General features: G+C 41.9%; 3 protein-coding genes across 6 annotated transcripts; all 3 read left to right on the top strand.

Moving 5' to 3' along the window:
- Positions 1-7,565: 7,565 nt before the first annotated feature.
- Positions 7,566-21,572, top strand: exoc3l4 (exocyst complex component 3-like 4). Of its 3 annotated transcripts, none has more exons than XM_061258282.1 (13): positions 7,566-7,662; positions 9,054-9,372; positions 9,895-10,104; positions 10,412-11,033; positions 11,790-11,907; positions 12,339-12,464; positions 12,631-12,731; positions 13,783-13,881; positions 14,098-14,221; positions 17,428-17,550; positions 18,510-18,662; positions 18,880-19,001; positions 20,031-21,572. In XM_061258282.1, exons 2-13 carry the CDS (start codon positions 9,081-9,083, stop codon positions 20,245-20,247), a joined length of 2,307 nt encoding a protein of 768 aa, XP_061114266.1. In that variant the 5' UTR covers positions 7,566-7,662; positions 9,054-9,080; the 3' UTR covers positions 20,248-21,572. The 3 variants fall into 3 exon arrangements, with proteins under 3 accessions (XP_061114266.1, XP_061114285.1, XP_061114276.1); XM_061258301.1 differs by having other exon boundaries at positions 7,610-7,662; positions 9,070-9,372; XM_061258292.1 differs by lacking the exon at positions 7,566-7,662 and having other exon boundaries at positions 8,790-9,372.
- A 5,641-nt stretch (positions 21,573-27,213) lies between these two features.
- Positions 27,214-36,831, top strand: LOC133141005 (tumor necrosis factor alpha-induced protein 2-like). Of its 2 annotated transcripts, none has more exons than XM_061261351.1 (11): positions 27,214-27,344; positions 29,787-30,549; positions 30,769-30,883; positions 31,189-31,308; positions 31,568-31,662; positions 31,844-31,936; positions 33,041-33,167; positions 33,674-33,799; positions 34,166-34,321; positions 35,149-35,270; positions 35,819-36,831. In XM_061261351.1, exons 1-11 carry the CDS (start codon positions 27,293-27,295, stop codon positions 36,000-36,002), a joined length of 1,953 nt encoding a protein of 650 aa, XP_061117335.1. In that variant the 5' UTR covers positions 27,214-27,292; the 3' UTR covers positions 36,003-36,831. The 2 variants fall into 2 exon arrangements, with proteins under 2 accessions (XP_061117335.1, XP_061117343.1); XM_061261359.1 differs by lacking the exon at positions 27,214-27,344 and adding an exon at positions 29,288-29,349.
- Positions 36,832-52,244: 15,413 nt separating this feature from the next.
- Positions 52,245-59,275, top strand: LOC133106584 (tumor necrosis factor alpha-induced protein 2-like). Its single transcript, XM_061216042.1, has 11 exons — positions 52,245-52,360; positions 53,147-53,918; positions 54,162-54,276; positions 54,563-54,682; positions 54,942-55,036; positions 55,246-55,338; positions 56,428-56,554; positions 57,057-57,182; positions 57,439-57,594; positions 58,440-58,561; positions 59,086-59,275. Exons 2-11 carry the CDS (start codon positions 53,152-53,154, stop codon positions 59,273-59,275), a joined length of 1,911 nt encoding a protein of 636 aa, XP_061072026.1. The 5' UTR covers positions 52,245-52,360; positions 53,147-53,151.
- Positions 59,276-63,972: the final 4,697 nt, after the last annotated feature.

Genomic DNA, 63,972 nt, shown 5'->3' with positions numbered 1-63,972 from the left:
ACTCGATCTCGCCCTGGGTGTGTCAAAGTGTCCCTGGCAAGACACCTAACTCATAAATGCTCCTGAAGAGACGGTTGGTGCCTTGCACAGCAGCCAATCACCATTGGTGTATGAATGAATGGGTGAATGAGAAGCATCAATTGTACAGCGCTTTGAATAAAGGCACTATATGAATGCCTACTATTTACCACACTCGGCTCTGACCAAACTATTCCTACCTCTTCGATTGCCTCAGCGACACTAACATTCCCTTGTTGACATCACATGATATTCCAGAGGGCAGCCAACCAGATTTCAGAACCAGTTCTCATTGGTCCCTGATGTTCTGTGTCTTTTCAGGAAAATTTGCACATAAAACAGGTAAGACGTCTTTGTTACTAGAGTATTAACATGAAATATGAACTATTTTTGAGCAACAAATACAGTATGGTTTAGGGACAATGGTAAATAATCCTTCAAATAATTTAAACACAGCAAATGTCTTATACTATGTGTAATTTTCTTTGCTTAATTAAAGCATTTTTTGCTTGACAATATATACTGTAACATTGTCTTTCACACAACAGGCAGAAAATCTGCTGGCAGATTAAATGCCAACATTATGTTAGCTTGATTCAGCCAACACATCTGACTAATGAGTGCTCATCAAATGAAGCAGTATTTTTGAATAGGCACTTTATCTTACATGCTGCATCTTGTGTAATGCCAAACAATTGTGCAATATTTTTACAGGGTATTTGAACGCAATGCAAAAGCAACATTCAAGAACTGAATGCCTGGCGGGAGTCCAATCAAAGTTGCCATTGTGCATCATAGTGAGCTATTTCGAGTCCAGACAGAACAACGTCCTTCGGTGCTCTGGTCAGTGTGTCATAACTCCTTACCGTTCAACACCGCGGGTGTTTTGATGCGAGGAAACAAGATTGTCTCAGGTGCGACTCCCCTCAGGAAAGCAGCCTGACAAACCGGAACCGAGGGGAGAAGAACCCTTCCCTGGGCTTCCCTCCATAAGTGTAGCAGCTGGGAGCTAGCGGGGCAGTGCTGGCCGCCAGGCTATCTCCAACTACTCTTAATAGGTACTGACCAAAAGTCTCAAGGGTCTGTTCACGGTCCACAGATGACTCTGGTCGTGACCGGAAATGGGTGGAGAAGCAGGCCGCAGATGTTGAGGTAGGCCGGAAATGCCGAATCAGTGCTAACTTGGTTATGGTTAATTGCCATCTCTGCTGAGCTGCATTCGGCTGTTTCCTTCTCATTAGATTTAGATTTAGTGACTATGTTTCTAGGTGGATGATGCGCATGCTGGTTCACTAGCAGCAATGTAGACGGGCCACCTTCTTTGATGCTCTTGGGACATTTTTATTTGCTTACTAAAAGTGACAGCACCACACCAGAGGGTTGGTTTTATTTTTTGAGTATCCTGTGTTTTGCCACACAATGCTCTATTTATTCCAACAATGATTCTGTTATAACCATTACAATACAAAAAAATACAATATACATTACATTACATTACATTATTGGCATTTGGCAGACGCTCTTATCCAGAGCGACGTACAACAAAGTGCATACCCATAACCAGGGATAAGTTCGCTGAAAGACCCTAGAGGTAAGTACAATTTCAACTGCTACCTGTACAACAAAGATAAGGACAAGGGCCATTTTTTTTTTTTTTTTTTTTTTGAACAAACAAACAAACAGAGCAAAAGTCACCAAAGTTAACTATCCAAACACTGCTTACCTAGCCAACTAAAATACTGATACACAAGTCACAGAGACAACAATTAAGGTTCACAGGGAGGTAGGGAGGGATGGGGAGAGGTGCTGTTTGAAGAGGTGTGTCTTCAGCTTGCGCTTGAAGGTGGGGAGGGATTCTATAGTTCTGACCTCAACGGGGAGTTCGTTCCACCACCGTGGAGCCAGAACAGACAGTAGTCGTGAGCGTGAGGTGGAGGTTCTGAGAGGGGGAGGTGCCAAGCGGCCTGTGGAGGCTGAACGAAGAGGTCTGGCAGGGGTGTAGGGTCTGATGATTTTTTGCAGATAAGCTGGGGAAGACCCTTTAACTGCTTGGAAGGCTAGCACCAATGTTTTGAATTTGATGCGAGCCATGACAGGCAGCCAGTGGAGGGAAGTAAGCAGGGGGGTGACGTGTGAGTATTTGGGAAGGTTGAAGACCAGACGAGCTGCTGCATTCTGGATGAGTTGGAGGGGTCTGATGGCAGACGCTGGGAGGCCAGCCAAGAGGGAATTGCAGTAGTCCAGGCGGGACAGAACCATCGCTTGGACCAGGAGCTGGGTCGAGTAGGGGGTGAGAAAGGGGCGGATTCTCCGTATGTTGTATAGGAAGAACCTGCAAGACCGGGTCACCGCCGCAATGTTCTCGGAAAGGGACAGTCTGCTGTCCATCACCACGCCGAGGTTCCTTGCACTGGGTGACGGCGTGAGTGTGGTATCCCCGAGGGAAATGGAGAGATCCAGATGGGGAGAGGCATTAGCAGGGATGAATATCATTTCAGTTTTACCTGGGTTGAGCTTTAGATGGTGGTTGTCCATCCAGCTCTGGATGTCCCTCAGGCAAGCGGAGATACGGGGTGAAACCTGCGTATCAGACGGCGGGAACGAGACGAAGAGTTGGGTATCGTCCGCATAGCAGTGGTAGGATAGCCCATGTGCAGTGATCACAGGGCCAAGGGAGCGAGTGTAGAGAGAAAAAAGAAGCGGGCCAAGGACTGAGCCCTGGGGAACTCCTGTGGCGAGGGGCCGAGGTGTCGATACTGAACCAGCCCAGGCAACCTGGAAGGAGCGACCAGAGAGGTAGGACTCAATCCAGTCCAGGGCTGTGCCACAGATGCCCGTTGCTGACAGGGCAGACAGGAGGATGGAGTGATCCACAGTGTCGAAGGCAGCAGAGAGATCTAGAAGAATGAGGACAGAGGAGAGGGAGGCTGCTCGTGCGGCATGAAGTGACTCACTGACGGAGAGGAGCGCAGTCTCTGTCGAGTGGCCCGATCTGAAGCCAGACTGATGGGGGTCTAGCAGGTTGTTGTTAGAAAAGAAGGAAGAAAGTTGAGTAGAAGCGGCTCGTTCTATAGTTTTAGAAAGGAAAGGAAGAAGAGATACCGGGCGGTAGTTCTGGATGATGGAGGGATCCAGGGTAGGCTTTTTTAGCAGCGGAGTGATGTGGGCCCTCTTGGAGGATGCCGGAAAACAGCCGGAAGACAGGGAGGAGTTGACAAGGGAGGTGACAAATGGGAGAATGTCAGGTGTGATAGTTTGGAGAAGAGAAGAGGGGATAGGGTCAAGGGCACAGGTTGTAGGGCGGTGGCAGAGCAGGAGTTGAGAAACATCAGAGTCTGTAAGGGGGGAGAAAGTGGAAAAGGAAGGGATGGGCCTAGAGGGGGGGAAGGGCACAGTGAGGGGGGCGGCGGTTGTAAAGGATCTGCGGATGACTGCGACCTTCTCATCGAAGAAATCAGCAAAGTCATCAGCAGCGAAGGAGGACTGAGGAGGAGGAGGCGGTGCGTTGAGGAGAGAGGAGAAAATGGAGAAAAGTTTCCGGGGGTTAGAAGCAGAGTTCTGAATTTGCTCTGTTCTGAATATACAATAAAGATACACCACAAAGCCAGCACACAGGTTAAATCTGGCCTAATTAATTCGGCAAATAACCTACCTATGCAAGAGAATGCATCATGAAGACTGCATAATTGAGTGCCTGGCTGATAATTAGCCATCTACATCAAACTCACCTTGCTTTAAAAAGTCTGTTGGACTCATACTGAGTTTAATTGCGGTTTAATAATCAATGCAAGGTGACAGTAACTCAAAGAACCATGTGTTACAACAGCGGCATGCAGAAGAGCATCTCTGAACACACAACATATCAGACCTTAAAGTGGATAGGCTACAGCAATTACTTAGTTTACTGTCGTCTTCCTGTCTGCTTGAACCAGTCTGGCCATTTTCCTCTGACCTCTGCTCTGAACTGCTGCTCACTTCATGTTTTTGGTTTTTGTTTTTCAGGAAACTCAAGAGACTGTTGTGCGTGTACATCCCAGGAGATCAACAGTTTCTGCTGATACTCAAACCACCAACAATCTTAGATCAAAGTTATGGTCAAAGTCACATTCAGTAATTTCTTCAGCTTTCTGACATTTGGTCTGAACAACAACTGAACGTCTCGGCCTTGTCTGCACGCTTTTATGCATTGAATTGCTGCCACATAATTGGCTGATTAAGTATTAGTGATTACTCTCAATGTGTAAGCAGTCCAGTCAAGGATATTTGATAGTTATTTTAAGGTGCAGGTGAAACAAATGCTTGTTAAACAAAACTGGGTGCCTTTGTAATGCATGGATGGGCCCCCCCAGTCTGATATGGATTCTGGATCATCCCAGAGGGGACTGTGGAACACTGCACCACTGGGCAATGCACAAGTGGCCTCAGTGTTGCTCAGGGATGGGGAGATTCATTTCACCAGGATAATAGCGTCTTATTAGGCACCAGTGACCCCAGCTGGTCACCTGGCATCCTCTAACTGTCTTTCTCTGATCCATGGCTTTGCAAGCCCGCCTTGTCAACTGGGGTGTGAGAAGAACCAGCATGCTTTGGAGGAGAACACATGCTTTTCTGGACCCTCCTGAAGAGTTAAATAAAAATGTATATATAACCTATATATACTGTATATATTTTGCTAAAGCAAAATTATCACAATTGAAAAGGAAATGGCATACTGTGTATAATAAGCAAATGTGGAGTACATGAAATCATAACAAACATAACAAATCATAACATTATCATAACGAACTTGGCATTAGTAAGGCATTATTAGGGACTATTCTTGCAACCAGTCGTTAGAAGGTGGCTGTTCCATATGCGAATATAATTTTTGTATTTCTCCATCATTGAATGCAACAAATTTCACTGCTAAAGTATTTTTAAAAAAAAAAGAATAAAGGCCAGCTGCAACTTCTTTTTTAGTTAAAATGCAAAGAGGTTCCGATATATTTACATGTAGTACACACGCAGAGGAAAGAGAGATGCTCACATACAATGCGCAAAATACAGTCATACACATATAGTCAGGTCTGATGCAGGAAAAAATATGCTGTTTGTTTATTAATTGCTTATTCATGACACCAACCTTTACACATGGCTCATATTTAGTTATTCATGCCCGGGGAAAAGTCACCTTTTGCAATGTCGCAAAGCCATGCTGTTGTGTAACGCTGATAGGAGCGAATGGAAAAGGTTGCGAGTCCCAGAGAAATGTCTTCTGCTGTTCTGCCGCCAACCACCTCGGGTGGGCAGTTGGGCAGATTGCTCTGTTGGCAAGTCCGGCGGTCGGCGGGTCACCACGTACATACACGCGCATGCAGAAGAAGGACTAAAACACGGTGTTGATTTGTGAGGAGCGAGGAGCCCTTCTGGCTCCTGGTTGGCACGTGGTGATGACCTCTGGTCTTCTCTCTCTTTCACTCGCTCCCTCACTTTCTCAGCAGGTATAAGGCGGGACAGGCAGATGAAGGGGACTGTCAGGACACACACCCGTGCCTCATTACTGCTCTGCTGGAGCTGATAACGGCCCTCTCACTGGCCTCACGCCCCGGCGCGGCCCCCCAGACACCTCCCCGCTCACATGCAGCCCTCCTCCACACACCTCTGGCCCTAATTACGAGGAGAGCGACGCGCTGCCCAGCGCTCCGTCCCCCGCCGCTCTCCGCGGTAATGAAGCGCCAGTGCGGGATCGCGGGTGTGTAATCGCGAGCGACCGAGGGACGCGGTAAACACGTCCTCTCCAGTATGGAGACTGTCTGGATGTGACACTTGATGGCAGCTGGGATCAGCATCATAGTGCCTACGGGGACACTTTATTTTCCCAGCTTCGTCGATCGTTTTTCGCTCGCGAGCAGTTTAAAAGCGGGCCTAACGGTCGAAGATGGATTCCAAGTGTCTCCAAACCGTTCCATGCCCCTGACCTCAAAGTAATTTACATGAAAAAAGAATTTGCTGCGACATACGGGCTTTCAAAAATACAATACAAAACTATGTTATGCATTCATTTGGATGGGTACAAATATAATTTAATGATAATGTATTATTTTTAATAATGAAATACAGTAAGCTGCACACAATACTTTATTTTCTGTCTTTCGGTTTGTATTTTTATGTTTTTGGGCTATGGTTTTATCAAGTTTAGAAGTAACATTGTGCGATGTAATATTTGATTTACACACCACAGGGTTTAGACAGCCCCCTTGGTTTGCATTTAATGAATATAAATAGGATCCAAATGACTCATAATCACAACTTAATCAATGACTGCAGAGGTAATTGCTATGGTGCACAGAGAAGGTACATTTCTGAGATTAACAGATCAGATAAATTACAGTGAGCAGTTTATAGACTCCAGAGCTGCTCATGGGCCAAAACTGTTCTTCTGTCTCCATCTAGTGGCCAACTTGGGTAAGCACAGCAATGTTCAGTTCCAATGGTGAAGCTGTAAATAACACTGTAATGATTAACGTTTTCAGTATTGTTATTTTGGACCAGTGCCCCTTGTTGAGCGCAGGGAGGAAAATATATATTTTTGGCACTAATCTCGTGGGCAAATTTTAAAAAATCTGCCAGGTAAAGTATGGTTTTTAACGTAAAGTCATATTAGTTCAGGGGGGCGTTGATGATAAAAAGTAAATACAACATTAATCATTCAATTAATTTCTCATCCCTCAGAGATCAGCCAGTAGCCTGTAATTACTACAATCCTAATAACCTCAATACAGCCACATCCTTCCTGAAAGGGACATCAATATCAGCCCAAATCCATCACTGACAAAGCAAGATTGGTGCCATGAAATATGTGCGCTCCCTGTAAATGCTCAAAACCAGAACAATTTGCACCTCTCTCAGCATATGGTCTTGAAGATTTTTCCCATTCTCACAGCAGATCCTGAAGGCCATTTACTTTGTTATTTTTCTTTTCTTGCACAAGTATCCTTTTATACATCCCTGTATACTTAACAGCTGCTTACAGTTATGCTCTAAATAACAGGCTTGTTCTATCTAATGGACAGGAAGCTCCTAATTGCATTAAATATTTACAATCAATAGGATTAAATATACAATCAATTGGAGGATAATAGCCAAATATAGAAATACTATTTCTTGATTTTAGGGATACCATTCCTCAATAGTGCCTTTTATGCAAACAATGTATTTTATATCAGGCGTTCAGCTAGTTTGTGAAGTGAAAATATGAGCAATACAGGTAAGCATATTACCTACTGACTTTCATAAGGGGGCATGCTTGCTTAAAATTATTGCCTGACTTGAATGGCTCGCTTGAATGTTTCCGTAGCAACGGTTGAACACAATATCAAAGGTTAGGATTGTTACAATGTATTGGTATACAAGCCAACATAGTAATGATTAACTTCCCCCTGGTAAGGGAAGCCATTGTTTCAAGGTGATCTTGAACGGTGCCACTGCACGATTTTTTGTATGGACCTTGGAAAATGTTTTCTCTTGTTTCCTTAAATGTTTGTCTTTCCCGCCTGGAGTTGTCAAGTGTTTTAAATACGTCATCGGAACTTTGAGAATGTGAAAGTGAAATGTACAATGAACAGGTAGAATAAGCCTTTTCATGAGATCGGCACACCTTTTCAGGTAAGTAGGTGGGCTACTTTGACGGCAATTTTAGTTGTTATTTTTTTAAATATGCAAGCTTTACTATATAGGCTATTTGTTGAACGTTAATTATCTCGTATTGCAAACGTTGTTTTCTAATAGAAGTCAGGACTGATATTCGGCCAAAGTGGAATTTGTATTTCAGTTGAGCAGAGCTTTTAAAATATCAAATCTTTCCAATTTACAACTACACCTGCAAAGCAATAGTGCAGATAATTGCAATCCTAATTTGGTTAACATATCTTTTAAATCAGGTGAATCAAGGAATGATCATCCAGCTTCGTTAAAACTCGAGTTACTTACGACTTCTAAATAGACGGCACGGCAGACGAATTACCCAGGATTCCATGAGTAATATTCTAATAGATATTGCATAACCACATAATCATTATTATGAGGAATGTTATTGCTTCGTCCGTGGGTTTCATGTTGGATATTTGACATTCAGATTAAACTTCCGCTGAGCATACACTCGCGCTCTTACCCGGCTTTAGTACTCCGATGACGGGAAAGCTGGAGCCCTTCAGCGCTGGGATGTGTGGCTGGGATGTCTGGTTAGGGACAGTTAATAAGATTAGTATTGGTAATCTTCCAGGTTAGATTACCAATTGATACAAAATAAATAATACTATGAATACCGCGTTGGACACACCTGTTTTTATTATCAATATTTGCTTCGTAGTCTGGTAATCTGGTAGAAAACCATACATACAGCTATTTAAATGCAGAAGTGGCTCAATATGTATGTGCATTCACACACAGATGCAAGAGTCAATTGGTGACCTAGAAGCTAGAGAAGAAAAAAAAGGTTCTTGGTCACATGGGAAAATTGACTGAAAACAAATATTAAATCATTCTACTATTAATCCCACACCAGTCCATCATTAACGCAGCTAACACTATAAAACTGAAATTACGTGCACATCGCATGCTAGGTAGCTAAAAAGCGTTGTTTGTTGGGTTGTACTGCTTTGTATGTGCATTGTATGTTTGTGTGTGTGTGTGTGTGTGTGTGTGTGTTGACATACATATTGAGCCACTTCTGCATTTCAATAAACGTGGTTGTTACTGGGTTTTCTACCGGGCGTTTTCTGAGATCAGTACTATTGCCTCCATATTTAACAGTTCTTAAAAGCTTTGTTTCTTTTAGTTGTAAGGCCAACAGGTAGTGAGGCGAAATAAATAAGGTGCTAAAGGAGGTATAGATCTAAAGACACACCCTTCCAGCAGCCTCCCACAGTAAATGCCATGTTTTCAGTAAATAAAACTTTTTCTGCTGACATTTGCTGGAGCGATCAGACAGGGGACGCATTCTCATTGCAGTGCTCGTCCTTTCACTTCTGTTTCCTGCTGTTGCTCTCCACTAATAGTGACGACTGATACCAGGCAGGACCTAAATGGCAGAGAAAGGACAAGGCGACGTTGAGGGGGGTGAGTCCAAGGGACCAGAGGGGGAGGGGACCACTCCCAATCTTGAGAAAGGGAAGAATGGGATTGCACAGCCGGACAGCCCAATGAAAAAAGAGAAGAAACCAGGGGTGATGAAAGTCCTCCGGGAAAGCATACGGAGGGTGGGAGAGAAAAACCCCTTGGCTTCAAACATCCGGGGGTCAAGGGAAAAACTGGGCCCAGACTCTGGAATGGAAGGGAATACCACAGAAATAGGGGCACGGTCACCTGCATCCCAAAGTAAGTTTCCTTTTCGGAACTTTCCTGCCAAACACCTGTAATGAAATCAGCCTACTCACAAGGCAGTCACTCAACTGTTTTCCAAGGTCACAGTAAGCCACTAGCAATGACAGTCCAGAGTACGAGGTCTGCAGCAACACTGTTTCACTGTAGTGCTGTGGGCCGTTACAATGACTGCTTTCTCTTACGTGCTGAGGTAGTTTGAAGGGTATTATCTTTACGGAAAAAATGTGAGATACAAAAAAAAAATGTTTTCAGCATTATTCTCATTCCTTTCATAATTAAGTTAAACCTCCATTTTGAAAGCCACTGAACAGACTTGTTATTTGTGATTCAAGACAATAGTGTCTTGCTCCATTTGAGGAAGAATAACATACATGATTATAATTGTTTCTGAATGTGTATGTCTCTCAGAAGAAATACAGTCCACAATAATCCATAAAAGGACATTTTTTGTAACCTAGCTTGCTCAGAATACATAGACATGAGAGAACCACATTTCAGGCCATTTGTGCATTTCAGGTCTGAGCCCTGGATCTCAAATAGTCTCGCCAGGAAAGCCCACGGGTCGGTTCAGTTTCCGCATCGGGGGGAAGATGGATAAGGCTCCCAAACCGGACCAGCTGCAGCCTGTTGCTGAAACTCTTCGTGCGGAGAAACAGGAGAGCGTTAAGGTGATGGAGGTGGAGGAGGAATACCGCCTCCCAGAGATCCCCTTCGCACCATTGTCAGGTGGGTATTTAGCTTAGCTTTTAGGTGGAGTTTTCTTACCTTGTCTGTCATACACACGCACACACACACACACGCACACACCATCAGGCAGATAAAAATCCTTTCATGAATCCTTGTGGATACAAAAGCATCTCCTCCTTAAGTGTAAATGCTGTATTGTTTTAGCAACAGCTCACCAGAGATAGATATCTGCTTCAGCGCATCTAGTAAATAGTCTAACGGGAGTCACAGGACACAAAGAATGTATGCTCCTTGGATGATATATGCAGAGGAAAACCTCGAGTGAGTCTGATCTGTGCTCTCTCAGTGATGCAGATAAACAAACTCATCGAGATGGAGGTGCTGGAGGAAGCTCATCTGAACCTGCTCTCTCTGCGGGAGGAGCTGAAGAGGGACCGAGAAGGGGGCGGGGAGGACCTGTCCTCCATGGAACATGCTAAAAAGGAGAAAGACCTGAACCTCCTCTATAGTGCCCTGCGGGAAAAGGTGACGGACATTGTGAGAGACTCCAACAAGCTCCCGTCCAGAAACAAGGAGCTGCTGGTGCACGTGGCACGAATCATCCAGGAGGAGGAGAAGAGGGAGGGGGACCCGGACAGCGTGGTCAAGGGCTGGAGGGACATCTGGAGGGCCGCGGTACAGGAGGGGGTGCAGGCTAATATCGGGAGAGTGTACCTGGACAGCAGGGAGCAAAACAAGTCTTGGCTGGCTGTTCACTTGGGCTTACTGGGGAAAGCCATTGTGGAAGACCTGGAGAATGTGAAAAATGAACTGCAGGGCTCGTACCCTCCCAGTTTCAAGGTCTTCCCCACCTACGTGGGCTGCTACCACCGTGCCGTCGGTCAGCACCTGAAGAAAATCATGCAGCAAAACTTGGACTCTAAGGACTGCTACCATGTATTGGACTGGATGATCAACCGTTATGAGAGGTAAGCTTGCTTCCAAATGATCTAGCTGTAAGAGGAACTGCGCAAGTGTTCCTCAAATACAGTGTTCCAGTGCTGCAACAAGCAACAAACAACAAACAATAACAAACAAACAACAGCTAACAGTTTTAACATAGATTTTAATGTTACAAAGTAGTCTAATAATGATTTTTTTTTTAAATCAAATCATGTGTAGGCTACACAGAACTTTAAAGCGAATTTAATTCTTTATTTTCTCTGCCATCTCTTTAAATTGATTTCAGTGGTTTTTATAAGGTATTTTAGGGGTGTCAATTCCAGCTAATCACAAGTTTTGTTCACGATTGATTGGTATTTATCAACCATCCGCCCTGGGTGACCAAGACACCCAACCCCTAAATGCTCCTGACAAGCTGGTTGATGCCTGTTTGCTAAATCCAGTGTAATTTGTTAGTTCAATCACATATACAAAAAGATAAATGAGGCCCATTCTGTGCACAAAACATTTAATTAAAATTTTAATTTACATTCATTTACAAGAATCCAAGGAAAGCATTTTCTGTATATCCAGATTTCCTTCAGTGCATTAACTATTCACAGAAAATGCTTTTTTAACACAGGGCCATGAGACAGTATCATGGTGTAGCAGGTCTGATGTACCATGTAATCTGATGGCAATGGTTATATGCTCATTTAGCAAAGCAAGTTGAAATGTCACCAAATGGATTGGAATGGCAGGAAATGGAAGGCTGTGTTAAAAAAGCTCCCTCTGGTCCACAGTGAGAAGATCATGGGCAGTCCCACTCTGCAGCCAGAAATGAAAGCAGATGGCAAGACCCTCTCTTTTGAGGATGGCTTTCTGGACCAGATCAAAGAAACCTACTCTAACCGTGTACAGGTGAGGCACACAGACAGATCATGGTGTACGGGACGTGGGATTATTTGGCTTTTGGACCAAAAGCTTTTGGTGGTGCAGTGAATAGAGCTGTTGCTTCAAAACTAGAAGGTCCCCGTTTCGAATCCTTTCTGTGTGAAGTCTGCGTGCTCCCCTCGTGTCCACATGGGCTTCCTCCAGCTTCCTTCCACAGTCCAAAGGGAGGGTAGGCTAATTGGATAGTCTCAATGGCCTGTAGGTATGAGGTACTGGGATAAGCCCCCACCCCACCCTCCCTGACCAGGAATATGTGGGTTAAATAATGGCTGGACAAAGTTCTGTCTATGAACTCTGCAAATTAAGACAGATTACATTTTGAACACTAGCTTTTGACTTTTGTCATTTTTGCTTTCAAGCACCTGGGAAAGGTTTAAACCTGTGGTTGTTTCATTCAGACTGACCTGAGAAACTGTCTGGAGAAATCCATTCGACTGCAGTCTGATGAAATCTGGAGTGTGGGAAAGAGCCCTGAAATAGAAGAAGACTTCTATCAATCTGAAATGCACATGGATATCATGACGGTATTGTAGTCCCTTTACATTCAATCAATGTGTTTATTTCTCTTATTATATGTTCATCTTTTTCCCCCCAATAATACTGCCATTCAGTTAAACAGTTGAATGGTCACGTTAAACTAGACTTTTATCAATGTGCAAATATTTGAAAGTTTGCTCTCTTGCTTTATAGGTAATCAAGAGCTATGTAAAGAATTCCTGTAGAATTGACACAGGCCTGGAGAAGAGGGTTGTGCACGCCTGTTCTACAGAGCTGAAAGAGTTTCCACAACGGTAAAGTCATGCTCCAGAACAATGGCTAGAACAGGGGTTCCCAGTCTTACTCCTGACTGCCCTTCTTTGTATGCTGACTTTTCTTCCAGAGAATATCTGGAATAACGGTTATTGAATAAAATAAAGTTATTGAAGTGTTTATGTTCTTATTTATTTTGGCACTCAAACACATTTTATTATAATTCAGATTTCAGGACCATGATTGGGAACACATACAGTACTGTGCAGAAGTCTTAGGCACCCTAGACTTTTCTATATATGTACATTTTTTTGTGTGTGTTAGTATAAAAGAACACATTTGAGATTTCCAAATATTCATTTTCCAAAAGATTTAATTTTACAGGGACATTTTTGTATTTAATTTTAAAAAGTAACATATTACTGTAAGCAATTGACTACTTTTTACATAAAAACTTGATCAAGGCTGTCTGGGATCAGAAGCAAGGAGCCAACCAAAGTCTGCAGAAGAACTATGTCAAGTTCTCCAACATGTTTGGAACAACTCCCTGCTGATTGTCTTATAGAACTGCAGGATGGTGTTGGCTATTTCAGAGAATTGATGCAGTTTTAACGCCGAAGGATGGTTACCAAAAATATTGATTTGATTTAGTATTCTGCCAAATTAATAAAATGTAATTTAAAATGTATCGTACGTTTATTTAGGACCTTTGATTGTATTATTTCTGAAAGACTCTTATCTGTACAGAATGTTATACAGGTGCCTAAGACTTTTGCACAGTACTGTATTTTTACATATTATAATATTATACGTTTACTGTATGCACACTGAAGAAACTGCATAGTATCTGACCTGACCTTTCACAAATATTGTTTTTGTCAAGACACTGGAAAAAATTACAGGTCCAAGATACCACAAAAAAACAAACTGACTTTGAGATTTAAACTGGTTAAGCAAGACTTCAACGGACATGCAAAGCATTTTCTCTATTTCATATTATACAATATACATATATTTGACTATGCCTTACAATAGAACCCCCCCCCCCCCCCAACCTCTCTCTCTCTCTCTCTCTCTGTCTCTCACACACAGCTTTGAGGGCGAGTTCAAGCAGTGGAGTGACACCGCAACAGATTTATCACTGAAATCTGCATATCAGGTCACTTACATAAACAGCTTCACTATCCTGAGGTGAGTCTTTCACACAATGCAAATCCTTCAATTGAGAACCAGTGACATGTTTCCATTCTGAAGTAATTCAGAAGTCACATGGCTTGCAGAAGCCACCACAGCAGCAGGTTGAAAGTAAATATACCTGCAATCAGCACACTGTGGCTGTTGACTTGACTAGGTTTGTTTGGCAAGTTCAACCCACAGGTTTCCATTTCCCCTTTTTTGTTTCGGAAGAGAACAGATGGAGGTGTACAGAGAGAGCTGCCCACTGCAGGTGGAGGCCCTGGGGAAGGAAATGAAGGCTGTGGTTGACAGACTTGGCCAGTCCCTCCTGGAGCAGTTTCAAACTGACATGAGAGTGAGTGGATCATTTATTGATTGTCTGGTGATACCTAACCATCCTACTGGAAGAACAGAATGACTTCCTCTTAAGAAGGCCATCTTCAATGTCCCTTGATCCCTTGCCGTTATTTCTCTGAATGAGATACTTTATATAAGCAAGTATAGTGTTAACTGCCCTTTGATATCCTTTGTTATATATTGTGCAGAGTATCTGTGTGGTATGATACATTTGCGTAGATGTGTAATCATTGTTCTTTTTCCATGAGGAAAAAATTTGACTGATTTTGGATAAATGAAAACAGTGTTTTGCTATGATTTGGCAGTGCTAAAACACTGAAAGCTAAATTGAAGCCTGTGAGCCTGTGATCTTTTGATATTTTTTTAACGCTGCAGCATTACACTCACCAAGCACTTAGGTATTTATTAGACTTATTTTTTAGACTTCTACTGCTTTAGCCTATCCACTTAGAGTTATAATGCGTTGTACGATGTGTTCAGAGATGCTCTTCTGCATACCACTGTTGTAATGTGTGGTTATTTGCATTACTGTCATCTTTCTGCCACAAGATGACAGTGGCTCAGGCAGTAAGAGCAGTTGTCTGGCAGTCGGAGGGTTGCCGGTTTGATTCCGCCCTGGGTGCGGATCCACCAGCTCGCCAGGAGCGTTTAGGGGTTAGCAAGACACCTAACCTCTAAATGCTCCTGGTGAGCTGGTTGGTGCCTTGCATGGCAGCCAATGCCGTTGTTGTGTGTGAGTGCATGTATTAATAGGAGAATGAGAAGCATCAATTGTACAGTGCTTTGGATAAAGGTGCTATATAAATGCCAGCCATTTGCCATTCCTGTCAGCTTTGACCAGTCTGGCCATTCTCCACTGATGTCTCTGTTCTGTCTGCAGAACTGCTGCTCACTGGATTTGTTTTTTGCACCAAACTCTAGAATCTAGTGTGCGTGAAAATCCCATAGACCATAATAGCGTGAGAGGCTGCACTGCAAGCTGCTTATCAGATTATCAGATACATCAAAAACATGAACATAGTTGGCACAGACTGTTTTTTAAATAGCTGGTTGTTCAGTTGAGGCATTTTTACATTGTGCAGTGAAACAACTTGTTTCAACCTGCAGAGTTGACAGAGATTGCACCTGGTTTCCCAGAAGTCCCCAGGCAACTTGGAACATTTTAGCAACATTTTTGTTTTACCTTTTTGTCATTTACAATTTTTTAAATAACAACTAATGCCAAAAAAGAGAAAGGGGGAGAGGTAGAGCTGGAAGTAAAATATTTACAAGTACATTTTTATTTACAAATAATATTCTATAGATAGTGCCTTTTGGATACGGGAGTGTGAGGTTGAGGAATGGCGGAGAGCCAGGCGCGACTAAGGGTAATCCCCCCCGTTCCGTCTGTCCGTTGGTCTCAGGTTGAAAGCCTGATGAGAGACTCACCGAGGCACCTAACAGGGAGCAGAACGCACGCCAGAATCGAGAAGCGAACTGGGGTCCGCGGTCACGACTAAAATAACCGTTTTGCCCTCCGATGACGGCAACCCCGTAATAAAATCCAGAGCCACGTGGCTCCAAGAGCGCCTCGGGATAGGTAACGGCCGTAACAGCCCTGAGGGGGGACGGTGCAAGCCTTTGCTGCGGGCACAGACCGAACAGGCGGCCACAAACTCCCGGACGTCTTTTTCCATCCCGGGCCACCAGAACCGCCTGGACAAAAAATCCCTGGTGTGGTGAACCCCGGGATGCCCTGCCAGCCGTGAGGCATGTCCCCACTGCAGCACCTGGGACTGAACCCCAGCGGGCACGAAGAGGCAGTGAGGCGGACCCCCTCCTGGATCCGGCTCTAGGCGCAATGCCCTCCGTACCGCCGACTCAACCTCCCAGATCACTGGCGCTACGATCTGATCACTAGGGAGAATGGGTTGAGGAGTGTGCTCCCTATCGGTGTTATCAAACACCTGGGAGAGGGCGTTGGGTTTTGTATTTTTAGACCCTGGATGGTACGTCAAAATAAAAGAGAAACATGCAAAAAACAGCGCCCAGCGGGCCTGGCGCGAATTGCGTGTTTTAGCAGTTTGGACATACTCCAGGTTTTTGTGGTCCGTCCACACCGTGAACGGATGCTCCGCCCCCTCCAGCCAGTGACGCCACTCCTCCAAGGCTAGTTTGACAGCCAGCAGTTCCCTATCCCCAACATCATAATTTCTCTCAGCTTGGGACAGTGACCGAGAAAAGAACGCACAGGGATGCACTTTCTGGTCCTGGGGGGACCGTTGCGAGAGAATGGCGTGAACAGGGTCTTGAGCGGATCGTCCGCCCATCCCGTCTCCCCTGCCAGAGCCTGAAATTCTACCGAGAACTCGGCGACACTCCGAGTTCCCTGTTTCACCCAGGTTAACCGGGACGCCGCCTCTTTGCCGGTGACGTCATGGTCAAATACTCGTGTCATCTCTTGCATGAGGAGCCGGGAGTGATTCATAAGGGGAGCCTGTGCCCGGATCAGTGGATCCGCCCAGGTCAGAGCCGTCCCGGTCAACAAGGATAAAATAAAGGCAACACGGGAATCCTCAGTGGAAAAGCGCGAGGGTTGTGATTTTAAAAAGATACAAAATTTATTAAAAGCTAGTTTTTAGTAAATGAAAAGTGGCATTCTGTCTGGTATACCAATCCATTCTGCTCTTTTAATAAAGGGGAACGTCATGCTAATTCAGTACTTTTCTATTTTATTGATATTTCCACTATTGGACGGCCTTAAAAAATGCAAATTTTTTTAAGTTGTCTTGCGTTTCCCTGCACAGTTTTTCTCAGTGTGGATCATAGATGGTGCATAAGAATGTGTACAGAAATGACCTTTTTCTCATTGGAATAGATACTGTATTGCTTTCCACAATTTTCTGGTACTATATTGCAAGCATATTGTTTGCTCCTTGAAACTGTTAATTTGTGGATTTATGTGTGGTACTATCGTTTTATATAGAATATATAGAAGTGTAATAATAATACGTTGTTTTTTTTGCCAATTTACTAAATGTAGAATTAAATATGTCTTTTGTGGTTTATTATAGGATATAGAACAAACAGAACAATTCTGAACAAATTATGACACGTGGTGTCTGCCTCATACGATTTTAAGTTACATGATATTGAATCAGGATAATCCACTGATTTAAGAGTGTGGCCTTCTATGTGAGATTAAAAGAGTGTTTTTCACCTCAGCCCTACCTCAGGAGGATGATGACCAGGAAGTGGCTTTCCACAGACGAGGACTTTCAGCAGATTGTGAAGATCACGAATCACCTGTCCCAGCACTGTAGACTGATGAAACCGCCATATGTGCAGGCAAGTCAAAGATGAGTCCTCACACAGCAATGCTCAGCAGCCTCTCTTTCAGATGACTTATGCTATAAGTACACCACGACACCAGAGAAATATGCCTCAGATATAACAGACTGAACCAAACAGGTATGAACCAACCAGGTGTGAAGAACCTGGACGTAACATCCTGTCATTAATTACACCTTTCCAAGCATAGATTCTCTTTGCTATTATCGCCATGGTTGCAAAAAGTCATGCATGGTGTGACGCTCTTATCTCAACCTTATTTTCACACCTTAATCTCCCTTGAGAAGTACTGCCCAGCAGTACAAAGTCACATATGTACTCTTATCTCTGCCATATCAGCACGATTTGATTTTACTTGATTTAAACTACATCAGCACAGACTTGATCGTTAATTCTGTGTAAACTTTAGCAATGCCCCATCTGACATAAACAGATGTCGTAGGCTTTCCCTTCGTGAAACTTAGCTGTGTCATTAGCGTCAATGAATGTTCTCTGTCACTCAGAGGACGTAAGTAACTGTATGCCTAGAACGTGGCAATCGCAGATTATTGACAGGAAATCATGAGATTGCCACCGAGTGTGTCATAAGACCAGAGCCGGGGTCAGCCCGCCCATAGTGTCTCTGCAAAGTGTGAAAACATGGCCACAGATAACTCTCCTGCTTATGAGGCTGGTTTTACATCTGTACATTCTTACTTTCAAGATCGATTTTCAGATCCCTTTTGTAAACAAATGAGTGAATCTCTGGTATTGTACCAAAGGTAACTAGTCGCAAAGTTAGATAGCTCACAGTCAGCAAAAGTTTCATCATTAACTAATGATGGTATTCTTGTGTATAATGTGAGTGCTGTAGCTCCCTTCATGCTGTTACATGCAGGGTCCATATTTGGATAAACAACATCATTTGAGCGTGCAACTTGTGGTTCCTCCCTTACTCAATTCTGTTTCTCCATCAGGAATTCGTGAACAAGGTGCACTACCACGTGGTGAAGGAGTACGTCTCTCAGCTGATGAAGAACAACTACTCCTGCAAAAACAGGAAGCATGAGAAAGCAGCTGCCAAAATGAAGGAGCAGTGGGCAGGGCTCCAGGATATCTTTGAGGAGATGGTGAGTGAATCATTCAGACTTTTCCAGCTTTCTCGTGTTTCACGTGCACACACACATTCTCACTTGACTATTCACTCACGCTCACGTCAAAAATGGGCATACACAGTACGTATATTTAACCTATGGTGATGAGGACGAATATTGTTTTGGTTACTGTTGTTATCATTTTAATATAGGCGTTCAGCCCGGACTGACTGTATATATGCCTCCCCTCTAGAATTCTACCTCTGATTGGCTCCATCCAGTTGGAAAGCACCTGTGCGACATCATCGGAGAGAAAAACAGTAAAGAGATAAAGGACAATCTCGCAGACCTTGTGAAAGACTACCCTGACTTCAGGTACAGTCCACACTATTCCTACACTCACATGGCCCTGGATTGGGCCACCATTTTGTGTGTGTAGGGGGGGTGGGGGAGCTGTCATATAATAACAAAGAGGTTTGCAGGTTATCTGCATAAAGTCGGAGCAATGCAAACCAGAAATTCACTTTCAGAGACATACTTACACATGCCCAGACACGCTTATTTGAAAATTGCTAACTAATGCACGAGAGACAGGACTGAGGTAGAACTGGACTGAGTTTTGAAATGTGAGATCACCATGATCTCACTCCAGAGGAATGGGATGGCTCAGGGTGAGATGGGAGTTGTCATTGTATAGAATATATTATCTGGGGCTTTTCCAAATGCGTGCAGTGAACTCCTCTATAACGACTGGACTTTCCCTCTTTCTCTCCATTATTAAGAAATATATTTTCACTAGTTGAGTTGGTTTTGGTTTTGCCTCATTTCCATGTGGGAGGATTGCATCACTTTCACTTCCTCTAGGCTGGCAGCTGCAATCACCTGAAATACATACATGGGAAATACTTCAGTTGAGAAATTATCAATTTAAACATAGTTCATAAACATGTAGAGTGAATATGCAGTAGAGAGAGATACTCTCTTCTCACAGCTTGGAAAATTGTGTCTCAATAGAAATGTGATGGCCAGAGGACTGAACTACGATGCTACTGCTTAATAAACAGTGCCGTCCCTGGATAAATAATTTTGATTATATGGCATTATTAGAACTCTGAAGGAGTTTCTGCCTACTCGTGAGGTACAGTGATTCAGTATATACTGTATTAAGCCAAAAGTCTTTTTAATGCACTTTATTGAGTGTGAAGATAAAATATAATTAACAATGGAAAAAAGATATTCCACACGCTATGTAATAGAAATGTCCTTGTTTTCCGGGAAGAATCCCATTATATAGTCTCACACTATATCTCCACCTCTCTCAAAATAATTTGCTCTGAGATCCTCTCCATTGGTGAAAATTCAGCGCAGCAGTGAATGTTCTTCTTCCTTTCTGTACCTCTGCAGCAAGAAGCACCTCTCTGCTGTGCTGTACTTCCGGGGGATGGTGCGGGGTCGGGAGCGGCAGGCGGTCCTGCGGCGGCTGGGCGAGCTGAAGCACGCTGCAGGGCACCCTGGGGACAAGAGCCGAGCTCTCTTCAGCGACATCCAGGTCGCCGTCAACACGGACTGCCTGGCCAACGCGCCCCTGTTCTGCCTGTCCCACTCCTCCATAGGCAGTTAGCTGTGCCCCATGTGTACCACTCCCTTTACCCTCCTGATGGTTCCGCACCTAATCCTGCATGAAGGTGGGGAAATGGGATCCCCGAGCAGTGTCCACATTTCTCGTCGGTTTTCGTTCTTTCCTTCAGAATTTCTTCTGGGACTGTGAAATACTGTGATATCATATAAAACACTAGGTAGATTACTGTTTGTTATAATAGTTGGCTATAGTGACCTAAGTTAAATATTTTTCAAACATATTTCTGAATTTCAAATTGTTCATGTTCTTTCTCAAGACGCCGATCAATTTTACATATATCTTTCAACGAGCAGTGTGGAGCCCTCCTGTGTCCACAGATAGCCGTTGTCCTTCCACCTATGTATCTGATTAATCTTAAGGTTGTGAATAAGCACTAGACTATGTATTAGATGGCAGTCAAACAGAAAAAGAAAGCTTCATATTGATGTTGTGTAATAGACATTTCTTCACACGCAAGACAATCCCTCACAATGAGACATCAATGAGACGTGCGTTTATTCCATGTGGAAAAGCCATTCTTGTGTAAGTTGCCTTTAAACCAGTTATTTTGTTTACTGTGCAATTACATACAGTAACACACCATCCCATTGGACTTGACATGAGTAGAATATCGGCTTTATGTAGTACATGCATTGTGCTATGGAACTTAAAAAGAACTCAAAAGATTCAATCACATGTTCAAAAAATAATCCTCCGTTGTCAACATGCTGCAGGTTTGTACGTACCTCTCAGTAACAATCGTATGCATTTTGGCTGTCACTGTCTTCACCAACAAAATGAAGTACTCTAGTATAAATCAAGAGCTTTCAGGTTATTGCTTTTATTCAAATATTTATAACATCAACACTGTGAACTTAGATAAGCCACATAGAAGCTTGTGAAATATACCGTATCTGAAGAAGTTTGCAATCATTTTTAGTATTAGCACTTTTGAACACTTCTTTTATAGAGATATTCATTTTTCATCTGGACTGCAAGGGGTTTGCATGAAAAATTTGCCCTGATAGTATGTGACATCAATAAACTATTCAACAGCTCTATGGTGGATATTGCACCAACACATTATAGCAAGTTGGTTTTCATTCTGCACATTTATTGCTAATTATTCTGGATTATGTTATTTCTGTTAATTGTATGGTGATGAATTATATATTTGTATTTGTATGTAAATAATTCCAAGTTATGTGATATTTTGTGAGCACACATTCTGTTGATATAACCAGTTATTGAGATGTGCCAAATATTGAGTTTACTGGAGATAAAATGCAAATAAAATTGTTTCTTTCTTTATTGCATTTCATCATAAATGTGACTTCAATGTGATTCAATCATGCTTTTTTGCTACTATTTCTTCCTCAGTGTTCTGAGAATTTACCCTAGGATGTCCAATAAACTGGCAGCAAGGTTATCATAGCATTTGTGCATAACATTATATTCCATGTTTATTTAAATATGAGATAAATCTCGTGTGAATGTGAAAATGTACAAGAGTATCTTGGGGTTATTGTATCTTCTGACCAATAATTGGATTCTTAATTCTAGATTGGAATTTGCTATTTGTTTTGCTATTAATGTCCCCATGGGAAAAAGAATATACTAATTTCAATATGTGATTTACTAAAACACAGCACACGTGAAATCCCCTTTTGTCAGAAATGAGTATTACCTGTCCCTCATGCTGCACCTACAATAATCCCAGTTATTTTGCCTGAATTCCTCTACCCTTTCTCAATCCCTCCTACCTAAACATCTGAAGGAAAATGTTTATAAGCATGTGTACACTTAGGCACATGCAGTACCATCGCAAAATATCAATTTCCGATTCGAATGGACCTCATTAACAATCGGAGATGGAACAAAGACGGTGGTGGTGGCATCTTCCTTCTTCAAAATATAAGGAGTGCAGACCACAGTTTTGCGGACGGAGAGGCTTAAAAAAGGTCAAATAGGCAACAAGATATAAAATGACCAAATTAGGTGATGCTACATGACTGAGTACATGACTGAGTGATCGTGCTAATACTCAGGGTATTCTCAGACAATTTTTTTCAAAACCAATATGTGAAACATTTAAAACCACATAAGATGTTTCCTGGATTTAGGGAGAAGTGGGTAGTTTCATTTTAACTTTTAGCTTTGAAGTATGTGCAATTGCAGCTGTGCTCCAAAATGCATAGTTTCCCACCTCAAGCACATTTTGGCACTGGTTCTGTTGACAAAGGCCTTTCAAATGAACACACAATTGTTAGTGAGGACTCGCAATGAACCAGTCCAGTACTAAGCTTGTCACTCCCATTGTACAATTCAGCAAGGCACTGAGCTACTTCATAAACTATCTGGGTATTAAAAGTTGTTCTACATGCCCAATGGTAGAGTCCAAAGTAGTGTCTGCTAGAAAATACTGTAATGTCCTGAAATGCCACCAACACAAATGTCAACCATCCAAACAACATGATCGGTTCCCCTGGTGAGAAAACTTGTGTTGCCTTCAACTGTTTGGGAAGGCAATTTCTTTTCTTTTTTTTATCAAAGCTGACAGAAAATAAATTCCAACTAAACATCCTTTCGCATTATTGAAGGAGGCTGGGATTGTGCTTGAACAGAACTTTGTTCAACTTGCTGATGTTTCTCAGTATTTTCATTATTATTATATTTTTCCACTGGGAAAACATGGACCTTTGTGTCCCTTTAGATGGTGTATACCAGATTTGTAAATGCTGTACTATAGGTGTCAACACACTTCTAATTGTCTGTCAGATCTGTTTAAATCTAGATACAAGACAGTCATTTTCCATGAAAATTTAACAGAAGATTTGACTGGTCAGTTAAACCTTAAGCACAATATGATATTAGCTGTGTGGTATACTTCAAACAATGTTTCCTTCATAGAAAACAAATTGCCATTTGTTTTTGCCATTTGTTTATTGTACCTTTGAGGGTACATTAAAACTATGCAAACAGACCCTTGCGACTAATCCATGTTCCTTTTTTCATTTTTACAAATGTGCATTTTCTGAAAATTGGTTAATATCAGTTTCAGATAAAATCATAAATGGGGAAATGCTGTGAGGACAGAAATGCACTTGTATTGTACAGTAGCTCAATTCTTGAGTGTGTATGCACACAGAACCACGGGGCTAATCCAGGTTCTTACGAATATGCATTTTCATAAAATTGCCTAATATCAATTTCAGAGAAAATCATGAGGAAATGGTGTATTATCTGTTCCTGTTTTCTGTACAATTACAACAGGTAATCTAAGTAAATTGTAACTGCTTTGCCAGTTCACTGTGGTGTGTGTCAGTGACGGTTGGGAAGAAGACCTGTGCACACAGAGCACACACATGCAAGGCAACCACAACACCCAAATAAACTGCCCTTATGAAATTAGATGGAGTGAGCTGTTCGCCCTTTTGAAAGGTTATCTGGGAGCTTCATGGGCTATGCATCAAGTTTGAAACAACTGCTGATCAGAATCTGCAAGCCAAAAAACAAGTTACAGTTGAGGCCAAAATTATTAGCCCCCCTTGTGAAATCAGACAAAACCTTTGATTTCTCCATGGAAATGACCATTAACAACAAGTGTTTATAGTTTGTTTGTTTGTTTCCAAAATTTCAAAGACAAAATGCCCACTCAGTTTGATTAGAATATTTTATTGATGCACTGAGTTGAAACAAGAAAAGGCAAAAATGACACAGCCAAAATTATTAGCCCCCTGGCCATTAATAGTCAATAGTGTACCCTTTCTGGGCCACAACTGACAACAACCTCTTAGAGTAGTTCTTCACAAGGTTGGCACATGTCTCTTGAGGGATTTTGGCCCATTCTTCCATTGCAAATTGTTCCAGCTGGTCCAAATTGCGTGGTTTCCGAGCATGGACATTCACTTTGAGCACCCGCCACAGATTCTCAATAGGATTGAGATCTGGGCTCTGTGCGGGCCACTCCAAGACCTTGGTTTTGGTGTCCTTTAAGAACTGTTGGACCAATTTTGAGGTATGCTTTGGATCATTGTCTTGTTGGAAGACCCAGCGACGACCTAAGCCTAGATCAAGAGCAGATTTCTTCATATTATCCCTCAAAATGTCAATATAATTTTATTTTTTCATGATGCCATGCACCCGAACGCTCCCTGTGCCTGAGGCTGCAAAACAGCCCCACAGCATGATGCTCCCACCACCATGTTTAACTGTGGGAACTGTGTTCTTAGGGTTGAAGGCCTCGCCCTTTCTTCGCAAAACATAAGCAACATCCATGTGCCCAAACAGTTCCAGTTTAGTCTCATCAGACCAAAGGACAGACTTCCAAAACTCATCTTTACCTTTCAAATGTTCACAGGCAAACCTCAGTTTGGCTCTGATGTGCCGCTCTTTGAGTAAAGGGGTTCTTCTGGGACGATGGCCCTGAAGCCCACCACGATGAAGAGCCCTCACAACTGTGTTCCTAGAAACATTAACTCCAGAAGAGGCCAGGTCAGCAACAATCATCTTGGCAGATGTCCGGGGCTTCTTGTTGACATCTCTGACTATTTTCCTCTCCAGAGTTCTTGAAATCTTGCGCTTTCGACCACGCCCAGGTTTGTTTCTTACAGAATTTGTCACCTTGTACTTAGCAATGATGCAACGTACAGCTGTTCTAGACACTGTAAAACTCTTGGAAATGGTAGTATAGCCTTCCCCCTTATTATGAGCCTCCACTATCTTCTTTCTGAGCTCAAGACTGATTTCCTTTGTCTTTGGCATGGTGAGTAAGTGAGTAAAGCTCAATGCTGATTGAATGCTCAGGTGTTGTTGGGAAGCTAATTGACTGCACAGGTGTGGTTTGAAAGCTAATTGGTTGATTGTATGTGTTTTGAAAGCAAAAATGCACATGGGGGCTAATATTTTTGACCACCCCATTTTCACTATATTTGATATAAAGCAAGCCTAAAAATGTATATTACATTCCAAAATGTACCAAAAGCTACTAAATAGCACTGGTGAATTTTTGATTATATCAAGTTTTAGCAATAATGCAAGCATTGGGCAGAATTTTAGGAAAATGTTCATAATTCCTGGGGGGCTAATAATTTTGGCCTCAACTGTAAGAGAACTTGACATCATTCATAAACATTCGTCAATTTTCTCTTATTTAAAGATTTTCGTTAGCTAGGAACAACATTTAAGAGTGGTCCTGGCCTGTCGTTAGGAGTCATGTAAACAAGAGCCTACAGTGCATATTAGCATGGTATGCCTGGCACACCGAACTCAGATCAAACTTTCAAACTAGGCATTGCAGATCAAATATGAATCAAGATTCAGTAACTGTATTACTTATTTGTTGCCTCAAATGTTTTCAAAAACGTATTTCAGTGGATTGTTTAGGAGAAAGAAGACAAGGTTTCTCTCATTTCTGCCATATATACTGTATTATAACATCTTCATTTAGGACAGTTGTTTATCGTTATGTGCATTTGTTGAATCCGACGTGGCACACTTGTATGAAAAGTAAGAGAAATGTATGCTAAGAATGCAAACATGATCTTGCATGAGGCCCAATGTGAATATGGGACTTTTATTCTTTTCGTGGTTCAAGAGAATAAATTAGCGTTAAAAACCTGAAAAGCATCTAATTATGAAAAATGCACAAGAAATAGAGGATTGTAATTGCGTTTGGAGTGGAAATCAGAACGCATAAGGGGAGCCCTGGACCAAGTTTGGGAATCACTGTTATACAGCAGCCAACAGCAGCCCGGATGGTTTCCCAGAAATGCAGTCAGACTGTATAGGAATTTCCCAGTGCCAAGCAGGTCAAGCTACATCCGATCCAACTCCCGCAAGCTACTGCTTCATTTCCAAAGAGGCTGCCAACACTTCTCAGCACTTCAAAATTATTTCAATAAGATGAAGACATTTCTCAAAATGTAGAACTGAACTTCTGGCCTAAAAACCTTGAAATGTTTATGTCACTCTGTCAGAACCCTAAAATGGTTGCTTGTGTATGTCGCTGTGGATAAATGTTATATCATCTATGAGGTGAACGTGAGAGTTCTGGTATTCAGTTTTGTTGCTTCTCGTAGAGCGGGTTTAACAGCAAAACTGGGCACACCAGCAATGCTTTGCCTGAGATTTGCTTCAGTGTCAGTGGAGTGGAAAGGAGTGTCAGTTAAGGCTGCTGCCTTGCCTTGAAAGTTAAATGCCTGACAATATGCCTTTGGGTAGTGAGTACAAACTCAGTGGCTAACTACTCACCTACTATATGAAGCAAAAAATACACATACGCAATTATGCCGGCCACAATGCAATAATTATGCCGAGTCAGCAGTGCCACCGGTGGTGGTAGGAATTGAGCTACAGAGCAGTGCATTATTGGCCAGAGCTGCACTCAATGATGGAGGGTTTCAGTTGGTAGATTTTCCCAAGATCATCACATAGGAACAGGCCTTCTGGACTGTGCAGTCTGTTTGCTCTGTGTGCATTGCACAGTACTCCTCTGATGCAATGACTGTACAGTTCATGGTGAATTTCAGGGTGAAAACAAGCCGTGGAATGCAGCAAGTGATGAGAAGCTTGTAGAAGAAACACAAAGGCTAAACATTTAGCAAGGAAAAATAAAGGCTAAACATAGAATGAAGGATAGATCAGAGACCAAAAGCAGAAGTTTGCCCCATGGTGGAAAAACGTATTTGAGGACACTCAAATCACTTTCCAAATCAATTCACAATATAAAAAGAAATCCTGATATTTTAAGTATTAATGCAGTTGTAACACTCTGTACATCAGGTATTACCAAGAATGATCACTGTTGGGCAATAGATTAATTTCCCCAATTGAATAAAATTGAAAATAAACTTAATGAGGAACTGCAATGCACCCTTTGTTAAAATGACACGGATCTTCCCTTCAGAAAGTTTAGCGTGCCCCTCTGGGTCACATGATTGAACACATACAGTATATTACAAAGCAACCCACAAACGCACTAGACACATAAATCAGCCCCTGGAGCAGATTACAACTTTAGTTTTGTGAGGGTGGCTGCTCATCAGACATGAAGTTCTGGAGACGGTTCCTCTTGTGTTCCTCACAGAGGAATACTGAAGGTAAGACACAAGCCAACTACAGTTGGTGACAGAGACAGACATATTAATGTTGAAGTAGTTATGCAGAGCTATACATTACTATAGATATTTCACCTGTTTAAAACATTAAATTAACCTGCTGAGAAATTCACACTTGAAGGGACTGGCTTCTGTCAAGTGTTTTACTGAACTGGATAATCTCTAAACAATTAAAAAGTTATGTTGTAGAGATAAAAAAAAAAACCCTGACATCTCACAGAATGTTAATGCCATTTTTAGGAGGCATTCATTGCAACATAAAAAATTCTTTAAAATTATTCTTAAATTACATTTGATCCTAAAAAAATATTTTGAGTTTGAATGACCAAACAATGGAAACATTATTATAAAATATGCAAATACACACAATGACTGTGTGATTTTTGTAACAATAATATTTGCTATAATTTTGTATTTAACATATGTGGCCATTTCTCTGACTTCTTGATATCAAGTCAAGTCTAATGATTCAAAGAGTCCAAGTGTTATTTGCAGGTTTGTATTAAGGCATATAACATAGAACTATAAAACATTTGACAATACACACTGTACCTATATACACTCACCGAGCACTTTATTAGGAACTTTTTTACTTTATTACAACTACTTATTAATGTAATTATCGAATCAGCCAATTGTATGGCAGCAGGGCAATGCATACAATCTTGTAGACACAGGTCAGGGGCGTCATCAGAATGGGAAAAAAAATGTGATCTAAGTTACTTAGACCGTGGAATGATTGTTGGTGGCAGACAGAGTGATTTGAATATCTCAGAAACTGCTGATCTCCTGGGATTTTCACACACACTAGTCTCTAGATTTTAAAAAGAATGATGCAAAAAACAAAAAATCCGGTGAGCAGCAGTTCTGCAGACAGAAATGCCTTGTTAATGAGACGTCAGAGGAGAGTGGCCAGACAGGTCAGTAACGCAAATAACAATAGCAACAGAGTGGTATACAGAAGAGCATCTCTGAACACACAAAGCATCATAACTCTAAGTAGATAGGCTAAACCAGTAGAAGTCTAAAAAAAATCTAATAAATACCTAATAAAGTCCTCAATGAGTGTATATAGACATATTGCTTGTATTCATCCATTTAATCCTTATGGATGAAAAAAAATACAATAAAGGAAGGAAGCAATCACCTACAGAACTATCAGATGGAAAGTCCGTTAGCAAGGAAGTGCGCAAACAGGCTTTCCCTGATCCCCTTCCCAGAAGAAAAGAAAACCCTGTCATTGTTTCGGCGAAAGTTTAGGTCATGGCATGGATCATGGAATTATGATATATGACAGGCGGTAACACGCATTATTCGTTGTTTACAAAGTTTTTGCACAAGTGGTAGTAATAAAATCAAAGGTTGTATCCGCAGTGTTACTGGAGGAATTCTCCAGAGTATAATATTGTCAGATTTATAGAAGGAAACATGTACCTACTGTATCTACGGTTGAACAGGAGTCAGTGTTTAGATCCATACTCCCAGGCGCTTAAATGTAAATTTGCAAGAACTGCAGCTCCCACCCAAAACAACAACACCAGTGATTCCGCCAGGCAAGTAATTTTTGGATAACTACTCACGTATGATATCGGTACCCACCGACAATACCTACTGGTTTCTCCGAGAAATGCGGACCTCACGCGGCCAAACAAATCTCTTCGCTGGTTCTATTTTCAGAACTACATGGAAACTAAGGGAGAAACAATCACATTCTCTTTACTGTCGCATTTTCCCGGTAAAAATGTAGTATTCTAAATTAAGTTCATAGGTAGCTATCCTTGGGATTGGGAACTTCCCTGTGAGGTCAAACAATCGACTTCGGTAAAAAAAAAAAAAGTGCGGGGGGTCGGAAACGCCTTTTTCTCTTTTTTTTGTACCTGCAGGCTATAAAATAACCTTGAACTCACACAGACCAAGGAAATCCCGTCTACTATTTAGACGATATAGTCGTAATTGATTAACTAACGTGAGGGAAGAATTTGTTTCGGTAATTCTATTCTATTATGTCTTCAGCGTGCGAGGCTGTTCATTCGCACGAAGCTTGCTGTGCGGATACATTTTGATTATAGACAGCTTTTTTGTTAAAAATCGTAATTCAAATATATATATATATTTTCTATCTTGTTTTAAAACTAACTGAAATGTACTTTTAATAGCCGCACTTGTATGCATTGACGTGTGTAAAATACGATTTATACATGTCTGTTGTAAGGATAATCAATAGCAGGTGCGATTTGCAAACCAAGCCATATACCTGTATTACATTCTAAATTAGTCATAGAGTGTTATATTTAGCCTACTATTTGGCCTACTATTAGATTTATATATATATCAGAATAATCTATATAGTTGCAGTGTGTTTAAGATATCACTCTCTGGTCAAGTCCCGTAATGAATGCCAAATGTCATTTGTATTCTGTACAGGTAGAATGAGAACAGACGGAACTGGAAAAAGAGACAATTTCCTAAAATCCTTATTTAGAAGGAATCAGAAGAATCCCAAAGGAACCACTAATGGGGCTGGTGTTAAAATCGACATTCCACCAACGTTTGGTCTCACCTTTGAGGAGAACCTACAGCAGGGCCATCTTTTCCAGGCTGGAAAGCAGCTGATCCAACAGGAGGAGCATCTGTTTGGGAGGGAAATAGGGAAGGAGGAGAAGGAGAGTGGGGAAAACAAGGAAAAACTGAAGAGAGATTATGAGTCCCTTCTCAAGAAGGTGTGGCTGTCAGTGGACTCTTCACTGAGTGCTGGGGCAGAGGAGCTGGAGGGCCTGAAGTCGGCCGTGAGCTGCATCCAGCAGGAGGAGGAGCAGGATAGGAGGTGGGGGAAGAAACCAGAGACACAGGCCCCTGAATGGAGGCCCAGGCAGTGCAGACAAATGCATGATGCCCGGCTTGAGAAGATGGTGGAGAAACGGATGGAAGAACCGAATGTGATCGTGGAAGGAAACATGTCTTCCTTGAAGAGGGATATCTGCAAGATGGGCAAACAGATGAAGGAGGACCTGCTGAAGGTGGCACGGGAGCTGCAGAACTGCTACCCTGAGGAGTTTGACATCTGCAGTGTGTATGCCGGACTATATCATCAAGCCTTTTCTCAACGTTTAACAGAGATTGCCGATTATGAACTGGTTGTAGATGACTGTATTTACCTCCTGACCTGGGTGAATAATTACTATCCAAAGTAAGTGGATGTTACCTAAGATACTCACAAACTTGTAATATCTGCAAGATCCTTTTTTCTATTTTCAGACTTTTGATTATGATGTTCCTTTAATTCGGTGTGTATGAGGAAGAATATGGGGTAGTTTAAAGGCAATGTATGGCACATTTGCTGCAGTCAAATCTATGATTAAATCACAACCATTCTGTTTTCTGTTGTTTTCTGATGCTTCTGTTTCAGTGACATTTTAAAAAGCAAAGAACTCAAAGGGAAGATTAATTGCAAATCGCTTGGAGATTTGTTGCCTGTGGCGGTGGCTAGAGTCTTGGAGGAGCAGTATCTCTCAGACCAAGAGGTAAAGAAACTGTATCACTCAGAATCTGCCAGATATTTAGACAAAACTCCCTCACAAAAATGAGAAGAATAGCTTATCTATATTCCTCGTGGAACACTAGTACCCAACAAAGTTCATTTTATTTAAAACGACTATGAAAAAGTATACAAATGTCAATTTTGCTGTGTCAGTTATGTCATTTACTCTGTTGTATTGTGACTTATGTTAGACATAGCAAACCATTTTTAAGAGAAGCTCAAAAATGACATCAGAAAAGGCTGACAGTTAGGATGTAGCCAATGACGAACACGGTTTGCTTGTTTTAGACACAAGTTAAGAAATTTGTCTCCACTGCCCTGAGGAAACAAGAGGAGGCCTGGCTGAGTGGAGCTCAGCCCGAGCTTATAGAAGGACATTACAGTCCCATTTCCATCGATGTCATACAGGTATGGAAATGCAATCCCTTCATGCACTGCTTTTGTTAAGTATAGAACTGTATGCATAGATTGCATGTGCTTGTGATTTCTGCCATGCTTTGTGGACCTAATAAGCCAAATGCATTTCCCTTAAAATGTCTGCTGAGCTGCAAGAGCTGTGACTGAGGTGAAATCATTCTTTTTAAACCTGCATGTGACTTGGACTTTAACTTTAAGTTACCATTCAGTGAAGGTTATTTTCTTAAGTTCTTGGTTCTTTATTTGGCAGTGTGTTGATAGCGCAATGAAACATGCAAGGAATGTATTGGGTGAGGTGGACAAAGCCCAGCCAATCATGTGTCAGTTGACGGATTTCCTACGGAGGTAATTCATTATTGTAATTATGTCATATGTCAAGTTCTGACTATTATAAGTAGCATTAGTGCAAGCTATTTGAATAATATATCATGTCAATTGTCATATTGCTGTCAGTTGTCAGTTTCAATGCATGTACATACAGAAGATAATTGATGATGATGTAAATAATAATTTTTCATGTTTGCAGCTATAAGAAATCTCTGGAAGATTTTCTGAAAGGAAAGCATGGAAACACCAAGGCAGTGATAAAAGCTAACTTGGCCAGCCTTGAGCAATTTGAGTAAGATAATTACTTTTGTTTGCTTTAATTATAACACACAAACAATTTATTAATACTGGTTAATCATTATGATGGAATGTTATATTTCTTTAAATAGCTGGTAAGGTACAAATATGGGGTCTGATCTTATGTACTGTAAAACATGATAGTAACTAAATGGATATGACAATTAGCACAAATTAATTGTTTGCATGTATTGGTCAGAATGTTCACGTCACTGTCTGCAGTAAACCTGAACCTATTTTTCTATAGTGTCAGCACTTGTAACATGGTTGCAGACAGACAATATACTGTAGAAATTACAGACAATAAAATCACAGAACACAAACTAAATATATACATTCAGTGGCCACTTTATTAGGTAGACCTGTACACCACCTTTTTAATGTGAATATGTAATTAGCCATTAATTGGCAGCAAATCAATGCATAAAAGCATGCAAACATGGTCAGAAGGTTCAGTTGTAGTTACAATAGTTGTTGTGACCATGTGTTACAACAGTGGCATGCAGAAGAGCGTCTCTGAACACACAACATGTCAAAACTTGAAGTGGTTCGGCTACAGCAGCAGAAGACACCCATAAGCAAAAAAAAATAAAAAAAAAGAGTCTAATAAATAGTGAGTGTATATTGAAAAATAAAACCAGTAAAAAGGTAATTACAGTTGTGAAAATATGAAAGCCATTGCTTTACAGTGCTGATAATCCAAGCCTCGTATTACAATGTGACAAAGGTGACAAATGGCCATTTTAGGACTGTCCACTTTGCAATCCTCATTTGGGATGGGGTGGGGGTGTGGAACAATTCCTGTCTCTGATTAGTCATACATTCCTTGGTAACTGACAGCATTACTTGCATGATTAACTTGTATTTCAAATAAAAAACAACAACTCTGGTCACCCTTAAAATTAAGTTAGTGTAAATTGAAATGTATGGAACATGCTTCTGTAAAGACACAGTGCTGCGGTCACTGTGATCAGATATAGCTTTATATATGTTTGTTTCTTATGATAGTTTTCAGAATTGAATGAATTCTGTTTAAATTGTTCTTTCACTGTTAATAATTGTATACCAGATTAATGAGGGTTTATGTTTTTTCCTATAGGACCTATATTGTGACAGAGAGAGATGTCTTCACAGAAGAGATGAGAACATGCTGCTTATCACTCGTGAACGCCATGAAAGACTGTGGCTACCAGTATCTCTCCAAGATCATACATGCAGATATGAAGGTACTATGCTACACCATCCTATAGCATGCACCTCCAATATCGACTTCCAATATCCACCAAAAATACAGTGGAAAAAAAAACATCCAGTGAGCAGTGGTTTTTCAGGAAAATGCAAATACGCCTTGTTAATTAGAGAGGTCACTTGAGGAGGGCCAGACTGGTCAAAGCTGATAGGAAGGTGACAATAACGCTAATAGGCTACAGCAGCAGAAGACTTAATAAGTATTAAAAAAAACCTAATAAAGTGTATGTGTCTGTGGTGGCGGGGGGGCTCCTGAGGTTCTGATAGATTATTATTGCTTCGTCTGCATGTACTTTATTAATGGAGGCCATATTATTATTGCATTTGCAAATTGTTAAGGAAGCATCAGATCTTCATCCAAAGATCAGAATGTGTTTTAACTTGGTGGATTGTATTTCATTTTCTAGTTTATCTTTGGGTTCATCCAAACCAATGTTTCGACTGAAGAGGAATTGGTACACACTAAACGGAGCTCTTTCCCCAGGTATGGTACCGTAAGCTGGGCACCCAGTCCTGGCTCACAGAAAACAGCATTGTCATGAACGGCCTTCTAGAAGCACTGATGGGACACATTGAGAAGTGCAGCGATCTGAAGACCAGCTGCTTTGAGGTACAGTGCCATTGACCTGGCCTGAGGCTCCTTTTCACTGTTGCAGATCAGATGACACAGTGTTTCTGCATTGAGCTGAAGTGAGGACTTAATTAGATTCATAGGTTGTTATTAAAACAAAATAGTCAGTTCAAAATTATGTATGGCTTGATTTTAGGACCCTGAATTCAGTACACATCAGCCATAATACAGGACTGAATATGAAAGTATTTTGAGTGTATTTATTTCCTTCCATGCAGAGTAATAGTTTCCCTTCACATAAAGGAATGTAGTTCCTCCAGATTCAGGTTCCACCCTAGTACTGAATGACTCAAAGGCCTCTGTGCTTAGCTCATCCCTGTCTTTGCATGTGCATGTTTTGTACAGGAGTTTGTTGGCCGGCTGCATGGCGATGTGATGGTGGAGTATGTGTACAGGCTGCTGAAGAAGAAGCTGAGGCTGAAGGATCAAGGCCAGCAGGAGGCAGCTGCCAGGCTGCTGTGTGAGGACAGCAAGGCACTACATGCCCTGTTCACTGAGAAGGTAAGAACAGAGCAATGCACACACGTACATACATGCACACAACTTATACCAACTCAGGACCTTCTTGCTCTGAGGCAACAGACGCAGGTCTGCTTATTCATTCTTCCATGTGAATACAGCAATATTCCTAAAATTTCCATGACCTGAATATGACACTTCTTACCTTGTTGGAAATGGTAGGAAACCCTTGCCACATTTTACATTAGTTTGGTACTGAAATGATGGAGCAGTGCATTTGCGCAACAACAAGAAGTAGTTCAATATGGCATTTGCTTAGGTATAGTCCCGGAAAAAATATAGTTCTCGAAAATGGCTGAACAGATTACAAAATACACTTCAACAGAAAACACTAATAGCTTCATAACCAGGTGGGATACTTAGTCCCATAAATATGTCTTTATGCAATAATTGTATTTCTACCAAACTGGAAATATGTGTTTATTCATGCAACATCTGAATGATATATTTTGTTCTTATATTGGAACATGATTTTTTGACATAGAGAAATAATATCAAGGATTATTAGAATATGCCTTTTTTTTTTGTATGAGTCTGTGGAGAGGTGATGGTTGTTAACCGTGAGCATGGCATGGGAAAGACTGCTGTTTTATTGCTGTCCTTTGCAAATAAAATGCTGATGAGCATCTAAAGTGCTGTTCTCGCTAGTCTTTTTAACAATCCAGCATATTTTTTAATTAAGTTGCAGTTGTTGTATGTTATAAATATGAATGCATCAGTAATTTGAGATGTTGAGGACTCAACCAGAAGGGGGCAATATGGATAGGGTTAAAAAGCACCACATCTAACCCTTTGTCTGTTTCAAACAGGGATCTAAAGAAGAGTGGCTGAGTGAGATTCTCCCAAATATAGCTGAAGTTCTGAAGACACAGGACCCAAGCATGATCCAGCTGGATATCGTAAACCTGGCTCAGTACTGCCCTGACCTCAGGTAAAGCTAACACTGACCTACGACAACATACACACACATACTCGTACACATACACACAAACACACACATACATACACGTACACACACACACATACACACACACAAATATACACATACACACATACACACAAACACTTATACACGTACACAGAAATAGTCCAGAAGGCTATTGTGGTTACTGAAAAAACATATACACTCACCGAGCACATTATTAGGAACATAATATACATTTTTCATTATTACACCAACTTATTCATGCGATTATTCATGTTCTCGTCTCTTCTGTGACGCCATCACTCTGTTACAATATAGTTCCTGTAGAAAAAATCATAAACCCTCATCCGCATCTGGTATACAATTATTAATAGTGAAAGAACAATTTAAATATAATTCATTTAATTTGTGCTTTGAAAATACAAAATTCTTTTTTCCACTATCTTCTTGAAAAGGATCATAAGAAACGAACATACACTCACCAAGCACTTTATTAGGAACATTTTTACCTCATCACACCTACTTATTCCTCTGTCCCTCTCCTACACCTACAGTGATTGCCACATCTCCGACCTGCTCCACCTAAAAACCAACCTTCCCATCTCCGACATCAAGATGATCAAGGAGAGCCTGTCGGAGATCCGAAACTCAGTCATCTCCCAGAACACCAGGCCCTTCTTCTCCAGAGTGCATCGCCAAGATCGTGGAATGATCTTTGCCAAGATGGTAAAATGGTAAATGGTTGGCATTTATATAGCGCCTTTATCCAAAGCGCTGTACAATTGATGCTTCTCATTCACCCATTCATACCCACACTCACACACACCGACGACGATTGGCTGCCATGCAAGGTGCCGACCAGCTCATCAGGAACATTTGGGGGTTAGGTGTCTTCCTCAGGGACACTTCGACACAGCCCAGGCGGGGGATCAAACCGGCAACCCTCCGACTGCCAGACGACTGCTCTTACCGCCAGAGCCCCACGTGGTTATGTGACTCCCTTGCGGTTTCAAAGCCTTCAGGTTCCCTCTCATAGATTCTCCAGTGCCCTCAGGTACGCCTTCACTACCATTCAACCTGGCTGCGACAAACCACACACTTGTCCTGCAGTAGATGGACATTAAAGCTCCTGATTTTCAAATAGTGGGGCATTCAGTGAAACTCAATCTGTCTGGAATGCTAGCACACCTTCATTTGTAGATGACATGCCATCTGTAAATAAAGCTATTCCGGTCCAATGAGAATTTACCTGTACTGTATGTCATGCTTGCAGTCATGAAACCTTCAATAATTTTGTCAGTAAAAAAAAAAAGATTGAAATATTGAAGGGGTACTAAAATGAAGCACATTTACCATAGAGGGGCTAACCACTAGCTGTTACAGTATTATTGTCCTGAGCTGAGGAGAATAGGTCTGTCTGGTCTTAGTCCTCTATGGAGAGATTGCTTGGGCCACCATCAATGGTTTGTCAAGGGATTTTTATGTATATGCTGTATGCCCAAATGCCTGTAAAGTGTAATTACATTTTTTAAAAATATTTTTTGTTTGTTTTGTTTGCTTGTATTCCCTGTGTTGTACTTTTCTGATTCTTTATACAATAAAATAATATATCACAAAAATGCACAAGTTTTGTGTTTTTCTAGCAGGCACTATGTTTACCTGTTTGCTCAACCTGTTTGCTCAATATTACCATGTCCGGGAGTGTCCACACCTGTATCTGGATGGTAGTGTGACTGTGTCTCATAGACTGCATATTTTCTCCTAAGCATAACATTAATTTATACAGGGAACCATTTTCTTCCATTGAAGAAATTCTGTTAATCTGAAAGTGATTAAAATGTGATTTTTCAGTGCCTCCCTCCTCCTTAAGAATAGATTTTTGCAATATTTGATTACGAAGTTATAAGACATCCATCCATCCGTTATCCTAACCCGCTTATCCTGAACAGGGTCGCAGGGGGGCTGGAGCCTATCCCAGCATACATTGGGCGAAAGGCAGGAATACACCCTGGACAGGTCGCCAGTCCATCACAGGGCACACACACCATTCACTCACACGCTCATACACTCATACACTCATACCTACGGGCAATTTAGACTCTCCAATCAGCCTATCCTGCATGTGTTTGGACTGTGGGAGGAAACCGGAGTACCCAGAGGAAACCCACACAGACACAGGGAGAACATGCAAACTCCGCACAGAGAGGCCCCGGCCAACAGGGATTCGAACCCAGGACCTCCTTGCTGTGAGGCGGCTACCCACTGCACCATCCATGCCGCCGGTTATAAGACATGCATCAAAAAATAGTTGCACAAGTAATTTCCTTCAACCAATAAAAATGTGAGTCACATTAAAGCTAGTCAAAAAAAAATTTTTTTGTAACTTCTTATCCCCATTTTAGCTCATTGCTTTTATCTTTTAAAGTTTGGAATACAAATCACAAATCTAAAAGTGCAAACCTGTCCAACCCAGCAACTTCCTGAATTCAGGAGGTTACACACGAGGGTGTATAACTGTAATTAACAAAAGTAGCGTGTTTTTAATCATTTTTCCAGGAATAAATTGATCATTTTATTTGAAAATAAGAGTGTCGGAATAGTTTAAAAGAAGCCTTCAGTACATGGAGGCAGTACAACTAGTCCAGGTGAAGAGGCTATTAGATGTTCAAGAGCTAAAAAACCTGCTAGACAATGGCCATCCTGGAAAAGGATAGAGCACATTTCTGAAGTTTTTGCAACATATACCTGTAGACTAATGAAGGGAAGACCAGGGGTGTCCCTTTTTGGTACTGGAACAATTATCGGCAAGCCCTAAATTCTTTCAAAATGAAGTGAAACTAAATTTAAAAGACAACAAGATATGGAATCATCTGATTGTGAACAAAGGGTAGATTACCTAAAAACAATGTCAAGCAGCATACTAATGCAGGCTATATTTATATTATGTGTGGATTGATATCAGCGGACAAAATATGACCTGATGGGCTAGTCACATTATCTGAAAGAATTACAGGGAAGTTCCAGGACTAAACAGTCTCATAACTGGCTGCGCTGGGACTAATGAGGTTGTTTTCCCAGGAATTTCCCTTTATCCCCACCAGTATCATGATCTTGTTGCCAGGTGACAGACTGGCAACAAACTGCATCCTGTCCGATTCCATCTAACTAGGGCATTTCCTGTTCCATCTACACAGGAAGATAGGAGTGGGCTTTCTGATATAGCATTACTTACTCAATGCACTTTAAGTGAAAAAGAAAACAATCCAGTTTGTAAGGCAATGTGTTTGGTTAATCTGACCTGATTTGCTTTTTTCACATTGTGCACCTGTTGTGGTATTTGTATGACATATGAATTAGCTGCCCATAAATTAATGTTTATTATGATTGAAAATGCATTTGGGTTAGCAGTAGGGTATGAGAAGAAAGCAGGATTTTCTTCAACTGCCCTTACTGTTGTGATCAGCTTCAAAGTCAGAATTACCTCTTCACTGTGGCCATTGTAAGGGAATCCCTGGTGTTACACCCTGCTCTCTTTCTTATATTGAAATTCAAAATGTTTATTTGTATTTAATAGGATATATTGCCATTTTTAAATGATTGGATATATGTTCAATAAAATACTGATATAAAATATTAATATTAATTTAACTATACCAAATATAGGGATATACATTATTAATTGTTTTGTACCCAAAATCAGCCAAAAAGCTCTCTCCCAACACACTATAGCACCTTCATGCCATTCATTTGCAGAAATTCATTCAACTGAAAAAGAGAAAAAATATATATAACAGGAATAAATATTTAAATATTGATATCCAACATAAATTTCGCCACATGCAGTACCATGTAATACCAACAGAGGGAAGAAGGGTGAAACTGATGCAAGATTAGATGCCATGCATTTTAAAATATGGCGGGTGGTCTTGTTAAAGATGAAAAATTATATACAGGTACTGAAGCATACACGTTATCCTGAACACCAGTACGTACCAAATATTTTCACAACAAAACAGTGCACACACAACCCCCCTCTTACAAGACTCATTTAAAAATTCAACTTTTGAATGCAATTCACTTATCATTATCTACTTATATAAGCACGTATAGGCCTATTATATGATTAAATATTAAGTGTTTATAGACAAGTGTATACTGTTAAGCATTTTAATCATGAACGATTGGTTTAAGCAGGTGGTTGGCTGATCGGGGTATTTTATGCCCGCAGTGTAAGCAGTGAATTGTCAGAGCTGTGGAAGACTAAAGCCTGGCAATAGCCTTGCTGTTGTAAACTCTTTCTCAAGTAACACGCACTATGCAACAGGTAAAAAGAAAATGGTTTCACATTTGGCACTTTCCTTCCCACAGTGATGTCCGCAAGGCAGCCGTTTTTATATGTCCATATTATTAATTCGCTAGCAACTTTTCTTTAATGTATTGGCAAATCATAGGAGACGATGTTATCTGGAATCCCACCGGTGGGTGACAGCAATAGCCAATAGCTTCATTTTCCCTGTCCTTGCAGTAGGCCAGAAGGAGGTGTCACAAGCCTCAAACCAAGTGATTACGTGGCCATGCTTCAAATCTTATAATAAAGCTGTAAATGTAATGTAAAGCCATAGCAACAGTGGTATGCTAGTTTGAATGTTGATTGTACTCTTCAAGGGTTCTGAATTTCTGTATGTTTACACTAGGACTCGGAACTGTACTGGCCTCTCAGGTCTACTTTTGCACTTGTTCTTGTGATTGATTTGCACTTTGTTGTACGTCGCTCTGGATAAGAGCGTCTGCTAAATGCCAAGTAATGCAATGTAATGTAATGTAATGTAATGTAATGGGGTTAGGTGTCTTGCTCAGGGACACTTAGACACAGCCCGGGCGGGGGATCAAACCGGCAACCCTCCAACTGCCAGACGACTGCTCTTACTGCCTGAGCCATGTCACCCCATACGCCCCATAGAATGATCAAATGAGCTCCTTCCGACTTGGAAAAAGAGTTCACATCAACCTCTGACATTAAACGCGAGGCAAAAAGCAAAACTGGTAAACAAATCAGCAACATGTCATGCCACTTCTATAGTCTACCATGATGTTTGCAGGTGTAACTTGAACTCACCGGTGTAGATCGTTGTTTCGTCGGCGTAGTACGTAGTTCCATACGTGTTTTATGGAATTTATATTCAACTCCACTGAAGCATTAATTAATCAGGATTACCGGACTTAAATCATCTACTTTTGCTTCAGCTTTAAAGTACACAGCACTTTGTTACAGAGAATTAGTGCTGAGCTTCAATTTAGATCAAGCACTGAAACTCAAGTAGCAAAGTTGATACTAGAAAAGGCATTCTGCTGTACTTTTACATCTATTGAAAATAAAAGATAGGGTCAATCACAGTGAGACTTTACCACCGGGCATACCATCTAATATATCCAAGACTTTAACGTGCAGTTGTTATGAGATAATCAACATTATTTGCTTCATCAGTGACTGGTCATAATGTTTTGCCTCATCAGTGTATATACTTACCATTTTCTATATACGGTATTTACGATTTTTCTATTTTCTTATAACAGAATCATGACCTAATGCACAAAAAGGGTACTTTTCTGTCAGGCATGGCAAAAGGAAACGGAATGACATGTAAATTCACCAAAAGTTAGAATAAGTTGTGACATCGTGAGAGGTTGGGTTGTGCTGTGTCGGGAGTGGGAGAAACCCACAGGGGGAAAAACATAAAAACACAGGGGCTAAGGGGTGGAGAACTTAATTTTAATGTTCAAAGGAACACCAAAAAAATGTGTCCACCATCAACAGTATGGCAACAAAATGCCAGCACCACCAGGTGGTTCCACCTCTCACCATCTACCAAGCACAACGTGGGCCTGATGACAATGGAGCATGTAAATTACTTCTTTATTGTTAGCTCTGTCCGTGAAAATGTCCCATCAAAGACCTTGATCAAACATGATAATCTGATCAATTGTTCTCGAGTTCAGACATCAAAAGATGATACCTCTTCCGTATTGCAAATGGCAATATGGGGGTGACATGGCTCAGGCAGTAAGAGCAGTCGTATAGCAGTAGGAGGGTTGCTGGTTCAATCCCCCGCCCGGGCTGTGTCGAAGTGTCCCTGAGCAGGACACCGAACCCCCAAATGCTCCTGATGAGCTGGTTGGTGCCTTGCATGGCAGCCAATTGCAGTTGGTGTGTGTATGAATGGGTGAATGAGAAGCATCAATTAGACAGCGCTTTGCCTACCATTTATTATATGTTATATATATTTTCTCTCTTTTTCAGTTGGCTGGTCCAACAGCAATTGCTACTCTCAAAGTTATCCATTTGTTTGCGTGGAAAAAACATTCTGAACTGAGTCATTTCAATCAGGAGCGAATAAATCATGCTTCAAGATGCATTTTATAAATATGCATTTCCTCATATTGTAAAGCTCATTTTGTAAAGCTATGATGTTATGTTTTCAGACTCTAGTATGTGGTCCTTAAGCTCAAAAAAAGGGGTCATATTGTTCTGCACAGAAACTGCTGTCCTTAGTCACAATTGGAAGAGCAAATTATTTGTTCCTACCTCAGATACACAAATGCAATCCAATACAGCACCAGGTAGGTTTTGTCTGCAGTCATGGTACATTGCAAGACTTTGTCCAGCTGGGCAAAAATGTTCCTCAGACCTGGGGCTAATCTCCTCAGCTCCTCCAGGACTGTAGCCTGGACCAGCTGCAGGTATTCCTTCAGCACCTTGTCTGGGTGTCCAGACCCAAGCCTGTCCAGAGGGGGCTGAGGGATCTTCTTGGTTACAGCCAGCTCCACGCGTTGAGTGAACTTATTGAACCAGTTTTTTTGGGCTTCATTGTTCCTGTTGACAGACTCCTTGGAGATTCTGTCCCATGAAGATGGCCTGACTGGCATTGCGCATCTCCTCCACAGAGGAAGATTCCCCAAGCTGTGCCTTATTCATGATGCTGCAGACCTCCTGGTACATTTCCTTAAGTAGACTCTGTACTGGCACCTCCTGCTTCCACTAAGCATAAAAGTACTGTGAAGTCTCTGTTATCACTGTGCACAGAGACAGATCATATAAAATAATGATATATTTTTAATTAGCTAGAAAATGACTGGATCATGATATCAAGGGTCTTATATCAAGCTTTATGGTATTCAAGTATCAATCATCATCATAATTTGTAAAGGTGAATAGATAAGTACAATTAAATTTGGTGAAGCTGTGGGTGGTACAGTGGTATAAGCCATAATAATAACAAGGGTGTAGCCCATGTAAGTTGAATCAAATATGCCTGCAGACTCACATCTCAGATGTGCACAACTTCCAGAAGTGGATTGGATTTTTGCACTTACAGTCAGTATTTGCTTTGTCTTATCGTTTGAATGTATTCTGTTAGCCGTATATGTGCGCGTGAATTGATTCGCCGTCTTTCGCGTATGCAATTATAGAGTAAAGCTACGCAAGTAGACTCTCTTTCCACAGCTAAGACTCTAACACTCCCACTTTTACCTTTCCTTTGTTCAAGGGTCACGCGCGATTATGACGTTATTATTATTATAACGTATACTTGTCAGGGTTGGAGGTAGTACTGGTTGTGGCCATCAGGGGGCTTATTACTTTCACCTGGTGGTCATTAGCGCTAATGTGATGTCTACCTCCTGAAGGTACTTAAAGCCCGCATTTCCCCTCAGTCTTCGCTTCGGTGTCACTGTTCGCTCTGCCACCTAAAGCCGGTATTTGGCACATGGTAGACTCAAAGCTACGAGTCGGGTATTGTGCTGGTTCGCTCGTTTTCCAAAACAGAACGGTAAGGAAGGGGTCTGCGTGCGAAGTGTGTGTACACTGCGACTGCCTTCCGTTTGGTTCTTTTGGTTCTTTGTTTCTCTTTATTTTCGGCTCGTGTGAGTCCGTGGGTGAGGGATGTTGTCCCCGGTATTTTGTATTTTGATTTGTGTTATTGCGGAGCTGCGTCTCCTGTATCTTTATTTTTGTTTCGCCCAGTCTTTTATACTGGGTTGTACTTTTACTTTGGGTTTTCCCCGGTCCGGGAGAGAAGTGCTAGTGTAACCGGGGTTCATAAATGTAAGGTTCAACCTAAAGTACGCCCAGTCACACAATATAACAGAGGCCCCCTTTACAGTTTGATAATAACAAGACAGAGACGTGGTCTAAGTTAAATGCAATTACTTTATTAAATCAATTCTGATGCTGGAAGGCAATAATGAGGTTAAGACAAATGCTCATATTCGTATAAAAATATATTTATTTTGAATGTCAATTTTACCAGAATAAATAGGAATAAAATAGACTGATGTAAAGCTTAAGGATGGTGGGTGACGACGCTGATGGTATGGGGCATACTCACCTTCAGGGCTCCCAATGTGTAGTTACAACCCAGTGCTCTCTCACAGCAAGCCTTACTACAAACAAGGTGATACTATATGTGATTCAGGTGCCATTAACACTTACACACTAACACACTAACACGTGAGGAGGGTACCCCTATTGACTAACCCCGCCACCAATCAGCACCGAGCCCACCATACAACAAGAGACAAGTCCTAAAAGTCCAAGAAATAACCTAACTACAGCCTACCTATACCAGTTGCTTCAATACATGAAAATAAAGAAAATAAAGAAAATAGAAAAGTACAAGTGCGCCTCTAAGAAGCCACACCAAGAAGACTCCAGGCACGGAGGTGTAATATAGGCTACACACCACGCGCACCAGCCGCTGCGCACCTTAGGTCGTCCGGCCAACAACTAGTCTATAGCCGTGCAACACGGGACATTAGGGAACGTACTCAACAGCAGGCGGGTTCCGCCTGCCTGATAAGCGCACCCAAACGAACTTCAAATAAAACAGCGAGGCAAAACAGCAGTGACTATTGCACCTACAAAGTGAAGAAAGTCACTGTTAATCTGGTATTTTATAATTAAAATCCAATCAGAATATACATACAACAAAACGGTACATTACCAAACAATCCATGGAATTCTAAGTTGCGCGAGTTGTTACTTCCGTGTTTCGGAGAAGACTCCGCAAACAGACGCATCTTAATAAATGAATTAGAAGAAAATAACATTACTGTCGATAAATGTCAAGTAATTACAACTATAAAAATATAGCCCACCTACCGAAATCGGGACACAGCTAAATCGACGAATTACCCAACAGATAACAGACAGCAAGCTGCAACCAAAGCATTGTATTAATCTGCGGTGTTCCTAACCCACGCAATATTATCAGGGGGAAAACAAAATAGATGTTCTCTTACCTCTCATGGTAAGGCAGGCAGCCATGAGGAGAGGACGAGACAGGAAACAGGAAATCAATCAGAAAGATCACAGGAAGCCAAAGGAAAAACATTTAAGAGGTAGGGAGCCAAGAGATTGGTTCAAAAGATGAGGTCCTGCCGGTGCCACTCCCCCACCCCAATTACTGCACCATTAGGGACAACAGCGAGTCTAACTCGCCTTGTCACATTCTACCCCCCCATTCTTTAAATCGTCGTCCCGACGATGCAGAGACCATGAATAAAGGCTCCTACACATATAGAATACTGCCGCCCTTCTACCCCTCCCATTGTTTAAATTGCCGTCCCGACGATACAGACACCATGAATAAGGACTCCAGCAAATATAAAATTCTACAGCCCACTATGCCCCCCCATCCCCCCCATCCGGCAGTCTATGGGAGGTGATGCGGATTGGAATGCTGGCCGGCATTGATACGAGTGGTCCTTCTAATCGACTGTTGGCTCTCCTCCTGCTGGTTGGCATGTCCTGTAAGCACGCCAGTTGTCCCTGGTTCCACTGAGGGTTGGTATGAGAGAGGAGGGATGTAGGACTGTTCCGGAACAGTGGGCCCTGCTGGGAGCTGGACAAGATCTGCAGGGCTTGTCCTTAGCACTTGGATCCATAGGTCTCCCTCACCTTCCAGTTCTACCTCTACACAGGACTGTGGGTCCCCCCCTTGTGCAGCCTGAGGAGGAACATCTGCCGTGCTGCTTCTGATCTGCCCCTTCAACAGGTTTCGATGGACACGTTTCACTTTATTTGGCTCGTCAATGGGTACGATCGTATACAAAGTTCCCCCATCCTTGGGAGCTCTGACCACACGATACACCACTGGGCTCCACAGGTCGCTGATCTTATGGCGGCCTCTCACTCCGCAGTTGCGCAGAAAGACTAACTGGCCCTCCAGCAGTGGTGTATCAACTACCCCCTGGTCGTGGCGATCCTTGCGTCGGTCAGCTACCCTCTGCTGCCGGCGTTGAACTCGCTCAAAGGCAATCTGAAGCCTCACTTGGTGTTCTTGGATCCAATCATGTACACAACCTGCCCCCGGCTCCTGAATCCGCCCGAGCAGGAAGTCAACAGGCAGCTGTGGGTCCCGCCCAAACATCAGAAAGAATGGGGTCTCCCCCGTGGTCTGATGTGGGGTAGAATTGTAGGAATAGACCAACTGTGGAAGACAGGCGGTCCATTCCCTCTTCCTTGATGCCGGCAGGGTGCGTAGTAAGTTGTGCAAGGTACGATTGAACCTCTTGCACTGGCCGTTGCCAGCGGGATGGTAAGGGCTGGTCCGGGATTTCTCAACCCTGTACAGAACACACAGTTGATGGATCAAAGAACTTTCAAAGCACCGTCCCTGGTCAGAATGTATACGACCAGGGACACCAAATTTGTAGAACCATTCCCCAACCAAGACCTGTGCCACTGTCGAGGCACGTTGGTCTCGGGTGGGGATTGCCAGCGAGTATTTACTAAAGACATCAGTCATGACCAAGACATTCTCAATACCGCTACCGGTGGGTTCCAGTAGGGTAAAATCTAGAGCCAGTATTTCATTTGGCTGAGAGGCCCGTAAATGACCCATGAAGCTGTGTACAACAGGCTGGGTGTCTTTGGCTAGCTGACAGCGGTCACATTCCTGACACCAGCGCTTCACATCTGCAGTCATCCCTGGCCAGTAGCAACGGTGGCGCACCAGCTCCGTAGTCCTCTCCATGCCCTGGTGTCCATGATTCTGGTGGAGTTGGCTCAATACCTGTTCCTTCAGGGCTGCCGGCAGGACCAGCTGGAGGATTTCTTCACCCCCGTCTGGTCGAAAAATTTTACGGTATAAAACACCATCTTGCTCTACCAGCCGGTCCCACTCTCGGAGAAGCTGTACTGCGGGTTTGGAAAGACGTAAACGCTGTTCAGCCGTAGGGTGACTCTTCTGCCTCCAGTACTGCAGTGTTTCCTGAATCACTGGATCGGCTTCCTGTAAGATAAGCAGGTCAGAGGTGGTATGTGCAGGTAAGACAATGGTGGAAGACTGGGTTACCTGCACTGCAGATTCTAAAATGGGAGCTTGCCGAAGGATTTCAAGGAGTGCCGTGCCAGGAGCAATGGCCTCCTTATCACTGGAACAGGGTCTGTTTTGTCGGGAGAACGCGTCTGCATTTTGATTGGACTTGCCTGGCCTATATCTGATCAGGTAATCAAAAGAGGCCAGCTGGGCAGCCCATCTCTGTTCTGTGGCACCCAATTTAGCAGACGACAAATGACTAAGAGGATTATTGTCGGTGTAAACGATGCACTTCTGACCAAGCAAATACTCACGAAACTTTTCAGTCATGGCCCACTTGAGCGCCAGAAACTCCAATTTCATGGAACTATAGTTAGACATATTGCGCTCAGGGGGCCTAAGACCTCGGCTCGCGTAAGCTATCGGGCGTACTCTGCCCCCTTGTTCCTGTGACAGAACTGCTCCTAGCCCAATATAGCTAGAATCTACTTCCAAAACAAACGGTAAAGAGAAATTGGCATAGGCCAACACAGGAGCCATTACCAGTTTGTCTTTCAGCCCCTCAAAGCTATTTTGGCACTGCTCAGTCCAAATTTCACCGAACAAGTGGGTAGACTTCCTCATTTTGGTCCCCGTCAGTTGGGCAACAGCACGATGTAGAGGAGCCGCCAGCTTAGCAAACCCTTGGACGAACCTCCGGTAATAGCTGGCAAAGCCAAGGAAAGACCTCAACTCTGCCACACTGCCAGGCGTCTTCCACTTGGCCACAGCTTCAATTTTTCCCGGGTCAGTTGCAACACCCTCACTGGAAATTACATGTCCAAGGTAGTGTACTTGTTCCTTAAAAAAAGAACATTTTTCAAGCTTCACCTTGAGGTTCTCTCGTTGCAGCCGATCCAGCACAACTTCTAGGCGTTCCAGCTGTTGTGAGATAGTGGGAGAGAATACTATAACATCATCAAGATATAATAACAAAGACTGACAATGTTGGGACCCAAACATCCTTTCCATGAGCCTCTGAAATGTGCTAGGCGCATTACAGAGGCCGAAAGGCATCCTATTCCATTCAAACAGCCCGAACGGAGTGCAGAACGCTGTCTTGGGTTTATCTTTTTCAATGACGGGCACTTACCCACTTGCTAAGTCTAGCGTGGAGAACCAACGGGCCCCAGAGAGTGCATCCAGTGACTCCTCAATGCGGGGCAGAGGAAACGCATCTTTTCTGGTCTTGTTGTTTAATTGATGGTAATCCACGCACAGACGAAGTGAGCCATCCTTTTTCTTCACCAGTACGATGGGGGAGGCATAGGGGCTACTACTCTCCCTAATCACCTGAGGCAGCAGCAACTGGTGAATATGGGCTTTAACTACCTACTATTCGGAAGGGGGTATTCGCAGATATCGCTGCCTGACAGGCACATCATCCAGGAGCGGAATCTTGTGCGCAATGAGGTTGGTACATCCCAAGTCACTCTCGTGAGTAGCAAACACGGACCTATATTTGTGGAGCAGTGACCGGACCTGATTTTGCTCTTGGGAGGGGAGGGAAGAGAGATCTACAGCCTCAATTGGGTCCTGGTCTGCACCAGTCACCTGGGAAGTAACTTGCAGTAACTTCCTTGACTTCGTGGACACCCTCTGGAAGGCTAACAAGGTAGGCCTGGCTAATGGTACCTAGCGGGGTACGAGGATATAGCATTACATCAACCATACCTACATTTATCACAGGGACGTAAACTGTACCTCTAATTACCTGTAGTAAAGCGGGTGAAGCCAGCAGGCCAGCTGGCAGGCCAGAATCTGGAGGTTCAAACAATGCTGCATTATGAGAAAATTGGTCAGAACAAGTTGCTGCCACCAACTTCATGACACCCCCAGGGATACGACATGCTCGCCCACCCCGGGCTCTAACCCTCCCCAGCCGCTCAAAGGGTGTATCTGCACTAGCCTGATGACACTGTTGCAAGGCCTGTATAAATGATGATGGTGCTTGTGAAACATAAGGCAAGTCAAACAAAGATGACCCATACTGACCGAACAATTCCTGATAACATCTACGGATGACATTCATACCCAAGACACCCGGGGCTCGTGCAGGCATGCTATCAACGGGGTCCTGCACCACCAACACTCCACACCCAGTTATCACCTTCCCACAAAGTTGGACATCTAATTCTAGATACCCCAGGTAAGGAATTGCCAACCCATTAGCTGCACTGAGCTGAAGCCATTGACAGGACTGAAGGCGATCCTGACCCCAGGGTTCAAAGTGTCCAATGAAAAAGCTCTGGGTAATGGTGGACACCATGGACCCAGTGTCCAGTAAGCATGGCACCTTAATCCCCCCAATGCAAACATCCACATGAGGACAGACAGACATTAACTTAGACAGAGTACCTAACCCACTCCCTATAACCTCTGAGCCTATAGAAACCCCGCCCAAACTGTGGCTCTGCAGATTGGTGGGTGCTAGTTTTCCGACTGCTGAGTGCGGTCAGGCCTGCTACCAGTGGCTGAGGCAACTACTGCTAATGTAGAGGGAGGAGGGACTCGGTCTCCATCACAGTCCCTTGCCAAGTGACCAGGTCGCTGGCACCGCCAACAGATCCGTTCACTCCAAGGGGAACGACTACGCTGAATCTGCGGGGGCCGACTACGCTGATTAGAGTTCTGTAACACGACAATACTTTGGGTAAGTTGATTCAGCTGCTGTTGTTGCCGTTTCAGAATTTCTTTTAACTCATTTAACTCTGATATCTGTGCGCTAGGCCGAGGCACCCCATGCGATGACCCCTGGACTCCATACTGAATACCATATGTAGATGGGACTGAGTAACTCCGGCCCCGTGCACCCCCGGGCCTGCCCTCCTGCTCCCACCTAATAGCTTCTACACGAACCTCAAGTATGGTGGCATCTGGCTGTCTGCGCACTAGTTGTTTCAATTCCCGACGAAGGGCAGAGTCACCTACATGTTCAACCAACTGATCACGTAACAATATGTCAGCATTGACAAAAGGCTTTTAATTTCACCCTCTCCATTAAATTCATTAGCACAAGGGAAAATTCCTGCAATGTTTCCCCCTCTTGCTGCTTTCTGGAAAAAAATGCCTCCTGCAATGCCACATAAGACTCACAACACCCATACAAGTCTTTTAAAATGGACACAATCTTATCGGAATCACTCCTCTCGGCCTGACTACGGTACTTAATTTCCTGTCTCGCCTCACCCTCCAAGTGATCAAAGAAAAAGAAGGCTCGTTCCTCAACAGGCACCCGCCGGGCACGCATACAGGCTTCGACCTCATCCACCCATTCAGTCACACCTATGCCAGATTTCCCATTAAACATCGGGCATTTTCGATCACGAGGAACATGAACAATTTGTTCGGTTAAGCTAGGGGGATCATTTGATGCCAGCCCACCAGGGGTCGGTAATGGAGAGTGTCCAGGAGCCTGTTGCTGCAACCGTACGTTATCAGCTTGCAATTCAGCCACCAAGTCTCTTAGTTGCTGCATATCTTCATCCATATTGACCCCACCTAAGCAAAACCAATGTCCCCCCCAACAAAAATAATATACAAAGGCAACAAATACTGGGAGGCAGACGTCTTAGCTTGATGGCGGCCGCTCAGTTGGTGGTCTTTGATCTTCCAAGTCAACTGCTGTTTTCAAATAAAACAGCGAGGCAAAACAGCAGTGACTATTGCACCAAATCCATGGAATTCTAAGTTGCGTGAGTTGTTACTTCCGTGTTTCGGAGAAGACTCCGCAAACAGACGCATCGAAATCGGGACACAGCTAAATCGTGACGAATTACCCAACAGATAACAGACAGCAAGCTCTCATGGTAAGGCAGGCAGCCATGAGGAGAGGACGAGACAGGAAACAGGAAATCAATCAGAAAGATCACAGGAAGCCAAAGGAAAAACATTTAAAAGGTAGGGAGCCAAGAGATTGGTTCAAAAGATGAGGTCCTGCCGGTGCCACTCCCCCACCCCAATTACTGCACCATTAGGGACAACAGCGAGTCTAACTCGCCTTGTCACACTAGCATTTACGCACTTATTTTTGGTTTGTGATTTTCGCCCTAGTTTTGTAGGGTAGTTTTATTTTCAGAGCCGTTATTTGGGGCTCTTCCTTTTATTTGTGCGGAGTTGTCTCCGTGTCTCAGAGCTGTCTCCCCTACCCCCCGGGGTCTTAGTGGCGGGCACGTTTGTGTGTCCGCTTAAAAGGGATTACCCCTTAGTCGCACCTGGCTCTCCGCACCTCCTCAACCTTACAATACTGTGTGCCTAATTAAAATGTAATGCCTGGCATTACAGTCATTATTGTACGAAACAAAGAAAAAACAAAACAATAAGTAAATGTATTTACTGATACATTTCCTGATTTCCCCTGCCCCTGATATCCCTATCCTTGTCTAACCCCCCCCCCCCAAAAAAAAAAAAAAAAAAAAATTCTGATGACAACTATGTTTAGAACAGCATTTCCTGTGTATTTTGCTAGTTTCTGGATGTGATGCTCTGACTTATGGTAGAACCTATGCACTTGTAAATCGCTTTGGATTAAAACCGTCTGCCAAATGACTAAAATGTAAAATGTAAATTCATATAATTGAAGGTAACACGGGTGTAAATATTGTATAATATAATTATTGTGGAAACTGCTATTATTTAAGTACTTAGCTGGGCAACTACATAATATGGGCAGGTTAACAACAACAACAACAACAATAATAATATATTAATGGTAAATAAAGGAACATATACCAATATGTCTGAATGACAGTAAGTTAGGCCTATGTCAATAAACAATTGGCATTGGCGCTACTTATTGCTTTTACAATAGCAGTGAAATAAGAGCAACAATAATAAATTTTATGTCTAAACCTTCATGACACAGTGAATCAAACGTGGATACAAATTGCCAATACTATTAATGACGGTGATATTTTAACCCTAATGTGATAGCATGTTAATGTAGCTGGCTCCGACGTTGAGAAACAGACATGCAGAGACATTATGCCGTTAACCTGGAATTTTTCCCCATTAAAAAACCTAACAATTGGGATATTCGAAATAGTAATACATTGCAGTTACTGATTAAAATCCAGGCAATTTTATTGAAGATATTGTGGGAATACCTCAACAACATCAATATCATTCAAGAACCCGTTAGTAGTAAAATAATTATTTAGATAGACTTACCGAAACGTGCGTCGGCGCCCATGGAAATGATTCGCGCCAGGCGATTTCATATAGTTCGTATAGGAATCCGCACTGTAAGGACGTCATTCGTTTATCTCAGAACAGCGCCGCGATATCAACGTGCGGCCAGGAATATATTGCATCAGAAGTGTTAAGAACTTCCGTTGAGAATGAATGGGAAAGGTTGGGGAGGTTGAGCATGGCCATCCCGCAAAGCCGACGGGGATTCGAGCCCAGGACCTCCTTGCTGTGGGGTGGCAGTGCTGCCCACTGCACCATCCGTGCCGCCCGCCCTCTGTGAGGTACTGTCGCATTAGTTGTACTGTTAATGTTTTCACATTGTCCCTGTAAAAATACAATATTATAAAGCTACCCTTGGGATTGGTATCAAAGATTCGGTTTTTCCGGGGATTAGAATCGACTTTGTGTAAAAGAGGGCGGCACAGGATTGGAAACAGAACGCCTTTTTTGTTTTTACTGAAAGACCAATAAAACCTTTGGACTCACACAGACCGCCAGGGAAATCCCGTCTGCTGCCTTCGGCTACATGGTTGTAATTTAATAACCTACGTGAGTAAAAAAACTTTTTTTTGTGATTGTTGGTAGCTACATATTGTATAGCTGGGCTTGTTACTTACACGAAGCTTGCTGTGCGGAATCTGCGGATCATTTTCTTGTATTTCTGGTAAGAGAAATTAGATACATTCTTTTAAAATAAGTAATTAAAATCGAATTATTTTTTATATTTTGTTTTATAACTAGCTAAAATGTAGCCTGCCGTTAATAGGCGCAGCTGTATGCTTTGACATGTGTAGAACAGATATTTTCCAGTTTATCTTGCCTACAGTAGCCTACATGTCAGTTGTAGAACCGTTATCAAAAGGTAAGACTTGCGAACCAGACCACGTATATACGTGTATAGGCTATAGTCTACTTTATAATGGCTATTCTTCCTATATTCCTGTATTTTCAACACAATTCGTTTTTAAATGTATAAGAATAGTCTATTTAGTTTCATCTAGCGGTTAGGACAAGGGTTCGCAAATTGTGGGTCGGACCCTCGATTTCAGGATAGGTTCTCCTAAAAAGATCAAATTTAATTTTTTACACTTCTATTTGAAATATGTGAATGTATGCCACTATATGTTTAACAGTATAACAACCCAACTATAATAAAGCAATGAGGCAGGTTGTGGTATATTTCCAGTGTAGTTGTGGCTAAAGGGTGTTGTTAAGCACAAGATGGGTGTTTGTGTAAGTTTGTGAACATTCATTTGGGGTCACATCAGAAAACCCCTGGTTTAAGATATGTGAGAGGTCGCATAAAGAATGACAAATGTTTTGTATTCTGTGCAGATAGTATGAGAAACACCGGAGGAAATGAACCGGCTGGAGCTGATTTACCAGATAAACAACCTGCCGGTTCTTCAAAATTCAGTTTCAAGAACCCGAAAATTAAGTTGCCCTCCTTTAGAAGGAGTCTTCCTAAAGTGGTTCTCACCTTTGAGGAGAACCTACGGCAGGGCCGTCTTTTCCAGGCTGGAAAGCAGCTGATCCAACAGGAGGAGCATCTGTTTGGGAGGGAAATAGGGAAGGAGGAGAAGGAGAGTGGGGAAAACAAGGAAAAACTGAAGAGAGATTATGAGTCCCTTCTCAAGAAGTTGTGGCAGTCAGTGGACTCTTCACTGAGTGCTGGGGCAGAGGAGCTGGAGGGCCTGAAGTCGGCCGTGAGCTGCATCCAGCAGGAGGAGGAGCAGGATAGGAGGTGGGGGAAGAAACCAGAGACACAGGCCCCTGAATGGAGGCCCAGGCAGTGCAGACAAATGCACGATGCCCGGCTTGAGAAGATGGTGGAGAAACGGATGGAAGAACCGAATGTGATCGTGGAAGGAAACATGTCTTCCTTGAAGAGGGATATCTGCAAGATGGGCAAACAGATGAAGGAGGACCTGCTGAAGGTGGCACGGGAGCTGCAGAACTGCTACCCTGAGGAGTTTGACATCTGCAGTGTGTATGCCGGACTATATCATCAAGCCTTTTCTCAACGTTTAACAGAGATTGCCGATTATGGACTGGTTGTAGATGACTGTATTTACCTCCTGACCTGGGTGAATAATTACTATCCAAAGTAAGTGGATGTTACCTAAGCTACTCACAATCTTGTAATATCTGCAAGATCCTTTTTTCTATTTTCAGCCTTTTGATTATGACATTCATTTAATTCAGTGTGTATGAGGAAGAATGTGGGGTAGTTTAAAGGCAATGTATGGCACATTTGCTGCAGTCAAATCCATGATTAAATCTAAATTAGATGTGTGCAACTCATGTACATTTATCACAACCATTTTGTTTTCTGATGCTTCTGTTTCAGTGACATTTTAAAAAGCAAAGAACTCAAAGGGAAGATTAATTGCAAATCGCTTGGAGATTTGTTGCCTGTGGAGGTGGCTAGAGTCTTGGAGGAGCAGTATCTCTCAGACCAAGAGGTACAGAAACTGCATCACTCAGAATCTGCCAGATATTTAGACAAAACTCCCTCACAAAAATGAGAAGAATAGCTTATCTATATTCCATGTGGAACACTAGTACCAAACAAGGTTTATCTTATTTAAAACGACTATGAAAAAGTATACAAATGTCAATTTTGCTGTGTCAGTTATGTCATTTACTCTGTTGTATTGTGACTTATGTTAGAGAGAAGCTCAAAAATGACATCAGAAAAGGCTGACAGTTAGGATGTAGCCAATGACGAACATGGTTTGCTTGTTTTAGACACAAGTTAAGAAATTTGTCTCCACTGTCCTGAGGAAACAAGAGGAGGCCTGGCTGAGTGGAACTCAGCCCGAGCTCATAGAAGGACATTACAGTCCCATTTCCTTCGATGTCATACAGGTATGGAAATGCAATCCCTTCACGCACTGCTTTTGTTAAGTATAGAACTGTATGCACAGATTGCATGTGCATGTGATTTCTGCCATGCTTTGTGGACTTAATAAGCCAAATTCATTTCCCTTAAAATGTCTGCTGAGCTGCAAGAGCTGTGACGGAGGTGAAATCATTCTTTTTAAACCTGCATGTGACTTGGACGTGAACTTTAAGTTACCATTCAGTGAAGGTTATTTTCCTAAGTTCTTGGTTCTTTATTTGGCAGCGTGTTGATAGCGCAATGAAACATGCAAGGGATGTATTGGTTGAGGCGGACAAAGCCCAGCCAATCATGTGTCAGTTGACGGACTTCCTACGGAGGTAATTAATTATTGCAATTATGTCATATGAGAAATGAAGTTCTGACTATTATAAGTAGCATTAGTGCAAGCTATTTGAATAATATATCCTAGTATTTTGCCAATTGTATGTCAATTGTCATATTGCTGTCAGTTGTCAGTTGTCAATGCATGTACATACAGAAGATAATTGATGATGGTGTAAATAATAATTTTTCATGATGTTTGCAGCTATAAGAAATCTCTGGAAGATTTTCTGAAAGGAAAGCATGGAAACACCAAAGCAGTGATAAAAGCTAACTTGGCCAGCCTTGAGCAATTTGAGTAAGATAATTACTTTTGTTTGCTTTAATTATAACACACAAACAATTTATTAATACTGGTTAATCATTATGATGGAATGTTATATTTCTTTAAATAGCTGGTAAGGCACAAATATGGGGTCTGATCTTATGTACTGTAAAACATGATAGTAACTAAATGGATATGACAATTAGCACAAATGAATTGTTTGCATGTATTGGTCAGAATGTTCACATCACTGTCTGCAGTAAACCTGAACCTATTTTTCTAAAGTGTCAGCACGTATAACATGGTTCCAGACAGACAATATATTGTAGAAATTACAGACAATAAAATCACAGAACACAAACTAAATATATACATTATTAGGTAGACCTGTACACCACCTTTTTAATGTGAATATGTAATTAGCCATTAATTGGCAGCAAATCAAGGCATCAAGGCATGCAAACAAAAGGTTCAGTTGTACAGGTACCATGTGTTACAACAGTGGCATGCAGAAGAACGTCTCTGAACACACAACATGTCAAAACTTGAAGTGGTTCGGCTACAGCAGCAGAAGACACCCATAAGCAAAAAAAAAAAAAAAAGAGTCTAATAAATAGTGAGTTTATATTGAAAAATAAAACCAGGAAAAAGATAATTACAGTTGTGAAAATTTGCCATTGCTTTACAGTGCTGATAATCCAAGCCTCTTATTACAATGTGAGGAAGGTGACAAATGCCCATTTTTGGACTGTCCACTTTGCAATCCTCATTTGTCTCTGATTAGTCTCTGATTAATCATACATTCCTTGGTAACTGACAGCATTACTTGCATGATTAACTTGTATTTCCAAAAAAAAAATATATTAGCATCAATACATGAAAAGCAGTGTTCTCCACATCATAAAATTAAGTTAGTGTAAATTGAAATGTATGGACATGTAAAGACACAGTGTAAGACACAGTAAAGACACAGTGCTGCGGTCACTGTGATCAGATATAGCTTTATATATGTTTGTTTCTTATGATAGTTTTCAGAATTGAATGAATTCTGTTTAAATTGTTCTTTCACTGTTAATAATTGTATACCAGATTCTTAATGAGGGTTTATGTTTTTCCCTACAGGACCTATATTGTGACAGAGAGAGATGTCTTCACAGAAGAGATGAGAACATGCTGCTTATCACTCGTGAACGCCATGAAAGACTGTGGCTACCAGTATCTCTCCAAGATCATACATGCAGATATGAAGGTACTATGCTAACCATCCTATAGCATGCACCTCCAATATCGACTTCCAATATCCACCAAAAATACAGTGGAAAAAAAAACATCCAGTGAGCAGTGGTTTTTCAGGAAAATGCAAATACGCCTTGTTAATTAGAGAGGTCACTTGAGGAGGGCCAGACTGGTCAAAGCTGATAGGAAGGTGACAATAACGCTAATAGGCTACAGCAGCAGAAGACTTAATAAGTATTAAAAAAACCTAAGACCCTATGTGTCTGTGGTGGCGGGGGGGCTCCTGAGGTTCTGAAAGATTATTTTTGCTTAGTCTGCATGTACTTTATTAATGGAGGCCATATTATTAATGCATTTGCAAATTGTTGAGGAAGCATCAGATCTTCATCCAAAGATCAGAATGTGTTTTAACTGGGTGGATTGTATTTCATTTTCTAGTTTATCTTTGGGTTCATCCAAACCAATGTTTCGACTGAAGAGGAATTGGTACACACTAAACGGAGCTCTTTCCCCAGGTACGGTACGGTAAGCTGGGCACCCAGTCCTGGCTCACAGAAAACAGCGTTGTCATGAGCGGCCTTCTAGAAGGGCTGACGGGACACATTGAGAAGTGCAGCGATCTGAAGACCAGCTGCTTTGAGGTACAGTGCCATTGACCTGGCCTGAGGCTCCTTTTCACTGTTGCTGATCAGATGACCCAGTGTTTCTGCATTGAGCTGAAGTGAGAGGACACTAACATTACCTTATGCAAGACTGAAAGAGTTTTTCTTTTCTTGCATGCAGAGTAATACAATTTCCCTTTACATAGGACTGTAGTTCCTCCAAATTCAGATTCCTCCAAAGGCCTCTCTGCGTAGCTCATCCCTGTCTTTGCATGCCTGTGCGTGTTTTGTACAGGAGTTTGTTGGCCGGCTGCACGGCGATGTGATGGTGGAGTATGTGTACAGGCTGCTGAAGAAGAAGCTGAGGCTGAAGGATCAAGGCCAGCAGGAGGCAGCTGCCAGGCTGCTGTGTGAGGACAGCAAGGCACTACATGCCCTGTTCACTGAGGAGGTAAGAACAGAGTAATGCACACACGCACATACATGCACACAACATACACTCACAGAGCACTTTATTATGAACATTTTTGCTTTATTACACCTACTTATTCATGAGAGTATCTAATCAGCCAATTGTGTGGCAGCAGTCTAATGCTTACAGTCATGTAGATACGGGTCAGGAGCTTCAGTTAATGTTCACATCGACCATCAGAATGGGGAAAAATGTGATCTAAGTGACTTTGACTGTGGGATGATTGTTGGTGGCAGACAGGGTGGTTTGAGTATCTGAGAGACTGCTGATCTCCTGAGACTTTCACGCACACTAGTCTCTCGTCTCGAATTTGCAAAGAATAGTGAAAAAAAACCTAGACAAAATCCAGTGAGCAGCAGTTCTGCAGACAGAAACACCTTGTTAATGAAAGATATTAGAGGAGAATGGCCAGACTGGTCAAAGCTGACAGGAAGGTGACAGTAACACAAATAACCACACATTACAACAATGATATCCAGAAGAGCATCTCTGAACACACAACACATTAAACCTCTAAGTAGATAGGCTACAGCAGCGGAAGTAAAAAAAGATATGTCTAAGAAATACCTAATAAAGTGCTCACAGTGTATATGTCATCAAAATTTTCACTTACAGTATAGAGCCAGGGCTGGGAAAAACATTTTTTTTAACACTTTTCAGGAAAGCGAAATCCTCTAAGTAATTATGCAACAGACTAAAGCACACTACTACTGGTTCCACCAACAGAAAATGACATGCATTATATTTACCGTAGCAATTGACAGGCATAGAATGTACTTAATTTTAAAAAGCACTACACCTAAACCTTTGTCTGTTTCAAACAGGGGTCTAAAGAAGAGTGGCTGAGTGACATTCTCCCAAAAATGTCTGAAGTGCTGAAGACACAGGAGCCAAGCATGATCCAGCTGGAGATCATCACCCTGGCTTGGGACTACCCTGACCTCAGGTGAGGCTAGCACTGACCTACAACTACACACACACATACACACACACACACACACATACACACACACACACACACACACACACACACACACTTACACAGAAATAGTTCAGAAGGCTACAGTCTTTATTGTGGTGACTCCTAAAACAGAATATCTTATACAAATTTGGTGAGTGGCCTTGTTGCTTCATTTATGAATGAACATATTTACAAAGGGGGGAGGTGGAATTGTAGTATAATGGTTAGGAAACCGTGCCTTCAAAACCCTAAAAAATCCATTTGATATCAGTCAGAGTATAATGTAATTAATCATTATTCCCATTTAAGCAAACCTTTCAGAAGGCTTTTGGAAATATTAGAGTTTTGTTATCTTGACACGCAACACAAGGATAGTAATAGCTTACACGTGTCAAATAAAGTGGTAATCATCGTTCAGTCACTTACTATTGGTGCTGGCTGTAAATCTACCCTTAATAGTATGTGTATGAAGGATCACATCCTGATGCTCATGTCCCTCTCCTTTACAGTGACTGCCATGTCTCTGACCTGCTCCACCTAAAGATGAACCTTCCCATCTCCGACATCAAGATGATCAAGGAGAGCCTGTCGGAGAACCGAAACTCAGTCAACTCCCAGAACACCAGAACGTTCTTCTCCAGAGTGCATCGGCAAGATCACGCATCACGCTTTTCCAAGATGATGCGACTCCCGCACTGAGTCAGCCTTGCGGTTTCAAAGTCTTCAGGTTCCCTCTCATAGATTCTCCAGTGCGCTCAGGTACGCCTTCACTGCCATTCAACCCGGCTGTGACAAACCACACACAGGGATCCTAAGTGGACAAGTGCTGCTGATTTCCACTTCATATGTGCCACTCTGTCGCTGGGCATGCAGTGAAACCCCATCCATATAGATGTGCATGTAGAGACAATATCATTATACCATGTGAAAAGTAGGGATTTAATCTGTATATAAAGCTATTCTGGTACATTCATAATTTACCTGTATTGTACAGTATGGACACCTGCAGCTATGACTGCAGCCATACTTTGAACAATCTTGTCAGCGTTGTAAAAAATGTTTTATAATAATAAAATATTGCAGTGGTGCTCTATCTCTATCAGTCTAAATGTGCTGTGAATGGGTCTCTCTGATCTTAGTCCCTGATGGAGATATTGCTTGGGCCATCAGCAATGGTTTGTTAAGGTATATGCATCTTACTGCCTGAGCCATGTCATCTTTATTGTACATTTCTGGTTCTTTGTACAATAAACAAATAGATCACAAAAATGCACATATACAAATAAGTACAAAAGTGTGTTTTTTTTCTAGCAGGCAAAATACTGTGGTTATTTCGATGTATATGAAAATGAGCCCTAATAATACAAGTTTTCTTAAGTAAATAGTATATCTGATACATGTTCCCACTAACTCACATTTTTTATTTGTGGTATGAGGCAGCAAAATATTCTCCTGTTAATTTGACTTCTTCACTCTTGTAGGTGAACATGTTTGCTCATTAATTCAATGTCCTGATGTGACCACGCCTGACATAGCATAACATGACATTGCATAATGGTGAGAACAGGCCATTCAGCCCAGCAATGCTGTATCAGGCTGTGTGATTGTATTTCGTTTTGTGATGGCTATAAAACATGCACGAGAAAACACTTATACATTACCCATTTAATTTCCATCATCCAGTAAAAATGTTAAGTTGTATTTGGCACAAAAAAACAGCCAACAGTGTCTCATGTCATGGTGAAATAATTTTTTTATTGAAAATAGGTAACAGCCTATTCTTAATTCTAGCATTAGGTGTAACATAAAGTAAGAACATGGTGTTATGGTGTAATGGTGTTATGTTAAATCTAATATTGTAAACATCGTTGCAAACATGTTGCCCTCCATCAGGGCACTTACTGAACTGTGCTGTAATCGGAACTCACAAAAATTTGGTGATTCTAAATTTTGCTTCATGATTCCATTCTTCTTTCCCTCCTGATTGAAATGTCTTGGTTCAGCAACTTCTTTTCACACAAACAAATGGATAACGTGTAGAGTAGCAAATGGTGTTGGACCAGCCAACTGAAAAAGAGAGAACATATACAGGAATGAATATTAATACAGCGATAGGTTAAAATACATTTGTCCCTTATTAATGTTAGCATTGGGGTAAAGATAGTTGCCATTGCTACTCTGTTTATATCATTTCCTAACTCTATGGGTGATAGAGGTACAGTTAAGAGGATATTTTGTTGAGTGCTAGTTCCTTGGCTATGAATGGGTGACTCCGGTGTACTATAATCTAGACTATGGCAGAAGATGATTTTGGATGGACTGTATCCGGTCGGATTGTTTATTTTTGTGTTTGTCTCTAAGCATCTTTCAAAGGACGTTACCTCTTTTTTGCAGATAAAGGCAAGGGTAGCTACTAGCAGTAATCTGAAAATCCCAGTTTTGGCAGTAGAATCCTTCACCATCCACCCACAACCATGTGTTCTGTAGGGTGGAAAGTAAGAGTCACTGACACTAAATATTTGTCCTCAACACCCCTTAGGAAATAAAACACATGGCATAAAAATTGTTCTCCAAAGCTTTATAATCACTTTGTAATCGTGCAAATGGGAGAATTTGTTTTGACAGAAAAAGATGCTTTACCTGAAGATAAAACCCCCCAAGCCATGCCCGTGAAGTTCGACCAATTTCATCCACCAAGTCTTGGAGGAATATGTATTCCCGCGGGTTGCGTGCTGAGGCTAAATTAGCACCTATTCCAATGCAATATTGCTGGAAGAGAGAATAATGTGATATCAAGTAACTATTTAAAACACAGTATACAAACATATGTATGAGAACTTCCACATGTTTTCTTAAAGTGAAGGACAAGGATAGAGAAAGAAGAACAGAGTATGGCAAGCAAATTGCATTTATACATCATGCCATGCAGCAGTTACAAGATGAAAGAGCCTCTGCTTAACAAGGTAAAGTGATTCATGATGGCCTTACCTGTGCATTGATCCATGTATTGGCCCGATTAACAAACTGGTAGCAGCGTCCTTGATGACCGTACCAACCAAATGGACACTCCTCTTGGAATCTTGTGAGAAGAGGCTTAGCCCCCAGTTCAGGGGATTCTGTAAAATAGTGCACAATACACAAAAAAGACATCTTAAAATGTCACTGCTTATTTAAACAGACAGTGAAAAAGACTGTGTGGTATAAAAAAACATGGCAAATGACTAAGGCACTCTGTAAATATGGTCAGACAGATAAGTTGGATAAGTCAGACAATGGTTCGCTCATAGAAGAGAGTACAGTTGAAAAGGCTGGACCTGGGCCAGAATAAAGTTATGAATTTGTGGACCTGCTGCCTTCCAGACTTTAAGGGTTTTGGGGGTGAATCATCATTACACTTTAGACTCTGGTGTATGATTTGAAATAGTTACTTCTGCAGCAACCTGGGCTTGTCTGGCCAACCACTCTGAAATCATGTCCTTACACAGTGAAATCCCAGTTATTGTAAGTTAATGACAAGGCCAAAATCTTCAGTGTCCCGGCTATAGGGAAGATATGGCTTTGGCTTTACCAATTAAGCCACTCAACTGTCTCACTTGAAAATACTTTCAGTAAAAGGGCTGTCTACTGAAATTCAAAGGTTTATTGCAGCTTTGTTTCACAATTATGTTTTGCTTTTACAAATTCAAATATTGGTGAGTTTCTTTTTTTGCACAGAGCAATCAACCAGTTCTAAAAAAAACTCAAAAAGATAATTTAAAGAGTTTTCTTAACAACAGAAGCACTTACCTGAGAGATTCTGAGCTGGTTCTTCTGGCACAGTTTCCACAGTCTCCTCTATACAGGAAAAGAATGATCCAGATTATAAATGCAGCTTCACTGTGTCTTTTATACGCGTGTCTGTCCTGTGTCAGTCAGAACCTGCTGCTACTCTCAGGCTGAAATCGGAGCACTGACCTGCTGGAGGTGCAGCACCATTTTCAGCCACACTGACCTCTGCTTCAACCATGCTGGCAATCTAAATATTGTCCAGTTTGCTTATTGACCTGTTTATAGCATGTTGTTCAGAGAACCCACCTGATACACTAAGAGTAAGGACCATGGAGAGCAGTACTGAGACAGATAAAACCCTCATGATGTTTGTCTGGAAAATTAATAGACGGAAATTCAGTATCAGACAGCAAATTCATTACCAATATGGCATTCATCTAATGACAATGGTTTTTTGGAAGAGAATGATTTCAAGATATTGCTAAAATGGTTTGATTTGTTGATATTAGTTAGTAATTCACTCAAAATTATTGTCCACTCTCTCTACTCAAAACAGAAGCCAATAATTTCAACTGCGCAACCAAAAGTACAAGTGGTTTTCTTCCATATTCAAAAGCTTGATCACATTCAACATATATCCAACTTTATGTTCCTGTTCCTTTTTGATATTAAACTAATTAATCTTTAGAGATTCACTTTGTAATCTTTTTTCATTTTTACTCCAATCTTTTGAAAATTGTTGCTTCAATATTTTTTTGAAATGACCTTTTTCCATGAAATCAAGAAAAAAACAATTATTCCAATAATCTTGCCTTTTTATTTGTAATTGGTCAACTTTGTAGGTCTATGATACGCCACAACAAATCTTAAATATGAACTGAGAATTCCATGCACATGCAATGTTCTAACCACATTTTAACTGGAGAGATCTTTTTAAAATCTTAACACTTACCTGTTGCAGAAATACTGTAGGTCTATGTGTGTTCTCTCAGGTGGTAATGAGTGAGTGATAGACACACTTCAGACACATCCATTTGTGCTAATCTGAGAGCCACTCGCCATTAATGTGTGAATGGGTGAATAAATTGTACAGCACTTTGGATAAAGGCACTATATAAATGCCAACCATTTACTATTTATTGATTAAGGTGTTTTATGTTAAGTACGGTCATCTGTGTAATGCAGGTGCAAAGAGGGTTAGGCTAGAGTCAGGAAGAGAAAGATCGAGTCTCAAGACCTGTATTACATTTCATTTGCATAAACTGTAGTCATTTCAGTCGCATCCATTATTCAATTGGCAACATGGCTCAGGCAGTAAGAGCAGTCGTCTGGCAGTCGGAGGGTTGCCGGTTCGATCCCCCGACCGGGCTGTGTCGAAGTGTCCCTGAGCAAGACACCCAACCCCCAAATGCTCCTGACGAGCTGGTTGGCGCCTTGCATGGCAGCCAATCGCCGTCGGTGTGTGAGTGTGTGTATGAATGGGTGAATGAGAAGCATCAATTGTACAGCGCTTTGGATAAAGGCGCTATATAAATGCCAACCATTTACCAATTAAAACTTTTCAATTGAGAGGGTCAAGGTCAAACCATTTATTTGGGATATTTGATTACATGTTGTAATCAGGGTGG

Source organism: Conger conger, chromosome 1 (genome assembly GCF_963514075.1).
Source record: "Conger conger chromosome 1, fConCon1.1, whole genome shotgun sequence".
NCBI classification, from domain to species: Eukaryota; Metazoa; Chordata; class Actinopteri; order Anguilliformes; family Congridae; genus Conger; species Conger conger.
The sequence above is the reverse complement of the archived record's forward strand: the minus strand, read 5'-3'. Positions and strand labels throughout refer to the sequence as shown.

Coding starts and splice junctions, on each gene's coding strand:
- LOC133106584 (XM_061216042.1), top strand. CDS start 53,152: ATGAGAAACACCGGAGGAAATGAACCGGCTGGAGCTGATTTACCAGAT. Junction 53,919..54,161: donor GTGAATAATTACTATCCAAA/GTAAGTGGATGT, acceptor CTTCTGTTTCAG/TGACATTTTAAAAAGCAAAG. Junction 55,339..56,427: donor GCCAGCCTTGAGCAATTTGA/GTAAGATAATTA, acceptor TTTTCCCTACAG/GACCTATATTGTGACAGAGA.
- exoc3l4 (XM_061258282.1), top strand. CDS start 9,081: ATGGCAGAGAAAGGACAAGGCGACGTTGAGGGGGGTGAGTCCAAGGGA. Junction 10,105..10,411: donor CCCCTTCGCACCATTGTCAG/GTGGGTATTTAG, acceptor GTGCTCTCTCAG/TGATGCAGATAAACAAACTC. Junction 11,034..11,789: donor ATGATCAACCGTTATGAGAG/GTAAGCTTGCTT, acceptor TCTGGTCCACAG/TGAGAAGATCATGGGCAGTC.
- LOC133141005 (XM_061261351.1), top strand. CDS start 27,293: ATGAAGTTCTGGAGACGGTTCCTCTTGTGTTCCTCACAGAGGAATACT. Junction 31,663..31,843: donor TTGACGGATTTCCTACGGAG/GTAATTCATTAT, acceptor TCATGTTTGCAG/CTATAAGAAATCTCTGGAAG. Junction 33,800..34,165: donor TGAAGACCAGCTGCTTTGAG/GTACAGTGCCAT, acceptor TGTTTTGTACAG/GAGTTTGTTGGCCGGCTGCA.